At 37.3% G+C, this 72,089-nt stretch overlaps 1 protein-coding gene across 3 annotated transcripts; it reads right to left on the bottom strand.

The window, feature by feature from the left end:
• Positions 1–24,943: 24,943 nt before the first annotated feature.
• On the bottom strand, positions 24,944–48,322 carry LOC107789148 (uncharacterized). 3 transcript variants are annotated; one of them, XM_016610924.2, is made up of 9 exons: positions 47,926–48,237; positions 44,914–45,044; positions 42,887–43,094; positions 30,089–30,632; positions 29,764–30,015; positions 29,461–29,652; positions 29,295–29,369; positions 26,137–28,602; positions 24,944–25,524 (listed from the first exon to the last, which is right to left on the bottom strand). In XM_016610924.2, the coding sequence occupies exons 1-9, from the start codon at positions 48,084–48,086 to the stop codon at positions 25,228–25,230; spliced, it is 4,326 nt and encodes a 1,441-aa protein (XP_016466410.2). In that variant the 5' UTR covers positions 48,087–48,237; the 3' UTR covers positions 24,944–25,227. The 3 variants fall into 3 exon arrangements, with proteins under 3 accessions (XP_016466410.2, XP_016466411.2, XP_075075291.1); XM_016610925.2 differs by having other exon boundaries at positions 44,923–45,044; XM_075219190.1 differs by lacking the exon at positions 44,914–45,044 and having other exon boundaries at positions 47,926–48,322.
• Between the last annotated feature and the right edge of the window lie 23,767 nt (positions 48,323–72,089).

Genomic DNA, 72,089 nt, shown 5'->3' with positions numbered 1-72,089 from the left:
TTTAAAATGTTAAACAGTTAAATTTTTAATTATTTTAGTATACGAAATATTTTTTGGAAATCATTTTATTATTTTTTATAAATTATATAGTACTAAAATGGCTATTTAAAATCTAGCCTAATTTCATTTCAATTCCAGCCTAATTCCAACCCCTTCCCAATCCCAATTCAGCCCAAACCGGACCCAAAATTACCCAGCCCAACTTAGGAACACCTACCTGACCCAATACCCGGCCAAATCCTGGTCGTTGATCATTTTGATCAACGACCCTAGTTTTCCCTCTTCTCAACCTATACCCCCCCCCAAACCTAATTCATTTCACAACCAACCCCGCCGCCCTAAAATCCTCTTTGCTCTCAGACACTCTCAACCTAAACCCTAATTTCCAAACACCGACCCCATCTATGGCCATCTCCGATGACCTCTCACCATCTCTCAGGCCTCCTATGGCTTCTCTCATGTCATTCTTGTCATCTCTAAGGCCCCCAAGGGACCAGGGCCATGTCGACTTGCATATAGGGTTCATCTCTTGCCTGTTCCTGGCCATTCTAGTGTGATTTCGAGTGAAATCGTTCTATATTAGCTACGATCTAAGGGTTTTTCGGTGTGTTTCTTCATCTCTGTATGGTTCTCTTCGAAACCCTAATTTCTTTTCCAAACTTCCTAGATCTGTATAGATATAAGATGAATTGATTTTGTTTCTTGTGTGTTTTACAATAACCTTGAGATTCTTTACAAGAGTCGTATGATTTCAAGTGATTTTCATCTTTTTTCTAAAATTTGGGTTTTCAGAATTTCTTTTTAAACTTTGTTTAATGATTCTTTGTGTTTAAACTTCTGATTCTCACACGTTTTGACTAATTTTATGAACATGATGCAACCTTAGCTCGTTTGTACTGAAAACCCTAATGTTTGGGGTTTTTCGTTTGGTTTCTGGATATTGGTACCTCTGACTGTGTTCTCGCCTTGGATTCTTGTGACTTCTCATGATTTACTTGTCCTAGTATGCTTCTATTGAATTTTCTTAGTTCTATCTTTCACTGATATCATGAACTTGTGTTTATACTAACCATTCATGCAAAACTTGTATGCTTCTCTTTGAATCAGTGTCGTTTAACCATGGGCTTTTGTTAAAGCTGTGTGAAATCCTGACTATTCATGCTCTACCTCATTTTATATGCTAAGCAAGCTGCTTCTTTCATGACTTTCTGAACCCTTGATTACTCTGAATCCCTTATTTTCTTGTTTAATTTGACCCCTTTCCATCTAACGCTTGATCCTTACTTCTTTACTCAATTTGATTGAATTTACCTGCCTTAATTGTTTTTCCTTGCCTTGTTTGCATTTTGCTGATTGTTATTAATTTATTTCCTTAATTAAATTGATGTGAATTTACCCTTAATTGCCTATTCTATATCTAAGTTTTACTTTATTCTTTTCCTTAAATACTGAGTATGTTTTACCGTTGGTTGAGTTGTCCCTTGATTAAGGGAAAATCTGGCTGATTTACATGTGGGTTCCCTAATTTACTACTTAATTAATTTATTACCTTGTTTGTTAAGTTTTTGATTCCTATATAAACCTCCTCTTCTTTTAAGTTCTGAACAACAACAAGAACAAGGAACACTAGTTCAAAAATTCTCTTTATACTTAAAGCTTTCTTATCTTTCTGTAACTTGCTACTTCCATTAGACTAGCCGGTTGTAAGCCAAGGCTAGTTATTACACTACACTACTCTATACTTTGTGTCTTGCTCTCCTTAACTGGTATGTCTCTAATTAAGTTTTGGAATCCAAACCCTATGTGTTTTTCATTCTTGCATTAGTTCATCAGTTATGGGGTCAACTTGTATCCTTGCCTACTTCTTTGATCAGCATGTTTAAAATCTACCTGTCCAATGTATGCTTTAGTTCTGCACCCTTTCTTGCTTACTTCTTTGCCTAGCATGTCTAAAATTCTATCCTTTCAATGCATGTTTTGCACTCAGCTTACATCTTTACTTAGCATGTCTATATTATATGTTTAAAACCTGTTCAAGACAGGCTAACTATTATCTATGTTCTAAACTATCTACTAAGTTTCCAAGATCCTAAGTGTTGTATGCAGTTTGTGACTACATGTCTGAACTATCCCTATCCATGTCCCCTAATGTGATTCTTGTGTGCCATAATCCCTCAATCTCTGTGTGAAGATCTGTTGGTGAAGTGTTCTTTTTCTGAATCTGGATGTTGTCTACTGTTTGACAAACTTCTTAAACTGTCTTCTACCACTAAGTTATTCCCTGTTTTCTGAAAAACATTCCTACTTATAAAGTGTTCTTTGTACTATTTTCAAAACAAAACTATGTCAAGCACTCTCACACTACTCCTAGAATATTAGGTTCTGCCCCTCTGACATGTGTACTGCCTTGAGATCCTTGAGATTTCTCTGAACTCTGGCATGTCAGAGCTGGCCTTTCCACATTGCACTTAAATCATGCATATAGGATCTAAATAGTTTTATAATTAGATATCATGCCTATAGAGTGTAAAGTGATTAAGTTTAGTTCCTGTTACAACATGTATTTACATTTGTTCCACTAGAAATCATGCCTATAAGTTCGAGCATCAGCTCTTCACAATTAGATACCATGCCTATAGGAATTAAAATTAGAAATCTTGCCCATAGAACCTAAAATCAATTTAGTTAAACAAATTTGTCTAATTAATGTTAGTTCATTCTAAATTGGCTTAATCAACTATCCGCTTCTTTAAATGAGTTTTTAAACATTGCCTTAATTTATTATCGCTAGAAAGCATGTCTATAGGATCTCAAGTGTCCGTTTAAAGGAAAATTGTTCCCTGTTTTACTGCACCAATATAGATACCATGCTCTTAGGACATCACTGTTCTGCGTTTAGGCAAGCCTATAGGGAGATTTAAATTTTGCAACTCTGAACTGTACTTTATTATTTAAAACTGTCTAGATTTAATAGGTTTGAATTAGTAGGCAAGCTAAATATGATCTTGACACTTTGTCCTAATTCACTACTGTATAATCCCTGCTCACCTAGATATCATGTTCTAGGATCTTCTCTTAAATACTTGACTATTGTTTGAAGACGTGCATTTACTTGTTATATTTGTGGAGGTAACTGTGGGCCTATAACTTGTTCCCTTTAAATGCAGTCCTAACTGTTCTTGATTGATGCCTAGACTTTTATCCTTTAAAACCTTAGGAAGGTATAGAACTAGCCAAAAGTAAAGGTCCTAAAATACCTCCAGGGTCACAAGGAAGGGACGGGTAGTGCACGCATAGGACATTTTCAAGGTTGCTAGAACGCTTTAGGCTATGACCAAGGGGGGACTTGGGTAGAGAAGGATATGATGACTACACGCTAATGTCACGTGTAGCCCCTCATTGAGGAGTGTTTACCGGGCATTTTGTGGGGTGATCCTGTAGGCTAACAAACCTAGGACCCCTTTTTCCCAATTCCTGATGTTTAAACTTTACTCTTTTATATGCAACTTGTTCGAATTCTTTGTCTTATTATTTGAGTCATACAATGTCCAACATGCTTTTATTTGCAATTATGTGTTTCAACTACTTATTGGTTAAAGGACTAATTCATAAGTATAAGTTTGGTCGGGACCCACCATTTTGGACCGAGAGAGGTGCCTAACACCTTTCCCTCAAAGTTATTTCGAGCCCTTACCCTAAATCTCTGGTAATGCAAACTAGTCTAAGAGTTAATCGCTCTAGGTGCCCTAACGCACCATAATCCGTTAGGTGGCGACTCTTCAAATACCCAAATCCCAAAAGGGAAATGAGTTATTACCCACATGAATGTCGGAACCCGGACTTTCTCCATAGAGGAAAAAGGGGGCGCGACATATGGGACGATGGATTTGTAGCTAAGGATAGGGGGTCGGCCAGCCAGATCTGAGGAGAGGACTTTATTGGATAAGCGGTATTCGCTCAATGCTCATGCCCAACAGCTGGTCTGGTTAGGTGATGGATACCGACTCCCCAATGATGAGGATATCAACACACCTGAGCAGTCTAAGGCCGATCTGGAGCAGTTAGATGATGAGGATGATGATGAGGAGGAGGAGGAGGAAGCACATGATAAAGAGTGGACAACGTCAGAGGATGAGGATGCAGTTTGATCAGGGAGTTTCCTTGCACCCTGCTCCTTTTTCTTGTTTTGTCAATTTGTGCATGCACTGAGGACACTGCATGATCTAAATGTGGGGTGGGGATTTGTAGAAATTAGTAGTAGTTGCTTGTTTTTGTTGTTTTAGTAAGTGTCATTTTCGTTAGCTAATTGTTTTAGTTATTTGTTTTAAGAATTTGTTTTCGTTTTTGTTTTTGTTATTTGTTTTTAGTTAGAAAATATTTTTTAAAAAATATAGAAAAACTGGACTCTTCCCAACGATAGATCTCCTAGACAGTTTTCTTGAGGGAAGTATGTCTAAAGAAAAATACCAAAAAGATTTTATTGTAGGTAGTGTAGTAATTCCCCCTTGGTTTTTCTTCGAGCCGTGGTTCTTTTCTAGGGGTTTTTAGTTGAACCGGGTGTAGTTAGTTTTAATTTTTAGGAGTAGGAAGCAATGGGCTATACATTTAATTGTAGCAATATCTCTTAGCTTTGTGATACCTTGAGAATAGTTAGTACTCTGGTTGTGATGCTTAGGCTCAATTTTTGACTCTAGTATAAGTACCTTAAATCGTAGATTCTTAAATTTTCTTAACTGCTTTGACTGGAGTGTCGCGATAAAAGCCAATCCTGAATGAGTTATGTGTCATGTCTGTGTGAGGTTTTGTATGTATTATGTGTAGTGCATTTGATGTCTAGAACTTGCTTCGCGTGTGTGCAAAGCGAAATAGTAGTTTTGTTCAGTTTGAGAAGTGATATAGGCGTTTCTTTGTTAAACCAGATATATATAGTTTACCGACCTAACTGCTATGTATCGTAGTTAACCCCTTTGAGCCTATAATCATATTCCTTTGGTAACCACATTACAAGTCGTACCCCTTTATTCGAATTTACCATATATTTGAACCTTGTCACCTCTTATGAGCACTTGAATTGTGATGAATTATGAAAAAGTTAAAGTGTGGGGTGGTGGGTTGGCTTTTGAGTGGAACAATTAAAATAAGGAGAAAGGTGTACCGTTTGAAAAAAAAAGAAATATGTCAATAAAAGCCACTTAGGTTGAACGAAAAGAAAAAATATATATATATTTAGTTGTATTGTATGAAAAATAATTCTTGATGGTGGTAGCTAGTGATATACTGGTGCTTAAAGAAGTAGGGGGTAATATAAAGTGAAGTTAAGGTAGAGTCTTGGTTTGATATAAGTATGGGCTTGAATGTTAAAGTATATATATTAAAGTGCTTAAGGGAGGTGTAGTCAGTTTTATCCAAATGTATCCTACCCGACCCGCAGCCTACATTACAACCAATGAAAGTTCTACCTGATCTTAGACTGAATGAACTCGATTAGTAGAGTATTACACTACGGGCAAGCCTATGGTGCATCATTTGTGGTATATGAATATTATTTCTGAGAGCGAGTGAAATTTTCCTATCTTAAGTTCCTACATTCTTAAAATTCATTGTGTGTGGAACTAAGCTCTTTGATTAGGTGAGGGCACATGATTCATAAAGGAAAGGTATTGGTGTTGACCTCCATGTTCAAGTAAGTAAGTTAATTGTGAATAAGTCATGGTATTTGTGAGTCAAATCTTAAGGCGAGGATGATATACCTTGGTGCTTAGACTATCTTAAATATTCTTGGTATAATGAGTTAAGGGAATTGCTTAAAAAATTTGTGTCTATAAGTTTATGATTGCTCAAGGACGAGCAATGTTTAAGTGTGAGTTATTGATGTGTGGCTATAATTCCATAGTTTCATACATCATTTGCCTTGCATTTTATATGCTTTAATGATAAACTATACTTTAATTGTGCGTAATGGAGTCTATTTTATGTGTAGGTAAATTGGAGATGAAAGTAGAGCAAAAGGAATACTTAAAGTCTAAAGTGTGCTTTAAAATAACTGAAAAGAAGAAAGAAAGAAAGAAAGAAGTGAGCAACCTATAAATGAGGAAGCTGGCGAAGCCAGGCCTAAAGCGGGCGTTAGAGCAGGTGACGCCAAGCCTAAAGCGAGCGTTAGAGTAGGCGGCGCCAGGTCTTTGGCAGGCATTGGAGCTGGCGACGCCAGGCCTGGGGCAAGCTCAAGCTGGCGGTAGACCTCGCGAGGCCAGGTCTGGGGTGCGCACATTCCGAGATTTGAAGTCTTATTTCATCTCCTGGTTTGACTAGGACTTGACCTACGTGTTTAGGTCTTTTCCTACACATATAAATAGACCTAAAAATGCCACTTTGGAGGACTTTGGCAACAGGAGGCAAGGATGGCTCGTGGAACACCCGTTGGGAGTTAGAATCATTGATTTCTACATCCTTTCATCTTTACTTTGTATTTTAATTATGCAAAATACTTTGGATATTGTTACTATAAGTATGAGTATCTAAACTCCTAATCTAGGGTTTTGATGGAACCTATTGGCGGATGACTTTCTTGTTACGTTAATATAGATCTGTCATAGTATTTTCTCTATTTGTTCAACTATATTATTATTGTTGTTGATTTAAGGGCTCTCAATCGACTGTGCCTATTTAGTGTGTATTACTCAGGAGAGAGTGCATATTTAGGTAGTTGTTGAACAACATCACTCCTAACGTATTTGAAGGATCAATACATAGGGTTTAAAGGTAGGATTAGGGATAACAAAGTCTTGGTGCGATCTGAGTGAGCCGTACTTAATGCCAGCTAGCGTAATTTGGGAGAATATGTCTAGTAAATTGTGATATTCACTCAGGAGAGAGTTACGATAGTCAGAGTGCTCATGATCGATAGAGAAGACTTAGGCAAATTTATAGAAGACATAGCGGAAAGGATTCCAACAATAGGGGAAATCATAACCTTAGATCATTCCAATTCTTGTCTACAACCCATTTGTAGTTAGTTATTATTTATTGCATTTTCATTACGTAATATTTAGTTAGTAAACATCCAATTTGTTACTTAAATATTTCTGAAGATTGATTACGTGAATTTGTGTAAGTCTAGTAGGTTAATAGGTTAATTCCCTGTGGGATTTGACTCCGGACTTATTAACTGGAATATATTTGCAACGGCCGCTAAGTCCTTTTATTAAGGCATAGTTGGGCGTGATCTATATTTGATAAGAATATAAGACAACATCAAAGTATTTCATCCGTCTTATAATATTTTTGTTGAAGCAAAGCCAAATTAAGCATAGATTCGTAAATATTATGTATCTTTTGAAAAACTAACGTGAATCTGATATGATTATTATTGTATCTTAAGCTTAGGACAAAGTCGGTACCAATTGCAAATAAACATCCTATGTTTTGAAAAGTTAGAAGGACTAAACACTATTAGGGGCCGTTTGATAGGATGCATTAGATATAATAATGTATGCATTAGGTTTGTGTATTAATGTGATAACCCAAAAGATCATCACTTATTTTAAAAGTAAATTCTGCATTCTGAGGCCTTAAAAAATCTCTTTCGGCATCACCTCGATTTGTGTGCGTAGTCTGGGCGCGTAGCCGGAAAGCTATTATGTGAAAATCTGTGAAAAATGATAAATTTTGCCTTTAAAATGAGTTTAAGTTGACTTCAGTCAATATTTTGTGTAAACGGACCCGAACCCGTGATTTGACGGTCTCGAGGGTCCGTAGGAAAATATGGACTTGGGCATATGCCTGGAATCGAATTCCAAGGTCCCAAACCCGAGAAATAAATTTTTTAACGAAAATTATTTTCTAAAATTGTTTATGAGTTTTGGAAATGAAAAGTATTTAAAACATGATGGTATCGGGCCCGTATTTTGGTTCCGGTGCCCGGTACAAGTCTTATATGTGATTTAAGATAAGTTTGTGAAATTTGGTAAGAAACGGACTTGAAACGACGTGAATTGGATCATTTATGAGAAAAATGGAAAATTTGAAGTTTTTGAGAAATTTCATGATTTTAGTAATTTGAATGCGCGAGCGAGTCCGTATGATGTTTTTAGGTTGGTGTGCATGTTTGGTTTGGAGCCTCGAAGGCTCGGATGAGTTTTGGATAGGCCACGCAATGAAATTTTAACTTAGGGAATTGCTGGTATGCTATAGACCTGCAGTCTCGCAAATGCAAGCAATGTGTCGCAAATGCGAGATGTGGCCTGGGTTACCTTCTTCGCAAATGCGAAATGACTGTCGCAAATGCGACAACTGCCTGGAATCCCCCTTGGTCTCAAATGCGAGACTTCAGTCACAAATGCGACTTTGCATTCGCAAATGCAAACTTAGCAGAAGTCTGGGTTCGCAATTGTGAACTCTGGTCGCAATTCTCATATCTACAACCTGCAATTTTATAACTTAGCTGAAAATCTTTCATTTTTCACACTCTTTCAAAACCAAAACACTCTTGGGCGATTTTTCAAAGACAACTCGTCTTCCAAATCGATTGTAAGTCAATTTTAACTCGTTTTCTTCAATCATTAACATCTTTTCACATGATTTCAGCTCAAAATCAATGATTTTCATGGGGGAAATTGGGAGTTTTGGGTAGAACCTAAGTTTTTTAAAAATTGGGGATTTGAACTTCTATTTGAGGTCCGATTTCAAAACAAATTATATATTTGGGTTCGTAGGGAAATGGGTAATCGGGTTTTGGTTCGAACTTCGGGTTTTGACCATCTGCGCCCGGGGGCGATTTTTGACTTTTTGGGTAAAACTTTAGAAAACTCATTTTCATGCATTGGAATTGATTCATTTAGCATTTATTGATGTAATTAAGTAACTTGTGGCTAGATACGAGCGAATTGGTGGTGGAATCAAGAGGTAAAACGATAGTAGAGGCTTGAATTGTGTTTGTGGCATCGAGGTAAGTGTTTGGTCTAACCTTAGCTTGAGGGATTAGGAGTTGAATCCTATTTGCTATGTGGTATTTGTCGAGTACGACGTATAGGCATGGTGACGAGTATCTATACGTTGGTGTCAAGCTGCCGGTGAGTCTATTATTGTGATTAGTATGACTTCGTTGTATTATTCATGCTTTGATGATGATTTCTATTGTTGGGCAAAGTTTGTGGAAGTAATTAAGACATTTGAACATTGAGGAGTGTTGGCTCAAGTTGTATAATGTAATGTGTAAGTATAAGTGGTAATTGAACCTTTTAGAGCATTGGCTCAAGTTGTGAAGTGAGTTGAGAAGTAAAAGTGAAAAAAAGAGAAAAGAATCATTATATTATCTTCCTTGCCGGGAATTTATTGCTTTTAATGTTATCTCCGTTGCCGGGATGTTGATGCTTCTTACGATGTTGTTCCCTTGCCGGGATTTGATTGTTGAATTATTGTTCCCTTGCCGGGATTCTTATTGTAGTTTCATTTATTCCCTTGCCCTATTGTTTGTGATTGTTTTTTAGGTGAGGAAGAGTGTTAAAGCACGAAGGGTGATGCCGTATATGATTTGTGAGAAAAGAGTGTAAAGCACGAAGGGTGATGCAGTGACGCACAATGTACCATTCTGTGCCTATTATATTGATTTTATGGTGAGGATGAGAGTAAAAACACGAAGGGTGATGTCGTGCACTTGTCCTTGAATTTCCTGATTCTTGCTGATAATTGAGTTATGTTGTTCTTTACGTTTACTTACTGATTTTCTGTTGTTACTTGATTTTATTTCTATGTTATAGATTCCCTTACCCTATTTGCCTTGTGATTTGTTGCTTGGGTGAGGAAGAGTGTAAAGCACGAAGGGTGATGCCATGTATTGTTTTGGTAAGAGAGTGTAAAGCACGCAGGGTGATGTCGTGCACTTGTCTTTGATTTCCTTATTTTTATTGATAACTGAGTTACGGTTTCTCTACATTTAATTGTTGGTTTCCTGTTGATACTTGTCGTACCCCGCAGCATGATTTCCCTTTCCTATTTTCAATTGAACTGTGGTGATCCTCATATTTATTTATCGTTCTTCTATTATTATTCGATGTTTCCCTACAACATGTTTCCCCTTCCCATACTTGACTGTATATTACTGTTCTTCTTTTCCGCTGTATATAGTTAAACTGCATAGGTTTATTTGGTAGTCTGGTCCTAGCCTTGTCACTACTTCGCTGAGGTTAGGCTAGGCACTTACCAGCACATGGGGTCGGTTGTGCTGATACTACACTCTGCACTTTTTATGTAGACCCCAGTGTTGTAGACTTCGGACCATAGTGAGATTGTTGTTTCTGGATCATCAAGCGACTCAAAATAGTCCTGCAGGCGTCCGCAGGCGTTGACATCCCCTTCTATCTACTATTCATGTTTCTTTCATGTATTTCCAGATACAGTATTGTATTTATTTATTTCAAACCTTATTTGTAGTACTCTTAGACCGCCTGTGAAGTTGTGACTCCAGTTCTGGATAGTTTTGTTTAAACAATTGTATTGGTTATACTCAGTAAGTTTATTATTTTTCTTCTGCTTGATATAAATTCTGTTGTCTTTAAGTTATTGCTCATAATTTCTTGTAAAGTATTAAAATGGGAAAAAAAGGTAATTTGTTCAAACAGTCGGCTTGCCTAGCTCACACTAGTAGGCGCCATCACGACCCCCGAGGGTGGGAAATCCGGGTCGTGACAAGTTAGTATCAGAGCCCTAGGTTACTTAGGTCTCACAATTCACGGACAAGCTTAGTAGAGTCTGAGGGATCGGTACGGAGACGTCTGTATTTATCCCCCAGAGGCTACAGAGTTAGGAAAAACTTCACATCTATTCTTTCCTGTCGTGTGATTTTGTTCTCTCAATGATAAATTGAAACCTCTACTCTTGTCCTTTCGCGAATGGCGAGGTCACGTACCGCTTCTTCAGCCAAACAACAGTACAGACCGGTATTAGATCAGCTACATCTTTGGAGGCTTTGCGGAGGTTGGATATGTTTCACCCAGCTCTTCACTACTACTTTCAGCGGTGCATCTTCTGAGGATCCCTAGGATTATCTGGACAGCTGTCATGAGGTTCTCAGGAGCATGGGGATAGTCGAGACCAATGGGGTCAATTTTGCTGCTTTTCGCTTGCCTGGATCCATCAAGACTTGGTGGAGAGATTATTGTTTGGCTAGACCAGCCGGATCACCAGCTTTGACTTGGGAGTAGTTTACTCAATTATTTCTGGAGATGTTTCTCCCTATTACTCATAGAGAGATCTATCGGAGGCAGTTTGAGCATCTCCAGCAGGGTTCTATGACAGTTACTCAGTATGAGACCAGATTCATCAACTTGGCTCGTCATGCTCTTATCACACTTCCCACCGAGAGAGAGAGAGAGAGAGAGAGAGAGAGAGAGAGAGAGAGAGAGAGAGAGAGAGAGAGAGAGAGAGAGTGAGGAGGTGCACTAAGGGACTCATTCAGCCCGCTCAGTCAGCTAGAGGTGGAGGTAGAGGTATTAGAGGTGGAGGTAGAGGTGCTAGAGGTGCTAGAGGTAGAGGTAGAGGTATTAGAGGTGGAGGTACAGGTACTGTTCTGGTTTGTAGCAGAGATGCCTCAGTTTTATTTGATCCGGGATCTACGTACTCCTATGTGTCATCTTATTTTGCACCGAATCTGGTCATGCCTAGTGATTCTTTGAGTGATCGTATTTATGTATCTACACCGGTGGGTGACTCTATTGTGGTAGATCGAGTCCATCATTCATGTGTAGTTGCGATTGGGGGTCTTGAGACTCGTGTAGATTTGCTTCTTCTGGACATGGTTGATTTCGATGTCATATTAGGGATGGACTAGTTATCACCTTATCATGCTATCTTGGACTGTCATACCAAGACTATGACCTTAGCCTTGCCGGGTTTACCTCATTTAGAGTGGAGAGAGACTCTTGGTCATTCTACCCGTAGTGTTATCTCATATATGAAGGCTCGGTGTATGGTCGAGAAGGGGTGTTTGGCCTATTTGGCCTATGTTCGTGACTCTAGTGCTAAGGTTCCTTCTATTGATTTTGTGCCCATTGTTCATGACTTTCCTGAGGTATTCCCTTCAGACCTGCCGGGTATGCCACCCGACAGGGACATTGACTTTTGCATTGATTTGGCTCCGGGCACTCAGCCCATTTCTATCCCGCCATATCGTATGGCCCCGACTAAGTTGAAAGAGTTGAAGGAGCAGTTGCAAGACTTGCTTGAAAAAGGTTTCATTAGACCTAGTGTTTCGCTTTGGGGTGCGCCGGTGTTGTTTGTTAAGAAGAAGGACGGATCGATGAGAATGTGTATTGATTATCGGCAGTTGAACAAGGTTACAATCAATAATAAGTATCTGTTCCCTAGGATTGATGATTTGTTTGATCAGCTTCAGGGTGCCAAGGTATTTTTGAAGATTGACTTGAGATCTGGCTACCATTAGTTGAGGATTAGGACATTCGATGTTCCTAAGACAGCTTTCCGCACTCGGTACGGGCATTATGAGTTCCTGGTGATGTCATTCAGGTTGACAAATGCCCCAGCAACTTTTATGGATTTGATGAACTAAGTGTTCAGGCCTTACTTGGATTCGTTTGTGATAGTCTTTATTGATGATATTTTGATTTATTCCCGTAGCTGGGAGGAGCACGAGCAGCATCTTATAGTGGTTCTTCAGACTTTGAGGGATAGTCAGTTGTATGCTAAGTTTTGAAGTGCGAGTTCTGGTTGGGTTCAGTTGCATTCCTAGGTCATGTTGTATCAGTATAGGGTATTCAGGTTGATCCAAAGAAGATTGAGGCAGTCAAGAACTGGCCTAGACCAGCATCAGCTACAGAGATCCAGAGTTTCTTGGGATTGGCAGGCTACTATCGTCGGTTTGTGGAGGGGTTTTTATCTATCGTAGCCCCGATGACCAGGTTGACCTAAAAGGGTGCCCAGTTTAGATGGTCGAACAAGTGTGAGGCGAGCTTTCAGAAGCTCAAGACAGCTCTGACTACGGCACCGGTGTTGGTTTTGCCTATAGGTTCAGGACCTTATACAGTTTATTGTGATGCATCTCGTATTAGACTTGGTGTGGTATTGATGCAGGATGGTAAGGTCATTGCTTATGCTTCACGACAGTTGAAGATCCATGAGAAGAACTATCTGGTTCATGATTTGGAGGTAGCAGCCATCGCTCACGCGTTGAAGATTTGGAGACATTATCTGTATGGTGTGGCATGTGAGGTGTTCACGAATCACAAGAGTCTGCAGTATTTGTTCAAGCAGAAGGAGCTAAATTTGAGGTAGAGAAGGTGGTTGGAGCTATTAAAGGATTATGATATCACCATCTTATATCATCCGGGAAAGGCCAATGTGGTGGCCGATGCTTTAAGTAGAAAGTCAGGCAGTATGGGTAGTCTTACTTATATTCTGGTCGGTGAGAGACCGCTTGCCTTGGATGTTCAGGCTTTGGCCAATTAGTTTGTGAGGTTAAATGTTTCTGAGCCTAGCCGTGTTTTAGCTTGCACAGTCGCTCGTTCTTCATTATTGGAGCACATCCATGGTCGGCAGTATGATGATCCCCATTTGTGTGTCCTTAGAGACACGGTGTAGCACGGAGGTGCCAAGCAGGTTACTTTAGGTGATGATGAAGTTTTGAGATTGCAGGGTCGAATTTGTGTGCCTAATGTGGATGGGCTTCGAGAGTTGATTTTAGAGGAGACCAATAGTTCTCGGTACTCTATTCATCCAGGCACCGCGAAGATGTATCAGGATTTGCGGCAGTATTATTGGTGGAGAAGAATGAAGAAGGATATCATTATATATGTGGCTCGGTGTTTGAATTGTTAGCAGGTTAAGTACGACCATCAGAGACCTGGTGGTTTGTTCCAGAAGATTGAGATTCCTAAGTGGAAGTGGGAGCGTATCACTATGGACTTCGTCGTTGGACTCCCACGGACTCAGAGGAAATTCGATGCAGTGTGGGTTATTGTTGATAGGCTGGCCAAGTCAGCACATTTCATTCATATGGTAGTCTCCTACTCTTCCGAAAGGTTAGCTGAGATCTATATCCGGGAGATTGTTTGTCTTCATGGTGTTCCCGAGTCTATCATTTTGGATCGAGGTACACATTTTACCTCCCATTTCTAGAGAGTAGTTTAGCGAGAGTTGGGCACACGGGTTGAGTTGAGCACAGCGTTTCATCCTCAGACGGACGTGCAGTCAGAGCGGACTATTCAGATTTTGGAGGATATGCTTCGAGCTTGTGTCATTGACTTTGGAGGCTCGTGGGATCAATTTTTGCCTTTAACAGAGTTTGCCTACAACAACAGCTACCAGTCGAATATCCAGATGGCTCCTTATGAGGCTTTGTATGGTAGGCGGTGTCGGTCGCCGGTTGGATGGTTTGAGCTGGGAGAGGCTCGGTTGTTGGGTACGGATCTAGTACAGGATGCCTTGGACAAGGTCAGGATTATTCAGGATAGGCTTCGTACAGCTCAGTCCAGGCAAAAGAGTTATGTCGACCGCAAGGTTTGTGATTTGGCATTCATGGTCGGTGAGCGAGTATTACTTCGAGTGTCGCCTATGAAGGGCGTGATGAGATTTGGGAAGAGGGGTAAGCTTTGCCCTAGGTTCATTGGCCCGTTTGAGATTCTTGATCGAGTGGGAGAGGTGGCTTACAGACTTGCATTACCGCCGAGATTATCAGTCGTGCATCCAGTGTTTCATGTGTCCATGCTTCTGAAATATCGCAATGATCTATCCCACGTGTTAGATTTCAGCATTGTCTAGTTGGACAAGGACTTTTCTTACGAGGAGGAGCCGGTAGCTATTCTAGACTGGCAGGTTCGTCAGTTGAGATTGAAGAGTTTTCCTTTCGTTCGTGTTCAGTGGAGAGGTCATCCTGCTGAGGCATCGACCTGGGAGTCCGAGTCCGATATGCGGAGCCATTATCCCCATCTTTTCCCCAACTCAGGTACTTCCTTCTTCTGTCCGTTCGAGGATGAATGGTTGTTTTGCGCTCCGAGGCCTTAAAAAAACTCTTTCAGCATTACCTCGATTTGCTGCACAGCCCGGGCGCATAGCCGGAAAGCTATTATTTGAATATCTGTGGAAAATGATGAATTTTGCCTTTAAAATGAGTTTAAGTTGATTTCGGTCAATATTTTAGGTAAACAGATCCGTACCTGTGATTTGACGATCCCGGAGGGTCCGTAGGAAAATATGGGACTTGGGCGTATGCCCGGAATCGAATTCCGAGGTCCCAAGCTCGAGAAATGAATTTTGTAAAGAAAATCATTTTCTGAAATTGTTTATGAGTTTTGGAAATGAAAAGTTTTTAAAACTTGATGGTATCGGGCTTGTATTTTGGTTCCGGCACCCGGTACAAGTCTTATATGTGATTTAAGATAAGTCTGTGAAGTTTGATAAGAAACGGACTTGAAACGACGTGAATCGGATCGTTTTTGAGAAAAATGGAAAATTTGAAATTCTTGAGAAATTTCATGATTTTAATGCTAAATTCATAGTTGTTGATGTTATTTTAGTAATTTGAATGCGCGAGCGAGTCCGTATGATGTTTTTAGGTTGGTATGCATGTTTGGTTTGGAGCCCTGAGGGCTCGGGTGAGTTTTGGATAGGCCACGGAGTGAAATTGTAACTTAGGGAATTGCTGGTATGCTACAGGTCTGCAGGCTTCGCATTTGCAAAGCCTGTCTCGCAAATGCGAGAAATGTGTCGCAAATGCGAGATGTGGTCTCGGCTGCCTTCTTCGCAAATGCGAAGTGACTATCGCAAATGCGACAACTGCCTGGAATCCCCATTGGTCGCAAATGCGAGACTTCAATCGCAAATGCGACATTGCATTCGCAAATGCGAACTTAGCAGAAGTCTGGGTTAGCAATTGCGAACCCTGGTCGCAATTCCCATATCTGCAACCTGCAATTTTATAACATAGCCGAAAATCTTTCATTTTCCACACTCTTTCAAAACCAAAACACTCTTGGGCGATTTTTCAAAAACAACTCTTCTTCCAAATCGATTGTAAGTCAATTTTAACTAGTTTTCTTCAATCATTAACATCTTTTCACATGATTTCAACTCAAAATCAATGATTTTCATGGGGGAAATTGGGAGTTTTGGGTAGAACCTAAGTTTTTTAAAAATTGGGGATTTGGACTTCTATTTGAGGTTCGATTTCAAAACAAATTATATATTTGGGTTCGTAGGGAAATGGGTAATCGGGTTTTGGTTCGAACTTCGGGTTTTGACCATCTGCGCCCGGGGGCGATTTTTGACTTTTTGGGTAAAACTTTAGAAAACTCATTTTCATGCATTGGAATTGATTCATTTAGCATTTATTGATGTAATTAAGTAACTTGTGGCTAGATACGAGCGAATTGGTGGTGGAATCAAGAGGTAAAACGATAGTAGAGGCTTGAATTGTGTTTGTGGCATCGAGGTAAGTGTTTGCTCTAACCTTAGCTTGAGGGATTAGGAGTCAAGTCTTATTTGCTATGTGGTATTTGTCGAGTATGACGTATAGGCATGGTGATGAGTATCTATACGTTGGTGTCAAGCATGCCCGTGATTCTATTATTGTGATTATTATGACTTCGTTATATTATTCATGCTTTGATGATGATTTCTATTATTGGGCAAAGTTTGTGGAAGTAATTGAGATATTTGAACATTGAGGGGCGTTGGCTCAAGTTGTATAATGAAATGTGAAAGTATAAGTTGTAATTGAATTTTTTAGAGCATTGGCTCAAGTTGTGAAGTGAGTTGAGAAGTAAAATTGAAAAAAAGAGAAGAGAATCATTATATTATCTCCATTGCCGGGAATTTGTTGCTTTTAATGTTATCTCCCTTGTCAGGATGTTGATACTTCTTACGATGTTGTTCCCTTGGCGGGACTTGATTGTTGAATTATTGTTCCCTTGCCGGGATTCTTATTGTTGTTTCATTTATTCTCTTGCCCTATTGTTTGTGATTGTTGTTTGGGTGAGGAAGAGTGTTAAAGCACGAAGGGTGATGCCGTATATGATTTGTGAGAAAAGAGTGTAAAGCACGAAGGGTGATGCAGTGCCGCACAATGTACCATTTTGTGCCTATTATATTGATTTTATGGTGAGGATGAGAGTAAAAGCACGAAGGGTGATGTCATGCACTTGTCCTTGACTTTCCTGATTCTTGCTAATAATTGAGTTATGTTGTCCTTTACGTTTACTTACTGATTTTCTGTTGTTACTTGATTTTATTTCTATGTTATAGATTCTCTTACTCTATTTGCTTTGTTATTTGTTGCTTGGGTGAGGAAGAGTGTAAAGCACGAAGGGTGATGTCGTGTATTATTTTGGTGAGAGAGTGTTAAAGCACGAAGGGTGAAAAAGTGTTAAAGCACGAAGGGTGATGTCGTGCACTTGTCTTTGATTTTCTGATATTTATTGATAACTGAGTTACGGTTTCTCTACATTTAATTGTTTGGTTTCCTGTTGATACTTGTCGTACCCCGCAGCATGATTTTCCCTTCCTATTTTCAATTGAACTGTGGTGATCCTCATATTTATTTGTTGTTCTTTTGTTATTATTCGATGTTTCCCCGCAACATGTTTTCCCCTCCCATATTTGACTGTATATTACTGTTCTTCTTTTCCGCTGTATATAGTTAAACTGCACAGGTTTATTTGGTAGTTTGGTTCTAGCCTCGTCACTACTTCGCTGAGGTTAGGCTAGGCACTTACCAGCACATGGGGTCGGTTGTGCTGATACTACACTCTGCACTTTTTGTGCAGACCCCAGTGTTGTAGACTTCGGACCGTAGTGAGATTGTTGTTTCTGGTTCATCAAGTGACCCGAGGTAGTCCTGCAGGCGTCTGCAAGCCTTGAATTCCCCTTCTATCTACTATTCATGTTTCTTTCATGTATTTCCAGAGATAATGTTGTATTTATTTCTTTCAAACATTATTTGTAGTACTTTTAGATCGTCTGTGAAGCTGTGACTCCAGTTCTGGGTAGTCTTGTTTAAACAGTTGTATTGGTTATACTCAGTAATTTTATTATTTTTCTTCCGCTTGATATAAATTCTGTTGTCTTTAAGTTATTGCTCATAATTTCTTGTAAAAGATTTAAATGGAAAAAAAGGTAATTTATTCAAACAGTCGGCTTGCCTAGCTCACACTAGTAGGCACTATCACGACTCCCGATGGTGGGAAATTTGGGTCGTGATAATTAATAATGCCTTGTTTGGTACACATTTTAAACCTATGCATTAGTTATACACCCTATTTGGTATTATCCTATGCATAATTAATGCACAGAAAACTACGGTATTAACAATAAAATGGATTGTAATGCATGGATTAGCTTAGTCAAAGACAAAATTGTCCTTTAAAATTAATACTTAATTAAAATATGCTATTAGATTAATGCACATTTGAAATAATCTAAATAGTGAGAAATAAAATTATATCTCTAGTAAATAAATAAATAAATACTTAGAATATTTCTTTTTTATATAAATAAATATTCAGTTCTATATTACAATATTGGTAGACAAATTAAATAATTATTTTTAAACTTTTTTCATATAAAAACAATCATCAACATATGTTTCTTTTAATAGCAATAGAGTGATGGACTGGTTTGTGAGGGCATTTTTTTAACGGAAAAGGTCCAAATATACCCTTATACTATATGAAATTGAGCACATAGCCCTTCGTTAATACTTTAGCCCATATATGCCCTTATCGTCACATAGTTGGTCCATATATACCCTTGTAGTCACATAGTTGGTCCATATATGCCCTTTTTCGAAACGGAATCCACCCAAACTAATTAGCTCTTTCTTTAATTGTATTAAAGTATATTACAAACACTATTTTCTTTTTATTTGTACTTTTTTTTCCTTTACCTTTCTCTTTTCTCTTTTCTTTCTTCTTTTTTCTTTTCTTCTTTTTTTTTTCCTTTTTCTTTCTCCCATATCCGATTTTCTTCATTGCTGATGCCTTCTCCATTTTCGTTACCAATTCACGTGATTTTATTCCTAAAAATCAAACCTACACCACCAAAATCTTCCTAGCGAGAAGACCCTGGTTCTTCCGAAAAGAAGGAGATGAAAATTGCTGGAGAAATTTCGGTGGTGTTAATTTGGTGAAGGTATGATATGGTTATTCAAATTTTGAAGGTGTTGTTCACTGTGGAGCTTCAAATCTGAAGGGAACAAGAGCTTCAAAATTCAAATAACCATATCCTACCTTCACCAATTAACACCACTGAAAAAATTTCTCAGATAATTTTATCTCCTTCATGTCAGAAGAACCTGTGGGGTTTGTGATATTAAAAATAGCAGGAATTCATGAGTTTTGTCAAGTGAAATTGGTGACAAAAATAGAGAAGGCATCAACAACAATGGAGGAACTCGAATATGGGAGAAAGAAAAAGAAAAAAAGAGAAAAAAGTAAAGAAAGAAAAAAAGGTACTAATAAAAAGGAAATGATAGTTGTAATATACTTTAGTACAATTAACGAAATAGCTAATTATTTTGGATGAATTCCGTTTCAAAAAGGGCATATATGGACCAACTATGTGACGGTAAGGGCATACATGGGCTAAAGTATTAACGAAGGGCAAATGTGCTCTATTTCGTACAGTACAAGAATATATTTGGATCTTTTACGTTTTTTTAAACAAATAATTCTTCTAAAAATTGTGCAATGCTTTAATATAGCAAATCAAACAATGGATGAAAATATGTCATTATAATTAATGTCAACATAACTAATGCAAGCATGTACCAACATTACTAATACATCATATTCAGCATTAATCTCCCTACCAATTCTTCTACACTCTACCAAATGACCGCTTAAGGATATGACAAAGCAACGTGGCTGCCGGCTATTAAAGGCAATTGCAATAGCCAAGAGCGGGTCCCACATGGGTGATTTTGTCTTGGGAAGTAATCATGACATTATATGGGTAGAACCGTCAAGCAGGATATAAGCTTTCAAGGCATGTACAATAATTGTTTTTATCAGCCAATGGAATCAATTGATATTGCTAAAATTACAAATATATCCTTCTGACCCGAATAGTTACCGGATGTAGCTCTTTTTGTTTTTCAGATGCAGCTCACATTGCCGCTTATTAATAGTAACAATAACAATGTATATTTTGCTCTCTAAGTTATCAATTACTTCATTTTACAGTTTGTTTGGCCAAATTTTTTTTTTCTTTCAAAAAGGCTCATCTCATAGAGTTGAGGTGTGTGATAAAATTTTTAGGTAAAAAAAAAGTGTTTTTCAATTGTAGCCGAAGTTATTTTCCAGAAGCTAAAAAGGTAATTTTTTCTTGAAAGCTTGGCCATATACAAATAATTTTTCTAAAATATAAACTTTATTTTTAAAAAGTACTTTTTCGAAAGCACTTTTTAAATAAATAAATTTTAAAAGCTTGGTTAAACAAACTATAGTAGATCCGTACTATCATGAAACCTTTTTTTTATAGGAAAAATCAATTTTCAACCAAACACCAAGGAAGAATGGCTTTAAGCTTCTTATAAAAATATAACCGCTTAACAGTGTTTCAAGGAGAAACGGAGTTCAGCTTTTGCAATTCCTAAAGAACTCACAACAAAGAAAAGTTCTTGAACAGAATTTGAAAGAGAATTGTATAAGAGAGATAGAGAGAATGAGAGGAGACAGTAAATCTATTTCATGATCCAGAAAAAAAATTACAAGCAGTTTTAAAGTACGAAATTCTATCTAATATTTGTAATTACTAATTAAAATTACAAAGTTACCCCTCTCCCTAATTTGGCATGATACAACTACTCCCTCCCTAAGAATCCTTGTCCTTAAGGATTAAACTAGGGATGACAAAACGGTTAAAAGAAATCAGTTAACTACCCATATTATTCACTAGGTTAGATAATGAACTTTTTTAAAACGGGTCAAAAATGAATAAGAACCATATTACCCTTTTAGAAAATGGATAACCAGTGGATAACTAATGGGTTTAATTTTACACTTTTAAGACCTCAAATTGGGGATTCCTCAAGTTTGGGAGAATCCTCAAAAGTAATCATATTCAAGAAGCCATGGATAATATGGTTGCCGGTTAACCCATTTTATCCGTATTAAATATGGATCGGGTCGGATAATTTATCTGCATTTTTATTATCCGTTTTTTACCCGTCTCATATCCGACCCGTCCCGTCCCGTCCGTTTGTCACCCCTAGATTAAACAAATGAAATTGTTGCTGGAGTGTATGAAGATCTACCGAAGTACTATCTTCAGAAGCACAATTAAACCACTTCACTAAGACTTGTGTGACTGCATGATTGTTCTTGGGCACAACTCTTCTATCTATAACAGCTTCAGGCTCTAGTATAACATGACCATGTTGGAAAGAGAGACTGGAAGGTGAGGGACAGCATGTTTGTTGCCAATCTTCTTCTTCAGTTATGACACATGAAACGTATGATTAATCTTAACATGTGATGGCAATTCCAACTGATAAGCTACGTTACCAATCCTTTTAATAACTAGTAAAGGACCAAAGTACTTAGGACCAAGCTTCTGATAGGATAGTCCCATCAAGGATACCTGCTTATAAGGATGTACCTTTACATACACAAGATCACATACAGTAAATTCTCTCTAAGACCTTCTCTTATCAGCTTAATGTTTCATTCGTTGTTGAGCCAAAATCAGATGATGTTTCAGCAACCTGATAGTTTCCTCCCTAGCTTGCAAGCTTCTGTCTACATCTTCAATCATGGAGCCATGTGGAAAGTAAGGAATATGTAAAGGGGGGTTTTTGTCCGTATACAACCTTATAAGGTGTCATCTGAATAGAGGAGTGAAAATTGGTGTTGTACCACCACTCTGCCAATGGTAATCACTGAACTCATTCCTTCAGTCTATCACCACACGTACATCTTAAGTATCCCTCCAAACAATTATTCACAACTTCAGTTTGTCAATCGCTCTGAGGATGGTAGGCTGAAGAGTGATGCAATGCCACATCTTGCATGTTAAACAACTCCTGCCAGAACTTACTGAAGAACATTAGTGTCTTTGTCGCTAATAATTGTTTGGGGCAATCCATATAATCTGTGTATGCTGCCCAGAAACAGCTTGGCTATATCAATTGCTGTGTAAGGGTGAGATAGACCCATAAAGTGAGCATATTTACTTAGTCTATCTACTACCACCAAAATAACAGACTTATTATGGGATTTGGGAAGCATCAAGGCGAATGTCTTGCCAAATTCTTTCAGAAATGCAGTGGTTGTAGCAAACCAGGAGATACCACATGCTCAATTTTGTTCTTCTGACACACTACACATTATCTAACATAATGTACTTCTTTCTTTATGCCCTCCCAGTAGAAGATCAATTTCAGCCTCTGTAATATAGCTTCCCTACCTGAGTGGCCACCGATAGGACTATCATGATAAATCTGCATCAATTTCACTCAGTTCAGCTATGTGCGCAATCACCAACATCCCTTTTTTATACAATAAGCCATCTCTCTATATATAACCAGGTTTAGAGGAACTATCAACAGATAATTCTTGTAATATCCTAACCATATGTTCATCATTGCTATTAGAGTCCTTTACCTGCTGTAAAAACTGACCAATAATTACTAACATATCATGCAGTTGGGGTGCTCGATCAGACCTTCTTGACAGAGCATCTGCAGCAAAAATTTCACTCCCTTTCTTGTAAACTATAGAGTAGCCATACCCCCATGAACTTAGTCAACCACTTTTGCTGGCTAGGAGTGGTAATTCTTTGTTCCATCAAGTATTTTAAACTTTGATGATCAGTTTTGATGACAAAATATCGTCCTATTAAGTAGGGCCTCCATTTTTGCACAGCCATCACGATTGCCAACATTTCTTTCTCATAGACAGATAGGGATGAATACCTTGGTCCCAAAGCTTTACTCATGAAAGCCAAGGGGTGTCCTTTTTGCATCAACACAGATCCTACTCCGGTTGAACATGCATCAAATTTAATGACAATTCCTGAGTAAAATCTGGCAGTGCTAGAACAGGTGGAGAAGCCAAGGCTTTTTTTAATTTCTGAAATGCAAAATCAGTTCATCTGACCACCCAAACGCCTCCTTTCTCAATAAGTTAGTCAAAGTTCTAGCCATAATACCGTATGCCTTTATAAATTTCATGTAGTACCCCGAGAGACCTAGAAAACCTCTTAATTCTTTAATTGTCTTGGGCCTATGCTAAGTTTGCATTGCTTCTATCTTTTTAGGATCAGCAGATACTCCCTTAAAAGATATAATGTGGCCTAAATACTCCACTTCATTCTGAGCAAAAAAACACTTAGTTTGACATATAAGCAATTATCTTCCACCATCTTGAATGTCAGCTCCAAATGTTCTAAATGACTGTTCCAAGAAGAACTGTAGACTAGAATGTCATCACAGAACACCATAATAAACTTTCTAAGATAATGCTGAAAAATATGGTTCACTAAACTTTGGAAAGTGGATGGTGCATTTGTTAGTCCAAACGGCATCACCACGAATTCATAGTGCCCATGGTGTGGCCGAAATGTTGTCTTCTCTATATCATCATCCGCCATCCTTATTTGATGATACCCAGATCTCAAATCTAATTTAGAGAAGTATTGCGCTCCTCCCAGTTCATCAAGTAGCTCCTCTATCATAGGTATAGGGAATTTGTCCTTGACAATGGCTTTATTCAATTCTCTATAGTCTATACACATTCTTCATGATCCATCCTTCTTCTTAACCATTACTATTGGTGATGAATAAGGACTCACACTTGTTCTAATTACTCCAGAATCAAGCATATCTTGGACTTGCTTTTCAATCTCATCTTTTGAATAGTTGGATATCTGTACGGCCTTATTGATAGGAGAAGTCCTTTCTTTCAGAATTATTTTATGATCATGTGTTCTATATGGTGGGAAGGCAATAGGGATACTGAAAACCTTAGAGTATTTATCAGCAAGGGATTTCACATCAATTGGAATACTTATCTCCTGATTTTGCAATGTATGAGCAGCATGTTGCCTGAGTTTCACCATTATGACTATCATCATGGATAATTGGGCTGGTTTTTGTATCAACTTCTGCATTTTTTTGTTGTCCACCCATTGATTCTCAGGAGGTCGACTTCCCCTTAATGATACTTTCTATTTCCCCACCAAAAACTCCATTTTGAGCTGCATGGAATTCCATTTGATATCACCCAATGTAACCAACTATTGTATTCCCAAAACTACATCATATCCCCTTGTACCGTATTAGTACATCCTAACCTCTTTGCAGCATCAAGATCCATGAAATTATGGGTGCTACCTGTGTCAAGATCCCCTAACTCGCATAGTTCTATAATCATGAGCTCCAGATATGGCATGAATTGAGACTTGAGGTCTCTTCAGTAACCTGGCTCTGATACCATTGATACAACCCAGAGAGAACCATACCCCAAAAGCTAGCTATTAAGGTGGGAGAGCCCAAAGCTATATAAACCCCACATCAGCACATTGCAATACCGAAGTGGGACTCAAGTCCCATACCTTGCATGGACCATAACAGAAAATGAAAAACGAAAAGCCTTTCTCAGTGAAGGTTGGTTTTATTTTTATTTATTTTTTTAAAAAACAAGCTTCTCAAATTTTCGATGCAAACATCAATTTTTGACTCTCGGTTAAAGAGGTCAATTCTGATTTAGAATAAATATATGTGCATCTATTTATTGTATATACTCATCATTTGTCTTACATGATTTTTCTGCAAGTAGGCATTTGTCTTACATGACAGTATTATATTGGCATGTAAAACCGATTTATCATTTTTCAAGTTAAACGGAAAATGATGCATTATTGATCACGCGTTACCGATCCATAAACCAAGGTACTTCTTTCGTTACCTATGAATAAGCACACTAATAAAACAACAAGATACAAGAAAATGACACTTGAAATGAGAACATGAGATGAAAGAACCATAATACAGTAATCTGTAAGACTATAACTATATGGACACTCCGAGGTAAATTCCTACATTCCCAGGTAAATTCAACTATTAACTATAAACCACTCATTACATGTACAACCTCTAATACATCCAATAGTTTCAACACACTGTTATCACAAATGGAATAGCTTGTTAATGCTCAGGTGTTAAGAAAGTGTATGATTCAATCCAGTCTCTCAAGCGATCTGAAACTTTAGAGAACATGTACTTCAAGATATCCACAAACCATGCATGGCTTGCAGTTGATTGAAGTCTGTGTACTTCAGAGACATCTTGTAAAGCTCTCTCAGCTTACAGGCATCAGCAGACTTATTTGAGGCGCTGGGCTGAGAGTTGGCTGAAGATCTATTCGTCGTTGGACAGAGTGAGACAGACAACATCTTCTTCAACAGCATCTGCAGCTGGCTCCAATATTTATCACAAATCTCAAGATTGTCATTCCTCAGTGATGCGTTTCCAGATACATGGCGAGCTTCAAACATACAAGTCAGAGCAGACTCCAGAAGCTGTTACAGTAGTACTTAATCAGTCATTTACAGTTTAAAGGATATATTATTTCACCAATGTACCTTGAAACTTGAAAATTATATTTTTAAGAGTTCAGACAATCATGACAGAAATATCTGCTTAAATGTACTTGAAAATATTTTGGCATAACATCCTAACAAAAACATCTTTCCCCATCCTAACAAAAGCTTAAAAAAGGATTCTAGCTAGGATTCTTATCAAAACTAAATTGGGACATCATCCACCTTTTCATCCCTTATAAAGAAGTATACAAGTATTACAACTTTAGGTAAGGTTCAATAGGTTTAGAAAGCCATGTTGGAAAAGAATGCACGGATATAGTCAAGAAAATCAAGTGTAAGCTCAAAAAATTAATTAATCAACCAACACCGGAAACAAAAGAAGATGAAGATTGAAAAGATTCTATAAAGCACAGAAAAACCGCTGCTATAGTTGGAAAAAAAAGAACATCTCTAGTAAAAAAAAAAAAAAAAGCAAGCTTTTTATCCTCAAATGGCAAGATCAAAGAAAAATTCAAGCTAGAGATTCAAAAAAGAAAAAGAGACGAACTTCGAAAAGATTCTACAAAGCACAAGACTGTATGATCATACCATGTTAGAATGAAGAAAATTCGACAGATTCAGCAGTAGTGCAGCTCGCTCTATCAAAATAGCCAAGTACATCACAGGGTGTGTCTTTGGTCCGTAGAAATCCATGGATTTCTGCCAGTTCCTCTCCGCCAAAGAAGCATATTGCTTTACTCTATGAAGAAAGCTATTTCCGCCCTTGGAAGAACTGTTTTCCTGGTCTTGCTCCAAAAATTTCAAGCAGCAATCCCTTTGGTAGCAAGCCAGCTGAAAGTACGCATATGCAGTCTCCTGTTTCCGTAACTCACCCAGTGACTCATAGACAGATAAAGCCTCTCTAATGGCATCATTAGCTGAAATCTCATGCTTTCTTCGGTCCCTCTTAGGTTTACTAACACAGGAGCTGAAAGAATCCTCAAGGACACAGTTCTCGTAAACCTCAGCTAATGTATCTTCTCTGGCAAGTAGCATCCCAAGCCTTAGATATGTATGAGCAAACTGAGTATATACTTCATTTCTCAAGTTGCTTGAATCCAAATCTGATTCTTCAGTAACATTATTTACGACTGTTTTTGCTGCTCCATAGAACTTCAAAGATTCCCTGTATTCCTGCTTGGCAGCCTGGAGTACTTGCCTGTATGCATCATGGAAGATTGCATGTCCCTTAAGATTTTCAATCTTTGCTACCATCTCTTCTGCTAGTGCTCTCCTGCCATGACCTAAATTACAGTTTATCAATATAATGTTGGTGTGGTCAGCTACTTCTTTAAATGCATTGATTGCATCAGCAAAAGCAACTTCAGCTTTATCCAGCTCCTTTCTTTCCAGCCTCTTACGGCCTAGCTCGTTACATACCCATCCTTTCTTTTTAAGTAAAGATTGTAAGTCTGCTGAATTAGAAAGATGTCCCACCATTGCATTTCTGGCTTCTTCATAACAGTTCAAGGCAACAGAGAGATTGAAATCAGCATCTCCAACTACAGTACCTCTAATGTATTTAAATATACCCCCAATTTTCTGGTCAGTTTCTTCTTTTGATGTTTCTGAACATGTATGCACTGAAGTTCCTTCAATTCTCACTCCCACAACACCATCATTATCATAACAGTTGGTAGCTCCTGATTTTTTTGCTTGTGAGACATCTGTCAATTTATCAGAGATTTCCATTCTGGTAATATTTGTGTTATGCATCCGGAGCTTACTCTCGGATGTGCTACTTTCGTCCTTCTGATGAATCTTCACAGAACTTCCAGAATGTGCAATGGAGTTTGCTTTGGTATGTGATTTTTTATTCTGCTTTCTGCCATAACTTTTTGAACGTGAATCTCCACTACTACTGCTAGCACTGCTGCCACTGCTGGCCCTATCACTCTGGCAGCTGCAGTTTAACAAAGAACATGAGCTGCAGTTTTGAATAGACTGTCCAAGCTTCTTCTTGAGCCTTTCAACCTCCCTCAAAACTTCAGATGACATCTTCAACCCTTTTGATAAAGATTTTTGCTCTGATTGCATTGGAATCTTATCACCATCTGTCAAATGTAATTCAACATACAAGTCCCCAACTAGTGTCCAAGCCTTAGCCCAGAAGAGGTAACCGTCAGATAATTGATCATACGTGAAACAATCATCACATAGTGAGGACCCAGGCTTTTCACTCTTATCATCAATTTCAACCCCGGTTGATGAACACAAGACCATGGAAGAAACAAATTTTGAATCTTCCCGATGTTGAGGCATTGATCCATAAACCAGACATGCCAACTCTATCACCTTCAAGGCTTGACCCAATTGTCCATCTTCTTTATAAGCTTGTCCAAGAGCCAAGTACGATTCTCCAAGCAATAGAACTAGTTTCCACAACTTATCATCCAATTTTGAAGTTGGAAGCCATTCCCGAATGTCACAAACTTCAATACAGTCAGCATCCCCACATGCACAAACAGAGAAACTTGGTGCTGAATACGGCTCATCCTGCTTTTTGCCACTGTTCTGCAGATCCATTTTGTTGCTTTGCATTTGACGTTTCCATCTAAGGGACTTAATAGCTTGAGAAACATGATGTATAGCAGCCAATTTAGTGGAGATTGGATCAGCAACAGTTTGAACCTTAGGTGACATTTTTGATAAATCACATACTGCAAAGCTTTTCTCTCTGCTATTTGGTGCATCTTCCGGACTGACTGTATTTCTTCCCATTGGAGCTGTAATTGCTCTTGGCAAAGATATAAGCACATCAGATGTTACCCCCACAGGATCATCAGATTCAATAGCTGGCAATGTTTCAACACTGTTATCTGGTTCAACTTTAGGAACAAGGGAATCATGGGCACCTGATACCGAAACTGCAATCAAAGATTCAACTGGTTCTTCTTCAGCATCAGCACCTGTGACTTCAGACTCCCTATGAAGTGCTTCAGAGGATAAATCTAACTCTTCATCATACGTCAGAAGGAGTCTTGCAAATTGTTCATGAGCACATGCACGTACAACCTATTTGCCATAATTTCATGCTATCAGTTGTCTATTCTACAATATAGAAGAGACAGAGAGCTTATGTTTTGGTGAAGTGCCTTTTACCCAATGTAGTAAAAGATAGAGTTGTAAACAAACTAAGTTTCTCAAAAATCTAGCTTTTCACCACCTTTGCTGCCAGCAAGGAAGCTCAGATATGCAATTTGAAGCTAATTTCTTTAAATTTAAAAGACTATAGTACTATGGGGAAGCAAGCAAGGAAGCAACTTTCTCTCCACTGACCTCTCAACATTGATTATTTATAAAAGCAGAAGAAAAAGAAAGCTGTCAAACCCATCATATGTATGATACAATATGCATAGGTTCCATTTAGCATTTCCTTCTTTTTTACTTTCATGAACTTTGAGAAGAGAAACTGAGATGAGTTATTTACTGCATGGCTTACATTTTACAACAGGTTGCTGTTCTTGTCCTTTCAAACCACATTACAAGTAAAAAATCAAGAGAATTGCAGGTCATTTCTCCAAAGTACTTGTCAAAGATGGAAAATGGAAAGGTTCATCAAACTATAGAGAGGCGCCTTTTTGCCGAGGACAAGTAGTAAAGTTACAGACTCGAAAATAACACCAGCTTTTAGCATTTTCTTGTTTACACAAGGAGATAATGAAAATAGACTAGACATATTTTGCTAATACTATGAGACAACATACCAGATGATCAGGCTCGCCCAAAAAATCAAGACATTTTCTGAAGAAACTCGCACATCTAGACTTGTTTTCAGGAGACTGCAGTTAAAAAATTGCAGTATTAGCAACAGCTAATCAGAGGGTATCGCAGAATTGCAGTTTTACTAATTAACATGGTAAAAGCCCAGACCATTGAAAGTGAAAGCCTGTGAGCAATCCGGTACAATATCGTCCCAAGTGAAAGTAAGGGATCACTTCTCCCTCTATTTATTAGAGATGGCACAGAGCTAGAACTATCATCAGTATCATCGTCAGGTCGGTTTTGAGGTATGACAGATAGATCAAAGAGTTGGATAGCATCTTCGCCCGCACTTTTGTATAGCTACAGAAATAAATGTAATGACAATTAACGCGACAATGAACAATGAAGAGCTAAAATACAGTGTGTGTGTATATATATATATATATATATCACAAATAAGCAGCACAATACCCAATATGCACCAGGATCTTGCTTGCAGTTCTCCTGCAGGAATCTCAATACTGAAAGCCCGTTTTGCTGAACAACATTTGGATGAAAAGCAGGAGTACCATCATCAGATATGCCCTTCAAGAGAAATATATCATCTGTTTTTAGGAGTTCATAGCCCTGAACAACACCGTCTTGATGATAACATATGGCCAACTCAGGAACACTAGCCATGATATTATCTAGCCATGCATCTAGCCATGTTAAAGGAGTGACCTGTCAAAATGTACAGATGGCAGTTAGACACGTTGACAAGGATATGAGAGTGAGAAAGTTGGTTACTGTGTACCTGTCGTGAAACATCCCACAAATGCAAGCTAACTGCAACATATTTGTCATTGCTGAAGATGAGTAAATCACTTCCTAGAAGCATACGGAAATGGTGAAACTGCCAAAATAGAACCCTTCGGAATCCATCATTACTAGCTCTTCTATACTTTTCAGACTCTTGCACTGAGTACCTCGACTTTTCTTTTACTTGTGAAACCTTGTTTCCAGAGCCCTGATCCTTAGTTTTCCTGTTCTTTTTACCCCAAAAACAATCACCCTTTTTGAGCTTGTTATATGTGCACCGCGGGTTAGATTGTTCTTCCTGGGTAGAGGTTCCACTTTGCTCATAGGAAGTGCTTTCCTGAATTGGGCGATCAGAAGATTCAGGTGAACTTTCTCTTGATTCAAATTGCGGCTCCTTCGATGGTGTATGGGTTGGTGGACAATCACATGCCTCCATGCGAACTGAGTGCATAGCGAAATTTAGAAACAAAGACTGATCTGCACATTTTGGTGGGTTATTATTTCTTCTGATCAATTTCTCCCCCTCTTCAATGTCAGGCCTGCATTTGGCATTGCAGTTGAATCTCTTGTAAACTATATTCTCGTAAAACCACAAAAAGATTCTACTAGTAGAGATAATAATTGCCAAATTGTACACCAACATCAAGAAAAGTTTCACCCTCCGTAAGAAGTTTACTTTAACTGTTCTTGAAACAGAACTACTATTCCATCTTAAACGATAATAGACTTGCTAAGGACCCTCGGAAATTTTTATATCTTTTTAAAGTTTTCTTACGAATACCAAAATATTTATTTGTTGCCTTTATCCATTGTTTATTTCACATAGCTTCCACCATCTCTTCCCAATTTGTTTCAATCCATTTTACTTGGATATCACTCCCTTCGAATTCCAATAGAGTATATTGGTTTTGCCTTTAGAGTTAGCGTGAATTGTTTGTCTTGTTGAGTGCGCATGTAGATCATATATTGACTTTGGTTTTTGAGGAGTAATATAGATATAGTTGTATTAGAAAGAGCAGATCCGGGTTCCAGAGAAATTGTTCTTAGAGCATACCACAATTCAAAATTAGCATTTTAGGCAAGTACACATTATTTGGCAAGAACTAAAAGGAACAATGAATACTCAACTTAAAATGGAAGGAATATACACTATCAACAAGATTTAGAATCCAAACTTCTAAAAACAATTAACTTTGTACATATAACTATCATTTGAAAGCTTAACGAAAAAACTATTTATGCAAATTCAAATAATTAACTGATGGATTACTTTCAACATCACACTCTTAATCTTCAGTATCCGCTTTTATGAGCAGAATGCTTGGTCCATAGTGTGACCTCTTCCTCAGCTCAATCAGTTGCTTGGCCCTAAGATTCATCTATACTGTATGAATATATACTACCTTACTGTCCATGTAGTTCCAAACCATGTTTCATGTGGCAAGATACATGGGTTTCATATAAGAGAAAACTAGATATTTCTATTGTCTAAACAACATCATCTATCACAATTAGCTTCATAACAGAACAGTTTAAAGATTATGCATCAACAATGTTAATATTGGGCCCTGGAAATTCGGTTGATTCCCAGCAATTTTTTGTTAATAATAAAAAGTTACATCCTTTGTCCTAAGGAGAATTGCCACTTTTGCTTCCAAGAATCAATTACATCAAAATTGGACTAAATATTAAGAATAATTTTCTAAGAATTTTTAAAAAGGGGAAAAAACCAATTTATAGTACTTCTTATGAAACTTTTACATCTCTAAGTTTTATTTTCAAAAGATAGATTCATGCTTGTCTAATTTCACCCCAAAGGTCAGAAAGTGACGGTCACAAAGCAAAATATTACAATTCAACAGGGGTAGAGCCATAACTGAAGAATGCTAGAAGGTTTTGCAGGATTAAGTGAGGCGGAGGATTCTCTTACATGGAAAGGAGGCAAGGGCTCTAAATTTACAGTTAAGGCAGCATACAACTATCTATCATCCAGATTTCTCCAAAGAGCAGGTATTCAGACCAGCTCTACATGCTTTCTATGTCAACAGGAAGATGAAACCAATGAGCATCTTTTCTTACATTGTGTTATTACTAGACAACTTTGGTAGCTCTTATAGCATTAGCCGGTATTGTTTGGGTAATGCCTAAAGACACCATTGGCCTGATATGCAGCTGGAACAGTATTAGGGGAAGAACCTGTCACAAGGAATGGTGGTAAGGTTGTATTGTGGGCCGGGGCCACGGGCCGGTTCAAACGGTCCTTGGAGCCCCCTGTGGGCCGGTCCTCCAGGTTGAGACCGCGAGCCCGGGACCGTTTAGCCCCGGACCGGCAGGCGGGCCTGGGCCGGTTCAACCGGGCAAAACGGCTATTTTTTAAAAAAAAAAATTAAAAATGGCCAACGATTGGAAGTTTAAAAACTAGCCGTTGGCCTGCCATTTTAGCCGTTTGGCTTTTCAAAAAATAGCCATTTGGCCCACAAACTTTTTATAATTACACTTTTTCCATATTCTCAACTATAAATACCCCCTCATTCTTTCATTTTTACTCACAAAATCCTCAATCTCTCTCTAATTTTCTTCTATAATTGCTTACTTTATTATTGCAATTTGTGAAAAATTGTGAAGTTGGTGAATTGAAGTATTCAAGTCTTCAACAATATACAATTTTCAAGAAGTTGTTCGTCAATTCGGTAAACTGTTCCAACTCTTAAGTTTTAATATTATAGTTTTGTTTGTTTTAGTTTGTATAATTATAATTAATATGGACTTTTCTTTGAAAAAAATATTTGGTGGTAAGGGTAAGGGAAAATCTAAAATTGGTGAATCTAGTCGCCAAGCTACTACTCCTCCCCCGGCTCCCCGACCCAGACCTATTACCCGTCCTCCTCCACCTGTTATTCTTGATAGTGATAACCCTTGTTTTCAATTTTCCGATAGTCAATTTTGCCATGATATTGCACCATATCAACAATTAAATGATGAAGTTATGAATGCTCTTTATGGTAATCAAACTATCGATGAAAATGATGATTTAGATGAAACGCAACCGGATTTAGATGATACACCTACTAGTCCTGTTGTTAACCCAACTGATAATAATCCAAATGATGCCCCGCCTGACCCTCTTGTAGTACCCCCTACTTTTAATAGACAACCTTCTAGACGGCCCGAAACATCTCTTGTTCTTGTTAAATCCTACCATGAAATTAGGAGGTCCTCACTTTTCGTATACAAATATTTATAGGGCTTTATCACTTTCAGATGAAGAATTTGCTACACTTGCAGATGCAAAAGCCTTAATTAAAATAAATGCTCAAACAACTTATAATGCTTATCAACTTGCCTTAGATCATGCTAGACCAAATGTTCCAACTCCTACTTCGTCTAGTTCGCAGTCTATCTAAAAGAAACTGCGGGCCTAAAAGCACTTAGTTCTTGGACGGAGTTCAGGGGTTCTCAAGGTGATAATATTGGTGATAGTTCACAACTAAACGAGCTTTAAGTTTATTTGTCGCAGGGACTTGAATCAAAGAATCCCGACGGCTCCTTTGATGTTTTGGAATGGTGGAAGGACAAAGAAAAATATTATCCGGTTCTTTCAAGGATGGCTCAAGATATTTTAAGTGTTCACGCTTCAACAGTAGCATCGGAGAGCGCTTTCAGTCAAGCGAGACTTCAAATCGGTGATCATAGAGCGTCAATGAGGGAGAGCTTGGAAAAATCAGTACTCTTCAGAGATTGGATCCGTTCAGAAAGAAAAAATGTTGGACTTGCTGAATCACAACCGGAGATAGACGAAGCTTATGAAAAAATGCTAGCGGAACTTGCGCAGGATGCTGCTTCACCCGGAAGCGGTGATGAACAAGCTTCTTTTCCGCCACCACCAACGGAAATTCCTCCGGACCTTGAAGGATTTATGAAATTTGTTAGAGATAATACATAGACTAATATGTAACTTGTATTTTGGCACATCTTCATTAGATTTTTTTCCTTTTAATGGTGGTATTAGTATCTTGTTGTGCTCATTCTATTGGGGGAGGAAGACTAAGAAAGATATTGTCATTTTTTGTTAATATCGTAATAATAAAAATTATAAGGCATTCCCTTGAATATTTCTTTGCAATTTATTTTGTGTTTAAATTTGAATTAGAAAATTTAAGTCATATATATATATATACATGCTTGCTTATGGGTAATTTAAGTTTTGTTTGAGGGCATATTAGACTTTTGAGCTTATCTGTATACGTGCCTTTTCCATATCTACCCAACTACTACGTGTAGCGTTTACGTTATTACAGAGGTGGGTTTTATTCGATTTGTGTACATCACAATTTACAGAGCTTTAGATATCTTCGTCTTCCTCGTCTCTTCAACTTGTGCAGGTGCTTTTCTTATTACTTAATATGAATTTTATTATTTTCTATCTCTTTCTCCTTTTTTGTTTCAAATTCGTTAGAACAGAGTGAATTAATTACAGATTTTTGAGTTAGGGTTTGATTGGATGAAATTGGGATTTTTTTTTCGGAGATGAATTGAAATAATAAAACAAATTCTGTTTGTTAAACTATAGAAATCAGTTGATTTTTTTGTGTCTGCAAAGTACAAGAATGGATACGCTTCTCTGTGATGAACTTCTTCAAGAAATATTCCGGCGCCTTCCTTCGCCTCCGTTTCTTTCTTCGCTTTCTCAGTTTACTGTCTCTGTTACAATCTCAGCCATCGTAGATTCCTCCGATCATTTACTGTTTTGAATCTCTTCATCTTGTCCTAAATTCAAGTACCTGTGTATGTGTGCGCGTGCGCGCGCGTGCTGGTGCACATAGGAAGCAGTGATGTATTTGTACGATGATAGCAACATGGTTTTCTTTCAATCTCTTCCCAATTTTCTTCTCCTTTTTTACTCATTTTTTTCCTTTTTCATGTGTTTGTTGGGTTCGTTCCATGCTTCTCAATTTCATAGCCAATGGCCTGGTGTCGAACTCTACTAATGAATATTTGCATCTTGTGATGCATAAAAAATTAGTTAATTTGTATCATAAGTTTGAATCGGTGGTCTTATGTTTTATAAAATGAGTATTCTTTATTAATTACTGCTTCAAGTCTATTTATTTTGTTACCATTTGTTGTATTTGATGTTCTTTGATGTTATGTAGCTACTGGTCAAATTAGACTATGATGTTATGTCATGTGTTTTTCTATGAACTGATGACACTTTAAATAGACTATTAAAGGCAAATATTAATATAAATTTTACCTTTGAAGTAGTTCAGTTCATGTTAAAATTCATTAAGTGGTATATATATATATCTCAAAACCTTGATTTGTTACACAAATGGACGATTTCTAAAGTTTCTATTAAAACCATTTATGATTATGGTTGGTTTGATAAACTTTCTTCAAAACAATTGATAAAAACGACTGAACAATCTTTCGCGTTAAATTCTTCTGAACAGACCATTCGTTTGTTAAACAAACACGATATTGATTTATATAAACATCATTTTCACTATTTGCATATTGGCATGGTTCAAATTGCGTTTAAACCATTAACTCTTAAAGGGTTACCAGAGACATTTTTAGCAGCTCTTAGAGATGCTAGAAATCTGAATTTCAGACAGTCTCTAATGGGTTCTATTGAATCTACTATGGCCTATGGTCCAGTATATTTTAATACTCAACCCAATTTGCAATTATCTCTTTCTGATGTCAATATTCTTGATGCCTTAACTTTAAATGTGAAAACACATGGTTATAACTGTACGTCTGGTTCTGAACTTATATGTTTATCTTATAGGATCTATTTCAAATTATTGTTCACTTTGAATCCTCGATGTAAGTTATACGATACATCGGATCAAACTATATTGGTAGAAACTAATTTTGCAAGGTCTAAGGTCACCACTAGGAGACCTATTAAGTGGGAAGAAATTAATTTCCCAATTACTTGGACTTTAAATTCGGTTATATCCTCAAGTCAAATCACTAATGACTTGTCAAACAGTGGGTTTTCGCATGTTACTCAAAATCCAGATGGTAGGATTTGTATTCAATTTGATGATAAGTCTACTATTTATAATAGACATTCATTTTCTAATCATAGACTTTTACCTGTTATTCAACATATTTCTCCTGTTGAACCAGTCTATGGTCCAGCTCGCAATCGTGCAACCTCTTTACACACTATCACTACGAAAGTTAGTGATAAGCCTGTCGAAAGGGTTAAAGTTAACCCTCAAACAAATATTGTTCAGGACAATGATAATGTTTCTGATAAGGATATTCCTTCTGCATCCGAAATGGATTTCAACCCCAACGATACTTAATGATTCCACACCAAATTGATTTTAGCCCAGGTTCTCGGGCAAGAAAATATATTCAAAAAGAATTTTTTTGTAATAAATGGAGCTAGTTTAAAATTTGGTTTTTCGATGCTTATAGCAAAGATGATTTAAATAATATTTCTCAAGAGTTTTACGAAACTTATGCTTTGCATAATCAAATTATGTATTTTGTTCTCTGGTTTATAACAACTTATTTGTCACTTTATATAAAGGTTTTAGAAAGATCTTATAAAGATGGGAGTGGTAATATTACTAAAGTCATTTACCCTCCTCAAGCACCCTTTATTTTACCTAATAATATTGGTATCACATTCGCTGCTTTCCAAAAATTTGTTGATGATAAAGTTGCAGCAGTTAGTATCGCGGAGATCAATAAATTATTTCTCAATCAAAAATTTGGGAGAACATATCGGTTCTCTTGATAAAAAACCTTGATGATTTGACTGTTTTGATAAAAGAAATGAGTACTAACAAAGGAACAATTGATATTGCCTCCACTTCAGGAAGCAAATCAAATGATCAAGTTGTTCTTACTCATGTTCAAAGACCTCCTGAGATTCAAAATTTCAAATTTAAATCTCTTGATGATTAAGCAGAACTCCTTGATAAAAAGCTTTCTGGTTTAAATATTAGACCAATTGATTTATCAAAAAAATTTGCAGATAAAATTGAGACTGTTTCTGATTATAAAAATGAAACGTGGTCAGAGTTTAATAAACTCAAGGGTTTAATTAAACCTAATAGTAGGTATGCTGACAAACCCACAATGCAAACTTACTATTATTCCCGTCCTACTCCTCAAGATGTGTTGATAGAGGAACGCGATTGGAATCAGACTAATACGTCTTACAGCGGTTCCGAAATTTATGAATGGAAAATCTTGATGGTTTAACTGATAGACAGTTAACTATTCTTGTACATAGAATGCTTATGTACGCGACTATCTGTAAAAGTGTTAAAAATACTGATAGAACTATTTGCAAAATAATTATTGCAGGCTTTACTGGCCAACTTCGTGGCTGGTGGGATAACTATTTATCCGTTGAAGAAAAAGCAGTGGTTATTAATGCTATAGCCACTGACGAGGGAGTTGATAACTTAGACATGGCTTTAGTAAAAATTAGAGAAGATGTTGTTTATACCCTTGTCCTTACAATTCTAGAACATTTCAATGGTAGATTTACCCGTCAGCATGAGACCGTCCGTACTCTACTAAATGGGCTTAGATGTAAAACCTTTAGTGAATTCAGATGGTACAAAGATACCTTTATGAGTAGGGTTATGGAATTACCCGAAAATAAATATGAGCATTAGAAAGCTAAGTTTATAGATGGTCTTCCCTCCTTATTTGCTGAGAGTCAGAAAGGTATTAAGGGGTAGTTACGGTGAAATTTCGTATAAGAATTATACCTATGGCAAACTTATAGGAGTTTGTACACAAAAAAGACTTGTTCCTACTAAATATTTTCAGAAAACCACCCATTTGGTAAAATCTGCTTCTGGTCATGCTTTAGATATAGAGTATAAACTACTGAATACTCGTATTTGCCAAAATAGGGTATGTATTCCTCACTTCTTTTTAATAAAAAAAAAAGTTATACCCTCCAATTATTCTTGGAACTCCTTTTATTAATGCGATTTATCCCTTTACTAGCATAGACTCGAATGGTTTTACTGCTACTTATCAGGATAAAAGAATAAGTTATCCTTTTGTTACAGATCCCATAACTAGAGATATTAATACTCTGATTAATATGAAGCAAAGACATATTGATTCCTTGCAATTAGAAGTACTGAGTATGAGTATATTCGATACTTTACAATATGCTAAAGTTCAGCAAAAGATTAAATTGATTGTTGAACAAATGGCTGTTGATATTTGTGTCGATCATCCTAGTGCCTTTTGGAATCGGAAAAGGCATATTGTAACTCTTCCTTACGAAGAAAACCTCTCCGAGGATGATATTCCTACTAAATCTCGACCTTGCCAGATGAACGCTGAATTGGTCGAATTCTGTAAAAAAGAGATTGATAGTTTGTTACAAAAGGGTTTGATAAAACCTTCAAAATCTCCTTGGTCTTGTTCGGCATTTTACGTGAATAATGTTGCAGAAAAGGAACGTGGCGTTCCTAGATTGGTTATAAATTACAAACCTTTTAATAAGTATTTGAAATGGATTAATGTTGCAGAAAAGGAACGTGGCGTTCCTAGATTGGTTATAAATTACAAACCTTTGAATAAGTATTTGAAATGGATTAGATATCTTATCCCCAATAAAAGGGATTTGCTATCTAAATTATATGACGCCAATATATTTTCAAATTTTGATTTAAAATCTGGATATTGGCAAATTCAAATTTTTAAAGAGCATACTTATAGGACTGGTTTCAATGTTCCATTCGGTCAATATGAATGGAATGTCATGCCCTTTGGTTTGAAAAACGCCCCTTCTGAATTTTAGAAAATAATGAATGATTATCATTCCTTACTTGGATTTTATCATTGTTTACATTGATGATATATTAGTATTTTCTAAAACTTTTGAGATGCATATTAAGCATCTTGATATTTTTAAAAAAATTGTTATACAAAATGGTTTAGTTATTTCTAAACAAAAAATGAGTTTATTTCAAACTGATGTTCGGGTTTTAGGTCATAATATTTGTCAAGAAAAGATTACTCCTATACAGAGATCGATTGATTTTGCTTCAAAATTTCCTGATGTAATTACTGACAGGACTCAATTACAGAGATTTTTTGGAAGTTTAAATTACATATCTCCTTTTTATAAGAGTTTATCTCGAGATTTAGCCCCTCTATACGACAGGCTGAAAAAGAATTATAAGCAGCCTTGGACTGACCAGCACACTATTGTTAGTCAAAAACATTAAACAACATGTTAAGTTTTTACCTTGCTTAACTCTTGCTAATCCTGCATGGTAAAAAATTATTGAGACAGATACGTCCAACATTGGCTATGGTAGGATTTTGAAACAAGTGAATCCCAGCAATAACTGTGAATATCTGATAAGATTTCACTCGGCAAAATGGACTGAAGCCCAGAAGAAATATGCTACTGTGGCTCATGAAATGTTGACTATTGTTAAATGTGTTTTGAAATTTCAAGACGATTTATATAATCAAAAGTTTTTGATAAAAACTGATGCTCAATCCGTTAAGTATATTTTTGACAAAGATTTCAAACATGATGCTTCAAAATTAATATTTGCTAGATGGCAAGCCCAACTAACACCTTTTGATTTTGAAATTCTGTACAAAAAAGGAATTGATAATTCTCTTCCGGATTTCTTATCCCGTGAATACTTAGATTAATTATGAATTTCTACACAACTTTTCTCGATGAAGACCTGTTAATCACTATTCTTAAGGTGGTTAAGTTAAATAGAGACTTGCAAGGTCTCATAATTGAAAAGATCATTGATAGTATGGCTGAGGATGAATTTTCAATTCATGATTATTCTGAAGAAATCAGGGATGATATGCAAGATTATTACTTCTCTGAATAAACTGAACTGTTATATGTGCAGAATGGACCCTTCGTGGGCCAGAGGCAGAGGAAAAGGAGGAAGATCATCCTCCTCCTCGGGAAGGTCATACTCACAAGGATCGTCATACGGATCCTCATCTAATTCCCCAGTAATACAAATGGGAAAGAGGAGCTTGATTAACTCAAAGGTTTCTCTTAAAGGAGAATCATCCTCAACACCTTCTATTCATCTAGAAGATATTCCAGAAAATAGTCCGTTATACGGTCATCTACAGGCATATTGGGCCACTAAAAAGTAAAGTGATACATTTGCTTCAGTTGCTAAAGAAGAGGACACTGATGATATCAGGTCTTACGAAAAGCTAGTAAACAAAGAAATGATATTTCTTTTAGAAAACTCTGAGATTCAGAGAAAAAATGAGCCATGGAAGATATTCCAAAGATATTTTATCAATGGGTTATACTATCCAGGAGAGTCATACAAAACCCGTTCGTACTATGAAACTATTCTCATTAGTACAGGCAGTGCAGAATTTCAGCACTTTTCTGGTTACAACACCAATGAGAATGTTTATAACTTCTCAAAAATTATTATTAAACAGATTATATCTGTTGAAGATTGGGGAACCTCCACAATGAAAGAAAGGCAGATAAGCCTTAACAAATCTTTGATGAGCTTTACGTACTGGGATTATATCCAAGCCTTTGATAAAGTGCTTTACTATAATAATGAAAGACATAAACATACTTGGTTTATAAAGGTATGTGCAAAGATATTTGCAGAACCGATTCCTAATTGGTTCCTAAACTGGTGGTTATACCACGGTCCGACAGTAAAAATCTTGCCTGATTCTTTTCTTAAGTTATATAAAGAATGGGCCAAGATTTCACCAGATTTAAATAATCTATACAACACTGATCATATCTGCCACCTGGAAAAGATTGACAAGATATATTTTTTTATTGAGTTCTCTATCCCATGGATCCACAAATGGATTCCAGAACTAGGATTTACAGAAGAACAAATCCCTTGCTTATACAAGACATTTTACAATAATTTCTGGGACAAGTTAATAAAGACAAATCCCAAGACTAAAGTGTTATATGGGCAAGAACTCTTGGATTCCATTAAAGAAAAAATCCAAGAATATTCAATCAGTCCTCAAAACAAGATGATCGATGATAACTCGGTCAAACACAACGCCAGGAGGATCTCAGTGCAAGAAGAAGATAAAACTGAAATGATAAATCAATATTTAGAAGAAGTAAAAAGAAATTTGCTTCAATCTTTAAATCAATATGAGAGATCTGACACTTCGATGCGAAGTGAAACAAGCGGCGATGATATCGCAGAAGATGATTCCCAGCCTGTGCAACCAGAAAGAATAATATCTGGCAAAGCCATAGACAAGGTGGAAGATTTCCTCCAACAAATGAAAGGTTTGGACGAAAGAGGACTGTGATTAACACAAAGGCTACCCCAAAGCAACAGTAGATACATTGTACACACAGTAAATACACTGTTAAGGGACCCACATAAGGGACCCACCTTACTGTGCATAGATTCTTTATGTTTTTAATTTTTTCTATAAGTACTAGCGTTCTCTCATTTGGAGAAGCAAGCCAAAAAAAACCCCTCTCTCTCTTCAATCCATCCCTCTACTGTAAATTTCTCTTTCTATTGTAAGTATTCCTTTGAAGTAAATAAAGATTTTCAGTTCATCATCTTCAGGCCTTGCGTCCCGGCCTTAATGGTATTTGTTTATTTTAATTTTAAAGTATTTTAATTACTTCGTTTCTCTCCCTAGCCGTGAATATGTCCGGCTAAACCGATTCATATCTATGTTGAAGATCTAACTTCTCTTGCATATTAACCATGAAAGATCCAAACTTGAGCAAAATATAAAGGAATTTTAATATAGTTTCTTGGCTTGGTTCCAAGATGGTGGTACAGTCGACTCTGGTACTACTCTTATTGGCTTTGCCTTAGCGGCTCCGTCTAGCCAGTTGTGACACTAAAGCCCGTTGAAGTTGTTAAAAGGGCGTTCTCCTTCACAGTTAGAACCGCTAGACACATGGGCTCAATAAGAGTATGTATTAGACCTAGACAGGCCCCTTGCTTGGGTAAAAGGATAGATCCTTCCATACAGTCATTAAAGCTATAATAAAATTCTCGTATATTTCGAATCTTTACTGGTCGTGCGGACTACCGCCAACCTTTAAAGGTACTAAACAGCTAGATCTGGATGGCCAACTCAACTCTGTGGATGGCCGACCCAATCTTGGTGTAAATCAATTTATATAGTATATATATAGTTTACAAGAAATTGCCTTAGATAAAAAAAAATCAAAAAAAAGATAGCCCGAAACGTTTGGGCCCGTGGGCCCGGCCCATTTAGCCCGGGACCATGTGGGCTTAGGCCCACAGTGGGTCGGTTCCACCAATCAGGACCGTTAAGCCCAGGACCATTTGGCCCGGGACCGCCAGAGACCGGCCCGCCAAAGCCCGGAACCGTTAGGCCCGACCCGTTTAGCCCATTTAGGCCCAGGCCCGGCCCAGAATACAATCTTAAATGGTGGAATATTGTTCCGGCTTGCATATGGTGGACAGTTTGGAAGGAGAGGAATGCAAGATGTTTGAAGGCAAGAGCAGTTCAACACAAAGAGTTCTTGTATTTCTCTTTTTCATTTTTGGTGTAAAGAACAGTTGATAGATGATGTAGAATCATTACTATACCTTTTTGATTCTCTGCAAGATTTTCAGGGGCTGTACTTGTAAATATTAGATACCAACCCCGTTTTTTGGGTGCTGAAGAATATAATTGTTACCTTTTTCAAAAAAAAGAGCCATAACTGAAGAATTACTACTCAGAAGTTCAACTAATAGAGGGACAACTGGATTGAAATTCAGAAAATGTCTTGCATGTTAGAAGAGCACATTACCCCGTGTTTAAAACTAGAGTCTGGCCAACACGATGTACTGCAACTGATAATCGAGCCTTGGAGTATGGAATCTTAAAGATTTGCTTCAAAATATCAGTTGGGGCAATGACATCGACCTCATCTCCATACTCCACCACACCTGATACAGCAAGAGCTTCACCTTTCCTCGCTAAATTTGATGTGTGTGTGCCACTCTCCCATAGTAAATCTGCAAGGTAAAGGAGAAGTTAATACCTCTGTCACACTACAACAACGATTACATATAAAAACTTTTATACACAATTAAAAAATTTAAACAAAAAAAAAGGCAGTTGTGGGTTCGATATCCAAACGGACAAACACCGTCCTGTAAAACCAGGAAACCAATGATCTCATTAAAAGATGCTAACTAGCATAACAAAAAGTTAAAGGGGCACTCGTATTTGAGCAAAAGCAAATGTGACTTTTTCACTATTGCAAACAATCTCTTTTTTTTGTGTGTGGCTATTGAACAGCTCTACGCATACAAGCGAAAAATAGAACATTGAACACAAGAACACTGTCCGATTCCAAGGGATCACCAATCTCATAGTAGGCCCTCCCTAGTTCCAATTTAAAGGGAGTTGCCACCTCATTCAAACTATATCACTGCGGGCTCCATGGGTTTCAGTTTATTAATCATATTCCGTAAAGGTTCTGTATCTAAGCTCCTCATAGCCTTCAGACAATGAAATGATTAGTTCCCTGCTCAAAAAGCAAGCCAAACCCCAAAACTATTTTCTTGGGATCCACAAAGTAAGTATAGTACTGATACCAGCAAAGGTTGGAGAAAGTACATCCAAAAAAGTGACTGTGCAGAGAGGGTAGAAAGCTGAGAAAATCTATAATGGCAGTAGACTCATTGACCTCAGCCATGTTGCTTGTTGCACCAAAAGTTAAGCAAACATACACATCTGTGTTTAAGATTAAGAATATTAACACTTATGTCATCAAAGATTTAGCATTTTCATCCTTGCTGGGATAGTCTTCCAAATTTAGTAGGACGCTTTAGACATGCCCGCTTTTTCCTTGGTAAGCAAGGAGAAACCTCTCAGATGCTCAAGGAATTAAAGAAGAAATATCAGATTTAACAAGAAACATTATAGCGGAGGAACAAAGGAATGATACTCTCAGCATCTTCTTCACAAAGTGTGCATCTATTGTAAGTGAAATGCCTCTCTTCTATAGGTTGTTTAGGGTAAGACATTTACTGCCAAAACCCATTATAACATTAGGGCCCACGTTTCAGTCTTTCCACCATCTTCTTACGGTTCAACAATTAAGCTCCCTTATAGTCTTTACTTTGGACAATCAACTATCCACTGAAACACAGTTGTACTTCAAAGTCAAAAACTTCCCATTTAAAATAAAGGCGGCCAAACATGCACTTTAACCACCTGGCACTCCTACCTTGGAGGCTCAAATATTAATTTTCACCCAAAGCATCGCTAAAGTTGAAAGGTCATGCATGTTATTTTTATAGATTTTCAAGGAATACAACAGTGCCTCCAAGCCTAAGGAGTTCAAGCTGCAGGTGAAGAATGGAGAAAAACTGGCACTGAAACTTAACACGTGGATTAACGGGTGAACAAACTCTGGAGAGAAAATAGCTTCCGATGGGTTACATACTCCATAGTTCTGTAAATATTTTCCTGTTCTTTCCCCAGAGTTCTTCATTTTCTTTTCAAATAAATCTTCTTTTTGATGGTGGGGGTATGTAAAACTTTTTAATGTCAGTATACAGCTTTCTAATCCCTAAAACATCACCTCTGAGCAAACAGTTCAAAAAGAACGACTAAGTGACGGTGACACTAAGACTTGCAACTTGTTGCAGAAATTAAACCATAATCTTCTGTTCATGAAGTTTGCCTAAGTTATGTGAACTCAGATTTAAGTAATCCGATCAGTCCTTCCACTATATATTAACAGTACGAAACATATTAACAGTTAAAACAGTACAACACAAACTAAAAGAAAAAGTTACCTCTAAATGAGATAATAGAACTAACAGTCACTACCTGCACTGGTCCTTGATTGGGTGGCCATTAATGGGAGTACCTTCTCTGGAATACTTGAAAGCAGTGGCAAAGTGTTGAGATCAGTCTCGATAGGAATCATCCGATACCTGGGAGCTCTAACCCTAAAAGTTTTTAGCAAAAAAGGAACTCAATAAAGCAATTCAAGGTAATCCGAACACCCTCTCCGACACAGAGAACACTTGGAATTCAAATTCAAATAATACCTAAATCATCACATGCACAAAACCAATTGGCTACTACCACAAAGGCTTCAAGTTTAAGATATCTCATCAATGTCATTCACAACCTCCACAACCAGTGTTTTTGAGAGCGCGAGCTCGAGCGTACCTCTGTCAAGGAGAAGAAGAAATGAAGAAGAAAGGAGAAAGAAATGAAGAAGTGGTCGAGCTCGAGCTTGAGAGAGAAGGGGTCAACCCTAGCCCTTTGTCAATGTCTCTGTTTTGACGGGAGAAGCAGTGGTCTGTTGTGACTATTTAGAGGTCTTTTTTGTATAATTAAAAAACAGACCCCAAGTTTTTTTTTTTAAAAAAGGGCCAGTGCGCTTTTGTAAAAGAAGCGATCGCTTCGTCGATTTTCTCGCTTCGTCGCTTCAGCTAGTGAAGCGCGCGCTTTTCAAGATCGCATCGCTTCGAGCAGCCAGAAGCGATACACTATCGCTTCGCGCTTTAAGCGACGAAGCGATCGCTTTTCTAAACACTGTCCACAACACATGAAAAGTTCAATATCAGAAAACTGCTTCGACATTGCCAACCTCTCAACCAGAACTGAAGTTACATAATAAGTACAATACAACAAGAAAGACACTGCCTTATCCAAAAACAAAAAAACAAAAAAAAACATAGACACTGGTGCAACATAGAGTTGATCTTATTGATTATTGTAACTTGTCAATCATGGGTTCAAGATGTGAGATCTACCTCGTTACAAAAAGCCCCTTAGCATGAATACAAGGGGAAGGCTGTGCAGGCTATATGCCCACACTAATTAGGGAGCACTTGGGCACACAGCACTTGGGCACACGTAAGACTTTTCAAATAATACAACTAAAAGTTAACATCACATTTTGAAGAGTTTTTAACTCAAATGATCCCTTAAGTAGAGGGTTGCTCTATTTCCATCCTACTTATATAATGTTTATCTAACATTCCTTCAAGTCAACATAAAACAGGGAGCACTTTTGGTCCAGTTTAACAGACCCCTAACAGATTCAATAAAAGTCAATGAGATTGACCGCACATGGTCCCTTAAGTTTGGCTGTTGGTCCAATGACATCTTTCTTATATTATATAACACCAAAAAAATAGTCTTTCACGTTTATAAAATGGGAGCATGTTACTCTAGCCTAATGGAAACCTAACCTTAAGTTATGAGTTTAGTCCATTTCCATCCTTCTTATATAGCACTGAACAAATATAATCCTCTAAAAAAAATTTATGTGGGTTCGTTCCCCACAGGCGAATTTAAAAAAAAAAAGGTGAACATATTTGGTCATCTGCAAATGAAAACTTGGAAACAAAAGGAAGTGAAAGGTTGGGTACTTGGATTCAAAGAGATGATTATCAAGAGCAATGATGCACAACTCCTTATCATAGTTAAATTCAGTCATTTTTTCTGGTATTATTCAACATTGCAAATTTTATGTGCTTTAATCTGGTCAGTGTTTTACAAGGCAAAGGAGCAAAGTGTACCTATCAAAGGACAAGGCATGTCAGTCCCCAGGCATAGTGGGCGTACCCAATGAATTTTTAATTCAATATTTTTGAAAAATAAAAAATTTGAAACATATAAAAATATATAGCTTATCGAGATTCAAGAATACGCTTAAAAAATTTCCGAGTATCAAAAGCAAATATGCATAAATATTGAGTTAACAACAACCCAGTGTAATCCCACAAATGGGGTTTGAGGAGGATAGTGAGTACACAGACCTTGCCCCTATCCCGAGGGAGTAGAGAGGCTGTTTCCGAATTTTCTCCTATTTTAGAATGCTTCAAAATGTTTGACGTCGTTCCTTTTCTATACAGCTTTCACAAATTTCAACATCTCAAACTCACTAAAGTATTCAAATATTTTCCCAATCAGACTTAACTTCTTTTTATGACCGAGAAATTGGCCTTGGGCCAACCCTTAGGACCAACGGCAACCTCCAAAACTCGGGGATAATGGGCCCGCCCCTCTACTGTTCTCTACTTAAATACAAGGCTTAGTTTGCACTGCTAAGTACCTCAACCTTTACCACTTAGAACTAAGCCCTAGGGGCTTTCTCTATCAGACTAACTTATTTTTTAATAACTTTAGTCTTTGGGCCAGCTTGCACGCACCTCAACTAATTCCAAAGTTACATGCTACCTCTCACCAGCACAGATACTCGGTAACTCTATTCACTTAACTTATCAACTATTACCTCAATTCTTTCGTACAATATCGCTAATATAATTATAAGTGACTACATCGTGTTGAATCTGATACCAAATTCAGAGGCGGATCTAGAATTTCAAGAGATGAGTGCACTATTGTGAAGAGGTGAATCTAGAAATATATTTGACTGGTTTAACTTTAGTCTCTTACCATGATCGACTATACTTATAAAATTATAGGTTCAAAATTATATTTTTTTGAAAATTTAGTAATTTTCACATATATATCTATACTCTGTGCCGGAAACAAGACCATTTAGAGTGAGATTTGAAATGCCAACTTCACTTGTAGAGGTGCATCCAATAATAACTGCACCATAATAGTCTTTGAGCATGGGTTCACGCACATATATTTAAGTAATTTTGAAGAAATATAACATTGTTAAACATGATTTAGTAAGAGTAGTATGGGTTCACGTGAACCCATATCCCTCAACTTGGATACGCCTATGGATACCATCATATGGAATCAAAGAGCACAAACTAAATGCTAATCTGCAAAAGGAAAAAAAAAGGACCAAATAAATACAATTTGAAGCTAAACAGAAGGAAGGTACGTGCGTACCTTTCAGCGGAGGGTACAAGGGCAGAAGCGTTGAAATCATGGAATGCTTTATCTGTAGGAACAGGAATGGAACCACAGAGAAAGCCAACAGGTTTAGGGCGTGCAATTTCGAGTCTTCCTACACACTGTAACTCTCGGGAGCTTGACGCCTGCTTCTCCATAGATAATAAAGAAGAAGCTAGGGTTTCTTCGATCTTCGTTCTGACGTTAGTGGAAGATGATCAGATTGTGCTGTGAGTTTATGTTCCAGAAGAAGAAATAGAGCTAGTCATGTAAATAATTAGGAGGTTATTGGGCAGAAGCAACGCCACTAGTTGATTTTCAGTAGAGAAGAAATGATTTGACGAAAAAAACAAAAAAGAAGAGAAATTTTGATTTTTACCTTTACAAAGAACCTATAGAACTAATAGTAACTCGTTTAGACATAAATCACTCTTCACTATTGTTTTTAATATTTACATTAAAAATATCTGCTACTGCTAATAAAGCTGAAAGTATTTACAAACACTAAAGTTTTAATAATTGAACTTCAATGAAATATTAAAATATTTGTTAGTGAATTTATTTTCAAGTGAATGTATATTCAAGTGAGGTTCTTAATATTTTATACCACGATGCTAAGAGGAAGAAGAAGAAGAAAATTATATATTTTTCTATCGTACATTCAAGTAAGGTGCATTATGTTTTACTAGGATAACATTCGAGGTGATACAATGTACCATGAAGTACCTCTCTTATAGGGGCAAAGTGCACAAATAGCCGCTTTTAGAATCGCTATTTAAATATAATCTAAATTTACAAAGTATTTTAAATTTTGCCACCTCAATGGTATGAAGTTTCAAAGTTTATAACGAAATCAAATTTCAGACCTTTGTAACTAAAGTTAGGCTCTAGTGGTCCAATTTTCAGATCCCTAAGGTCTGAATAAGGAGAAGGAGGAAGAGGATGGGCGGCCAGTAGTTTGCGAAATCTAACCAAACTTTAAATAATTTAAAGAAACTCAATATGCTTTGGAATCTTTTTTTTAGTTAGTAGACATAGATTATACACATATTATATATGAATTATATGTTTATTATACGTCTTATGACTACTTAGTTTAAGCAGTTGGGTGAACCATTATTTAGGTTAATTCTTCATGTTTTAAACACAGTGCCCTTAAAATCAGCTACCTCGTGCCATTTCTACTTCAAGCCCAGCTTTTTGAATACTTTACTTTTTGGCCCATCTAGTTTTCATCAGTTGAATTACTTTAAGGACCCAATTAATGTAGAAGTCAAGCTTATCTCAAAAATCCTTTTTTTTCCTTTTTTTTTTTGGGTGTGGAAAAACAGGAAGAAGAAAACTTTCATAAAAGCATTTGTTTAAGAAGAGTGTTGGGATTGATTAAGCAAAAGCTTTTTTTGTTATTATAACAAATATTTTCTAAAACAACAATCTATCTAAATACGTTTTTTTTCCCTTTTCCAAAAAACATTTTCCAATAAAAGCTACTCTAAATTTTTTCTTACTGAGCTGTTCAAACATAATAGGCCATTAAAGTTTCGCGTTTTTGACGCCAATGTATTATTTTGGCTGAAAAGTCAAAACCCTTGCTCCAATTTGTTGTGTTATTTTCAAGAATTGGACAAATGGCATTCTTGCTTAAGAAATTAAAGAGAGTGTTGTATACTTGTTATGCTCTAAGCTTCACTTAAAGGCTATAAATAGGCCTTCAAAATAGCCATCAATCATCAACATTTTCCTTTGCCTTTTTCGTTCCTCTTTGGCTTCTTTTTCTTTCCTCCTTAAACTTTTGTAGTCTGTTTTATTTGTTCCCCTCTTTTAAATAGCTGGATTTGTAATTTAATATTTTGTTGATTCCTGTATCCTCCTAAATAGAGGTAGACTTGTTTAATCTTAGAGAGACATGTCACACTACTGAAATAGTTTCTTAAGACAGTGCCCAGCACGACTCAAGCCAATCCGTGTATTTATTTATATTAATATTGCAGTGTTATTATTGAAATTTTCGCTCTCATTTACTACAAATATAATTTAGTTCTGTGCAAATAACACTGATACTGAAAATACTACCAATACCACCAATATTGGTGCTTCCTCCGCTACCCCAGCCCCAGTTGTACAGCCATATGCCAGGCCATTTCCAGATGTGTCAAATATTAAAATGGGAAAATGCATAAGTACCCCCTGACCTATACCCGGATTTCCAACTACACACTTTTTTTTGCGGGAATCTTATTACTCCTCTAAACTTATTTTAAATGGAATTATTTGCACCATTAACACTAACAACCAAACTCTTGGTAAGTGGTGAGCTACACGCTCCCCCACATGTATTTTTAGTATTTTTTTTATTCTTTCTTCTTTTTCTTATCCTTTTTGTTATTTCTTATTATTCTCTTTTTTTTTGGTTATTTCATTCTCTTTCTTTTTGTTTTGGTCACCGGTGGCATAAAATGGTGGTCGTCGGAATTTCACAAACACTATTTTTTTCGGCGAATTTTTTTTTCCGGAACAAACTTTTATCTCGATCTAAGTGTGTTTTATTTTTTATATATATAATTTTTCTTGAAAGTGTAATTTATGTATGGGAGGAAGAGCAAAAGAAATAAAAACGAATATAAGCTGAGAAAACTTTTTCCAGTTAAAATTTTAATACATCATTTTTTTTCCGGCGTGGGAAGGTTTTCCGATGATGAATTTTTGCCCCCAAATCTTAGTGTATTTTGCTTTGCTTATTAATAGATCTTTTTGAGAGTTTAATTTGTGTGTGAAAAAAAAAATGGAAGAAAAACGGTTAGACAAAGTCGTCGGTGAATGAATATCCGCCGGAATTAGAGAAGAAACGAAAAAAAAAAGTAAAAGAAAAAAGAATAAGAAAAAGGAAAAGGAAAAAAAGTAAGAAAAAATGGTAAAAAATAATCTGAAAATCATTTTTTCTTGCTTCTCACTCTCCTTTAGGAGAGTGAAATACACACACTATGCCACGTCAGCGTTAAGGGTGCAAATAATTCCATTTAAAATAAGTTTAGGGGGGTAATAGAATTTCCGCAAAGAAAAAGTGTGTAGTTGGGAATACGGGTATAGGTCAGGGGGTACTTATGCATTTTCTCTATTAAAATTTTTGCCAATGAAAATTTCAAGCGTTGTCAATAACGTATTTTCTCACTGCTTGATGTCCATGGTGTTGCACATGCACTACTGCATACACAACCTAGTCAAGACGCGGATAATAAAATAGTAAAATCATGGCAACACGTTAACAAGGTATGACGTCATACTACATTGCAAATCATTTCTAATGAACTGCTTGACGTGTATTGCAATTATAAGAAAGCAAAAGCTATTTGGGAAAACTTAATTAAAAAAATCACTGCTGAAGACGCTACAGAAAAAAAAATTGTAGTAGGAAAATTTTATGAGTGGCAGATGAGAGATGATAAAGAGATGAACGTGCAAATCAACGAGTATCAAAAATTGCTAGAAGACTTGAAGGCTGAAGGATTGTCTTTACCAGAAAAGTTTGTTGCTGAAGTGGTAATTGAGAAGCTGCCTAACTCAAGGAGTGGCTACAAAAATAACTTAAAACACAAACAGAAAAATTTCACCATTGAGGAAATTGGGACTCACATCCTAATTGAAGATTCCAACAGAAAAGAATCTTCCAAAAATAGGATGACAACTCTTAAAGAAAACTTAGTGCAAAGCAGCAACAACAACCGCAAAAGGTACGAAAATAAGTCTCAAGGTTACAAGCCTAAAAATTCTAACCTTAAAAAAAAAGGCTCTTGTTTTGCTTGTGGAAAACCAGGCCATCATGCCTCATAGTGCAGGTACAGAGCAGGAAATGACAAAGGAAAAACTAATACTCATAAGGCTAACTTGTAGAAAGTGATATTATTGCAACTGTCATTTCTCAAGTAAACACTGTAGCACATGCAAAAGAATGGGTGGTAGACTCTGGGGCTACTCGGCACATATGTGCAAATCGAGAAGCATTTTCCTCTTATACTCATGTAGAGGATGATAGAGAAGAGGTCTACCTTGGAGACTCAAGTACTACCAAAGTCTTGGGTAAGGGTAAAGTTCTCTCGAAACTCACTTCGGAAATTTTTTTAGCCTTGTTGATGTACTGCATGTTCCTACTTTGAGGGCAAACTTGATCTCTGTATCCTTATTGGGAAGAGCCAGAGTGAAAATGTCATTTGAATCTGATAAGATTATAAAGACCAAAAATAATGTATTTATGGGAAAAGGCTATTGTAACCAATGACTCTTTATACTTAATATTTCTGATGTTACCAATAGAAACGCATCTGCTTATGCTTATATGGTTGAGTCTATTTCTTTATGGCATGCTAGACTAGGACATGTTAATATCGCGTATATAAAAAATGCAGTCACTAGGATTAATATCTGGTTTAGACTCAAAAAATATGGACAAGTGTGAAATATGCGTTAAAGCTAAAAGTACTAGAAAGACTTATTTTTCTGTAAATAGAAAAATTAAATTGGTATCCTTGATTCACACTGATTTAGGCGATTTGAAGCATACTATGGCTAGAGGTGGTAAAACGTATTATGTGACATTTATTGATGATTTTTCTAGATATACTAAATTGTATTTGCTTAGAAATAAAGATGATGCCTTTAATGCTTTATTTCTTATAAGACTGGTGTTGAAAATCAACTTAGTAGAAAACAAGAGAATTAGATTTGATAGAGGTGGAGAATATTTATCTTTAAATGATTTTTGTGAAAAAAATGAAATCATTCATGAAGTAACTCCGCCTTATTCACCCGAGTCAAATAGAGTAGCTGAAAGAAAAAATAGAACATTAAAAGAGATGATGAACTCTATGTTAGTTAGTTCTAATGCTCCTGATAATTATGAGTTGAAGCTATTTTATCTGCATGTCACTTGCAAAATAGAATACCACATAGAAGAACTGGCAAAACTCCATATGAATTGTAGAGGGGTTATAAATCTAACTTGAAATATTTAAAAGTGTGAGGGTACTTTACTAAAGTTCTCTTGCCTGAACCTAACAAGAGAAAAATAGGTTCTACAACTGCCGATGCATGCTTATTGGATATGCCGAACATAGTGTTGCATATAGATTTCTTATTTTAAAAAGTGATGTGCTTGATTGCAATACTATAATTGAAACAAAGAATGCTGAGTTCTTTGAATATATTTATCCATTGTCTGATAAAATCTCTCATAAACCTGTTGAAACAAATAATGAAATTACCTCTAACGAGGAACTAAGAAGGAGCAAAAGGCCTAGGAAAGATATTTTTCTTATGAAAATGATTTTCAATCTTTTTTTGTTGATAATGAACCATCGAGTTATTTTGAAGCAATATCTTCTTTAGAAGTTAATTATTGGAAAGAGGCAATAAAAGTTGAAATCAATTCTATTTTGAAATATAATACATGGATTTTAACTGATTTACCTCTTGGCACAAAGCCTATTGGTTGTCAATGAATTTCAAAATGAAATTTAATCCTGATGGATCTTTAGATAAATATAAAGCTCGATTAGTAACAAAAAAAAATCTCAAAAACAAAATATCGAGTATTTTTATACATTTGCACCGGTGACTAGAATTTCTTCTGTTCGAGTTTTAATTACCTTAGCTTCAATCCATAAGCTTTTTATCTACCAATGGATGTCAAAACTGCTTTTCTAATTGGTAAATTAAAAGAAGAAATTTATATGGTTCAGCCTGAAGGCTGTGTCATTCCTGGACAAGAAAATAAAGCTGGTAAATTAATTAAATCTCTTTATGGCCTTAAACAAGCTCCTTAGCAGAGGTATGAGCAATTTGAACAAGTCTTACTAAGAGACGGTTTTTCCTCAGTTGAGGTGGATAAATGTGGTTATACTAAAGTGGTAGACAATGATTATGTGATAATATGTCTATTTGTTGATGACATGCTTATATTTGGTGTCACACCTCCTTTTTGCGCACCTACCCTGAAAGATAAAATGCGTGAGGGAACTTTTCCAATTTAAGTGACAATATTCGAAATGGGATTGTTTATTTAATTCAGAGTCGCCACTTGGGAAATGTTTGGCTTTTGGTGTCCCAAGTCACCGGTTTATCTTGAATCCCAATTCGAGGAAAATATTCGACTTTCCAAATGAAGTCTGCGAACCAGAAATTCTAAGTAAGGAATTCTGTTGACCCGAGGGAAGGTGTTAGGCACCCCCGAATCCCGTGGTTCTAGCACGGTCGCTTAAATTGTTGTAATGGCTAAATATCTGATTTTTATACATGTTATGACTTGTGTGCTTTTATTAAGTTTAAACCGCTTTTATTATTATTTTTTAATAGAATAGAATTGCAACGTCGTGAAAATGCATCTCGAACCACGTCGCAATCAATGCACCCGTGGTTGTTAATACATTCCGATTCCGTTGAGATTTGGATTTGGGTCACATAAATGCACACCCAAATTTAGGAGATTTGGTATCGCAACTATGCCACGGGAACCGTTCCCATAGCCACGATAATTTATTAATCGCGCCTAAAGCAAACTACGAATATACAATTATTTTTTCTAAACTACTTTGAAATTATTGCAAAGCCGAGAGTTATGGAATTATTGTGGTAAAAGTGATATAGTGTAGATTTTTATTCTTTACCCAGTTTGTATTTGAGCCCGGATCATAATCCTTGCTATGACTTATTAAATCTAAAAGTCCAAAATCTCATTCATCTCACTTTAAATTTAAAAGATCCAATGGCTCTAATATACCATAGTTTCTTTAGCGTAAGGCTCCATTTTTTAGTTTTTATTAGATAACTATAATAATTTTGAACTTAAAGCCATATATTGTTTCATGAAACAAGAAATTAAAATAATTGAACACTAGAAACATAACATCAACTAAGGAATAAAATGCTAACATAAAAATTGTTTTTTTAAAAAAGAACTTCCTTTAAAATAATGACTTATTTACGTTCAAGTCTAACATGGATTTCTCAAATCATATTAATCTAACAACATATGTGAGAAGCTAATTATTTAGTGACTTGAGAAACTAATTCTAATCAAACACACATAAATCAAAACAGAAATAAAAGAAATAATAATGAAACATTTAAACAGATCTAAATCAAAACTGAAACATTCATCTAATGCAAACAAGAATTTAGAGGAAATGAACTTTTGATATGAATATTCTATCAATAGACTGAGAAGACAACCTTCTTCATGAAATGGATACAGCTCAACAATTGTTACTCCAAAACGAAATAAAGCCAAGCAAAACTATACGGACTAGAAGGAGACTCAAACGGAAACCCGGACTAGCGACTTCGACCGGCGATGAAAATCCAAACGCATCTGTTCCGATTTCATTTAGCCGATTTCAGCAGATCTTTTGGCTCATTTTGGGTGGTGTTAGGGGTGGATTTTATGGCTGTTTGCAATAGGTTTTTGCTGCTATTTTAGAGGTCGTTTTGACTAAAAAAACGGAGCTATTTTCAAGCTTGTTTTGATGTGTTTTGAACAGATTTTTGATGGCTGAATTACTGGAGCTTCAAGGCTGGTCTTGATGGTGAAAAGGTCATTATTTTCTGGTTTGAGAAGAAAGAAAGAAGGAGATCCGTTGGGGAGGGGGTGTTCTGCCCGTGTATACCCATGGTATATCGAATGTATATCGAAGGTATACTCTCTCCGCATTTTTGGGAGGGTGAGTGTATTTGGAAAAAAAAATGGGTAGAAGAGAGAGTTGGGGAGCTCCCCTTGCTGCCTATGACCGTGGGTATGTTGAAGAAGCATAATAAATGAGGAAAAGGGGGAGAGGTAAAAGTTGTCTTGTTGTTGGAGTGTAACATGGGTGAGTTGGAAAGGGATAAAGTGAGAGGGGACAAGGAAAAATGGGGGACAAAAGAAGGTGGGATGGGAATATGGGAATAGTGGGATGAGGGACCGGTGTGGGGGCGAGAGAAAGTGAAAGTGAGGTATTGACGAGATAAGTGGGAAAAGTGGGAATAAATTCAAATATGGTCAAAAATTAGGTGTCAACATTTGGTACAAGTTTAAATATTGTGCAAAGTATCAAATTATTTTTGTCTGCTAATTTTGATATGAAAGATCTGGGTGAAGTAAATACAATATTGGGAGTTAAAATTATAAAGAGTGAAGATGGAATAATGTTGTCACAAGAACATTGTGTTGAGAGACTTCTTAAGAAATTTGAAATATTTTAATGTCACATCTGTGAGCACTCCTTTTGATGCTAACTCTTAGTTGAAAAAAATAATGGTAACCCAGTTGCTCAGTCTAAATATGCTCAGATTATTGAGAGTCTGATGCATTTAATGAATTTTACCAGGCCTGATATAGCCTATGTTGTATGTAGACTGAGTAGATATACTCATAATCCCAATAGAGAGCATTGGTCTGCATTAGCTAGACTAATGAAATATTTGAAAGGAACCATGAATTATGGTATCCTATATAGTGGATTTCCTTCTATTTTAGAAGGGTATAGTGATGCAAATGGATCTCTGATTCAGATGAGATAAAATCCACTATGTACTCACCCTTGGTGGTGGTGCAATATCATGGAAATCAGCTAAACAGACGATCATTGCTAGATCAACTATAGAATCAGAGTTTGTAGCTTTGGAGTTAGCTGGTTCTGAGGCTGAGTAGCTAAGAAATTTCTTAGCTAATACTATCCCTTTAATAAAGGATGTATTGCCTCATGTGTCTATACATTGTGATTGCCAACCGGTATTAGCTATAGCAAAGAATAAATCTTATAATTGTAAAAGTAGACACATAAAATTGAGACATGATATCATAAAGCAGTTGCTGAGAGATAGAATAATTTTCATTGATTATGTAAAGTGAGAAATTAATTTGGCCGATCCTCTGACTAAACCAGGGAAGAAAATTAATTATTCAAACCTCAAAAGAGATGGGGTTAAGGCCGACATGTTGCCAATAGAGATGGTCACCCAACCTATATGATTAGAGATCTCATGAAGTAGGTTCATATGGGTAATAACAAGTCGATATTGGCACTGAAGCAATAAAAGATAGTGCTTAACTGCTACTAATTGAGAGGATGAGTTATAAATCTTAATGAAATTCATAGTCCTTATGGATGGTGTATTTAAAAGCAGTATACACTTGATGAATTCACCTATATGAGAGTAGAGTGGGGCCGCTCCTATGAGATTTTGACCTAGTCTCTAGAGCTCTCATGAATAACCAGGAACGCACATGGCCTAGTGGCACAAAACCACGCTGAACAGCAAAATTATGAGGGTCGAAATGTGATGATAAAATCTCTGACTTACAATAAGAATTAGTGGTTCATAGAAATATTATATTTCAGCAGTAATTCTGTAAGTTAAGTTCTATTGGTCTAAGTTTGGTTCATAGTCCAAAAGACATCAAACCTATTGCATTTGGACCATATAAATCCTCTTTGTATGAATTTTTGAAAATATGTGTGTCACACCTCATTTTTACCCGCGCCGCAAGGGCGCAGAGGGAGTTTTTCCAATTAAAGGACAATCGAAATGGGATTTGTTTATTTAGTTCAGAGTCGCCACTTGGAAGATTTATGGTGTCCCAAGTCACCGATTTAATACCGAATCGAGGAAAAGAATGACTCTGTTAACAATCCGCGAACCAGAAATCCGGATAAGGAATTCTGTTAACCTGGGAGAAGGTGTTAGGCATTCCCAAGTTCCGTGGTTCTAGCACGGTCGCTCCACTGTCATATTTGGCTTAAATATCTGGTTTTTATACGATTATGAACTTATGTGCAAATTTTAACTTTTAGCCGCTTTTATTATTATTATTATTATTATTAATTTTTTTTTAAGAATGTGAACATCGTTTAAAACATGTCTTTGGATTGCGTCACATGAAATGCACCCGCAATCCGGAACACATTTTATTCAATGTTTTGGGATTTGGATTTGGGTCGCATGAAATGCACACCCGAGTTTAAGAAGGTAAGATTATTAGAATGCGTGCCTAAAACGACTAGCACGTGGTTATTTTTGGAAAAAGCCGTGAATTTCGCTAAGCGGCCGATCCCGAGTTCTAAGTAATTAATACATACATTTGTGAGGGCCCCGCAATCTATACGTTTTACTAGGCGAGGCTCATCTCATTTATTTTTTAAATGGACAATCCTAAAATGACTACATTTTTCTATTAAAATTAGTCTCTAAAATAAAGAAAGAAAATCCTAATTAATTAGGAGCTTTCAAAAAATTAAGAAAACGTAACATACTAATCGCTAGATTAAGACAAATATTAATGGAAGGAAATTTTACTAAAAAAAAGAAAATTCGAAATTGTAAATAAAATAAGAAATTCGACAACTAATATTCAAAAGGAATCAAATATAGCTAGATTGAAGCTTGCATTGTTATATAAAAAAAACTATTGGAATTAATTATTCACAACCATTTGAAACTAGATTTAACCATAATTACTAAAGCTTATTAGAAAGTTTATTAAACTTAAACATTATCTAGTCTTGTTTGGCCTTAACTAAATTTAACTACCCATTCATGATTAACCTACTGTTGACCATATTAAAACCTTCATAGCTAGTGAATTAACCCGTTTTGCCAAGCTGATTCACTAAAGACCAACTTATGTTATTTTCCTCTTATTCCAATTATTAAACAGTAATACATGAAATAGGCTAAATACAATCAGTAAAAGAAACGAAGAAAAAGCGAAATTAAAACTTCAAAGTTCTATTCTTCATATGTATTCATGCTTTCACATTTTCAGCTTACAATATCGACAAGGTTACAGCCATGTACCTGGTATTGAATACAAGAGAAGAGGAAGATGAGAATCAGCAGCAGTAGTAACAATACAGTACAACAACAACAATCTAGCAACAGTAATTGCCCAGGAACAGAGTTTGCAAACCGGTGGAGCAGTAACCCAAAAACCAACCAGACTTAGGAAAACCAAGCAAAGACACGAAAACCTCAATAACTTTCACAGACATGACAGAATGAACCCAAAAAGACAGAAGAGGCTCTGGGATAATTCTGATTTTTGTTCTTTTAAGATTCGAAGTCGAACACTCTCAAGATTAAAAGTCTTTTTTATCTCTTTTTTGGTTCTGAAATTTCTATTTCCAAATTCAGTCCTTTTTTTTTCTTTTTTTTCTCTCTTCTAAGTGTCAAATGAGTCCTCTTATATCCAAAGCAAGACTCCCTTTTTTCTTTTTACCCCCTTCTTTTTTACTTTAAACTATTCTTACTACCCCTTTTACCTTTTTTTTTTTTTTACTTTTTCCCCAATATTCTTCTACTATGTATAACTTTTTAACTTTTTATTATTACCTATACTATTTTTGATTTTTACTTAAGTAAAAGTAGTCAACACGGACCCCATGGTTCTCCTTTTTGAGTGGTCAAAGAAGACCTCATCATTAACCCCCTCTTTTTACTTTACATCATTATGCCTTGTCCCCCACTACCATATGTCTTGTCCCCCACTATAATATTTTAATATTATTAATGCTTAGTGGATAGAGCACTTAAAATTAAATAAATCTGCAATTGATTAATTCCCGTATTACCCCTAAAACTATTGTTACTGCCCAGATTCAAAATCTGTTCAAACTTCAAACATTATCTAAAAACTAAAATCAAATTAACAGCTACAACCAATTTACCTGATCAATTAACCAAAAAATAGCAGCTATAACCAATCCTTAATCAAATTCAATCAACAAATTCAAACTAAACGATGAACAACAAAGAAACAACCGGAATTATTTTGACTGAACAATATTTTTAAACAACATCCTATTTTCAAATTCAACAACAATAACAAACAAACATATTCAATTTTTTTAAATTCAAATTAAGCTTAAACGGAACAAATAAACAGATTCAAATCACTAAACTAAATAACCAATTGATCCTCAAACTAGATCTAACAATATTACAGTCAAGACGAAGGATTCAAGTTATCAAACCGACATATTTCCATATTAAAACTAAATCCTTTTAAATGAATAAAAACAAACTGAAGAAATAATTAATTGAACTTCAACTTAAATTTAACGACATTATAATTAAACTAACAGTTTCTTTATTAAAAATAAACAATAACAAATGAAACAAATTGAAGAAATAATCACAAACGATAAACACGAACAAAAACAAGAATCAAACATCTACTGATTTCAGATCCGAGAATATCAAAACAAAATACGGACAGAAATGAAACTTAAACCCACTAACCGGATCGGAACGACGACGAACTCGAACGAAAGCAAATCTGCCCGGAAACAACTATCGCACCAAAATAACTTGACGCCGAAGACGACCACGAACAGACGATCGAAGAAGATGGTCGTTTGATGTCGTTTGAGGACGAAGCAGTGGCGGCGAGGAGGCGGTGAAGCAGTAGCAGCTGCTACTGCTGAACATGCTCGACGGAGGGCAGCTTTGGTGGTCGTCCATGGCTGGACGTAGCAGAAGGCAGCAGAAGCGACGCTGCAGCTCGTCCATGGCTGGACGTAGCAGGAGCAGCAGTGGCGATGCTACAGAAACTGGATGAAGCAGCAGCGGCAACGCGGGCAGCCATGGTCATGCGTCGTGAATCTGGTCGAGCTGTTGGTCGTTTGGGACGAGGAGGTGGAGCAGCAGCGACGATGAAGAAGAAAAATAGCCGTGGCTGGGGTGACAGTGTAGTTGGGCTGTTGGTCTACGGGATCGGAGAAGACGACGATGGAGATGAAACCGGTTGTTTGGACGAGCTGTTGGACGTGACAGTGGTGAAGCAGCAGCGGTAGGGTGCTGGTTCGAAGGCAGTCGCGGGGGAGGCAACCATAGTTGCCGGAGGTGAAGCTCGTTTTGGACTGGTTCGCTGCGTGCCGAAGAAGATGATGAAGCAGCGGCAGCAGCAGGTAGTGACGATGGAGAAGACGACGCAGCAGGGGTAGGCAGCCATGGTTGCCGGAGGTAATGGTAACGATGAGGAGGCAACCATGGCTGCTAGGGTTTGGAGGGATTTGGAGAAGAAGAAGAGGGAGGGGGCGGGTAGGTTCTTAGGTTTTTTGGGTTTGTTTTTTTGTGAAATGAAAGATAGGGAGATAGGGGTGTTGGGTTTTTTGGGTTATGGACTGGGTCGACCCGGTTTGAAATGGACCGGGTCGTAAAAGATGGTTGGGTATCTTTGGGCTTGTGACTTAAAATTGAAGAAAAGGCTCAATCCGATCTCTTCTATTTTTGTCCTTTTCTATTTATTCAATTTTCTAAATAATAAAGCTAAAAATGCTAAGATTAAATTATAAAACCCAAAATTATCTGGAAATACTAATTAACTCTTAATAACAATTAACACACAATTAAATAGCGATTAACGATAAAATCACACAATTTGGACATTAAATGCTAAAAATGCAACGTACATTATTTTTATGATTTTTTCATTTTGTAAAACAAACTTAATTAAATATCAAATGCAGATGCGACATATTTTTATATTTTTTATTAATTTAACTCATTAACATGCACAGGCAAAAATACAAATAATTATCAAAAATGGCAAAAATTGCACACAATGGAAAATTATTTTATTTTGAATTTTTTGGGAGTAATTCTCATATAGGGCAAAAATCACGTGCTCACAGCTGCCCCTCTTTGTCCGGAAGCACGAAGGGTTTTCGCGCAAAGATAAAGTGAGCGGATACGAGCGATTTTTTGCCCGTTGGAATACTCCGTGTGAAGCATTTTTTGAAAGATTTGACCGAACCTTTGCTTCAGAGGTTTCCTACATATCCTGGGCTAAACAGGAATCAGGTCAATGTAGTTCGGGAAGTCTTGGTAGCTGGGACTACCATGGGACTACAATTTTGATGTTACTACTGCTGCATGCTGTTACTACTACTTACCGATCTCCTTATTACACCGTGCTAAAAATAAAAATCAAGAAGCTAGGCTAGACTATGGATTACAAGATCCCATCTATCTTCCATTTGTTCTTGATGCCTTGCTTTCTCGTCGGCTTGCGTCTATTCCGATGCTTCTTTCTTCCGAGAATTGACGGGGATGACACCGGCCTCTTGCTTTCCTGAACACCAGTTTGCATCATTTTGTTCTATCCGCTTGAGGATGCGGCTTCCTGCATTATGCTGTGGATCTTTTGTTGTAACCTTCTGCCTTTCGGTGGGTTACGGATTTCAAGACCTGAAATGTAAAGACTGAAAAATATTCCCTCGTTATACAGGTGGGCGCCTAATGCTAAGACATGAAAGTATTCCCTTGTTATACAGGTGGGCGCCTAATGCTAAAGACATGAAAAGTATTCCCTTGTTACACTGGTGGGCGCCTAATTGCTAAAGAAAAGAAAAGTATTCCTTTGTTATACAGGTGGGCGCCTAATTGCTAAAGACATGAAAAGTATTCCCTTGTTATACAGGTGGGCGCCTAATTGCTAAAGACATGAAATATATTCCCTTGTTATACAGGTGGGTGCCTAATTGGTAAAGACATGAAAAGTATTTCCTTGTTATACAGGTGAGCGCCTAATGGTAAAGACATAAAATGTATTCCCTTGTTATACAGGTGGGCGCCTAATTGGTGAAGACATGAAATGTATTCCCTTGTTATACAGGTGGGCGCCTAATGCTAAAGACATGAAAAGTATTCCTTTGTTATACAGGTGGGCGCCTAATTGGTAAAGACATGAAATGTATTCCCTTGTTATACACGTGGGTGCATAATGCTAAAGACATGAAATGTATTCCCTTGTTATACAGGTGGGTGCCTAATGCTAAAGATATGAAAATTATTCCCTTGTTATACAGGTGGGCGCCTAATTGGTAAAGACATGAAATGTATTCCCTTGTTATATAGGTGGGCGCCTAATTGGTAAAGACATGAAATGTATTCCCTTGTTATACAGGTGGGCGTCTAATGCTAAAGATATAAAATGTATTCCCTTGTTATACAGGTGGGCGCCTAATTGGTAAAGACATAAAATGTATTCCCTTGTTATACAGGTGGGCGCCTAATGCTAAAGACATGAAATGTATTCCCTTGTTATACAGGTGGGCGCCTAATTGGTAAAGACATGAAATGTATTCCCTTGTTATACAGGTGGACGCCTAATGCTAAAGACATGAAATGTATTCCCTTGTTATACAGGTGAGCGCCTAATTGGTAAAGACATGAAATATATTCCCTTGTTATACAAGTGGGCGACTAATTGGTAAAGACATGAAATGTATTTCCTTGTTATACAGATGGGCGCCTAATACTAAACACATGAAATGTATTCCCTTGCTATACAGGTGGGCGCCTAATTGGTAAAGACATGAAATGTATTCCCTTGTTATACAGGTGGGCGCCTAATTGGTAAAGACATGAAATGTATTCCCTTGTTATACAGGTGGGCGCCTAATGCTAAAGACATGAAATGTATTCCCTTGTTATACAGGTGGGCGACTAATTGGTAAAGACATGAAATGTATTCCCTTGTTATAGAGATGGGCGCCTAATGCTAAAGACATGAAAAGTATTCCCTTGTTATACAGGTGGGCGCCTAATTGGTAAAGACATGAAAAGTATTCCCTTGTTATACAGGTGAGCGCCTAATTGGTAAAGACATGAAATGTATTCCCTTGTTATACAGGTGGGCGCCTAATTGCTAGATAATAACTTGAATTTGTTTCCTCGATTCTCCGAGAAAATTTTCAACTGTGGCAGAAAATTTTCTGCCCCAGTTCTGGCGATCTTTCTTATGGCGTGTCTTTCGGCCATCATCAACACTTTATTTTCCTGTTCAAATCAAAGAAAATTTAGTTAGTTTTAGAATATGGCGAGTGGTCATGTCACTCCTGATGGGGGATGATTGTTCCCTTCCCCTTATTCCTGTTTGGCGTTCCCAAAACTTGTTGGGGATGACGTTATTTGTTGGGGATAACATTCTGCTGGGGATGGTTTTTCCATTTATCCTTTCCCCGTTCTGTGTCTCAAAACTTGCTGGGGGTTATTTTGCTGAAGATGGATTTTTCTTTCTTCCTTTCCCACTCTGTGTTGTCCGACCACCTCGGAACTTGGTCGATAATCGCTCGGAGTTCTGCTGGGGATCCTCTTGGAGCTTGGCCCACAATTTCCTCAACATGTTGTTTTTCCGGTTCTTCCCCGTACTTTCCTTGCCATTTTAGATCAATATTATTCGGCCTTGCAACCAACGTCTTTTGTCTTATTGCCTTGTCTCTGGCCTATCCTCTTTACATTTTGCGTTGTACCATTTTGGCAACTGGTAGTAAGATCTGAAAGACCTTTCTCAAAAAATAAATTTCTGGAAAAAGTCTTTTAAACAAAGAAATGAAAAGATAGAAAAAGAGAAAATCTTTCTGAACAAATGCTGGGGAAAAGAAAAGAAATGAACTTATCTGGGTGGTATAACCGATTCCAACGATCATGTCGTGCATTCCGGATTAATCAACCCAGTCTATTTGTGTCGACCAATCTTTCTGATGTCTTCACTTGCTGGGGATAAATAGGTGCCCACCTCTTCGCAAAATGCGGATCCTTTCCGCCAATCTATCTTGTAGCCTCATAGTGCCCTTCGTAGGGTTTTCACTAATAAGACTCTCTCATTTCTTTCAGTTCCCGTCGCCTTATGGTGCCTGTGAAGGTTTTCACCGATAAGACTCTCTCATTTTGCTTCTCTCAGCTTACGTCGTCTTATAGCGCCTGTGAAGGTTTTCACCGATAAGACTCTCTCATTTTGCTTCTCTCAGCTTACGCCGCCTTATGGTGCCTGTGAAGGTTTTCACCGATAAGACTCTCTCATCTTATTTTCTCAGCTGGGGATTGGAGTGTTTCCGGTAAGATTCTCTTTGTTGGGAATTCTTATGGCTATCAATTCTTTCAGCTCATGATCCTCATTCAGTCGGGGACCAGCGTGTTATTCTCGGCTTTCATTTGCCTGTCTTGGCACCTCTCGGATACTGATCGAGAGGTCTTTTTTGGACATCAATATGGGTTTTATATGGGGCTTAAAAGAAAAGGATATAAAAATTCAAAATAACTTTGATGGGTAAAACATTACAACTCTTGGAATCAAACCCCTTTTTTCAAAATTTAAAAACATAACTTCTGCCCTAGTTTCTTGCTTGGGGAATTTTTGATTTTTTGTTACATTATGACCGAGCCGTGAGGCGCCTACGTATCCTCTTTGAGGAATCAGGTCGAACGTAGTTCACTTGATTCCTTTGTTTTTCTTGCGACCTTCCCCTTTTTTTTGTTATTATTCTCCTTCTTTTCTCTTTTTCATTTTTTTTCTTTTTCATTAATGATTCCAATGGAGGGGTATAAAAGAATAAGTAAGGCTCAAAGGGGTAAAGCAAAGGTTAAAAGTGTTTGGATAGAAGAGAGAATTGCCTCCGTCATTTCATTATCCGATAAGCACCAAGTACAAACAAACAAATAAACAACAAAAGAAATTACACATAATATCTCTTGACTACATCAGAATTGACAGCCATGTCGATGCATTTCCCTTCGATATCTGTTAAACATATAGCGTCATTGGGCTTGCTTTGTTCAGATTGCGATAATCAATACACACCTTGATTTTTCTATCTTTTTTGGCCCTCTTCCTTAATCTTCACACTCCTGTTGGTTTTGAACTTCCTCAATTTTTCTCGACGGGAGGGAATGTCGGGTCAGTGGGCAATTTGTGAACCACTAGATTGGTGCTTAAACCCGGCATGTCATCGTATGACTATGCAAAAATGTTTTTGAATTCAATAAGTGCTTTGATTAGTTCTTCCCTGATGTTTGGTTCAATGTGGACGCTTATCTTAGCTTCCCTGATATCATCCGCATCCCCTAGATTGACGACTTCCATGTCATTTGAGTTGGTTTTTTTTTCAAATTGGCTCAACTCTCTGTTAATTTCTTCGAAGGCTTCATCCTCATTGTATTCCGACTCATCATCACAATCTTGTACTATAAGTTCGAAATCAGATTGATTTTTTTAGACTAGGTTGAAGATCTGTCATGCATGCCATGTCATTAGAACCAGTGTAAAGAGAACTGTTCAGAAAAAGAAGAAGAAAAATTAAAACAAAATAAGGAATGAAGAAAAAAAACTTTCACTTTATTAAAATACGGGATAACAAGGTTTCACACTTTGGCGAGCACAAAAGAAATCTGGATTAGAAACCTGGAATGATCCAGACAATAAGAAAGAAAATCAGAGCCCACTACCAAGACTCCCTTCGGATAGGAAGAGGAGTAGCCATTCAATTGTTGATTTTTGCTTTCAGCCCCACAAACTGTACATCTGCCCCAATGGATCCTTTTCCCAATACCATAACTGGCTTGTCGTCTACCTTTTCCAACTATGCCACCGCTTTTCCACTGGTCGACTTTTCTTTGAACCGGCGCGGATCATCATCACTTTTTGTGAGGGTTTCTTTAGCTCCCCTCCTTCGTGCACTAGCTCGATCATGTGGGCTTCGTGGTGCGCTGGCAATGGGTTCTGGTTAATGTTGGCTGCCTCCGGTGCCTGTACCTCGATCTTGTTGGTATCAATAAGATCTTGTATCGCATGTTTCAGCCTCCAACATTTCTCGGTATCATGTCCGGGAGCTCCCGAACAATATTCACATCTTACCGAGTGATCCATATTTTGGGGTAAGGGATTTGGCAACCTAGGCTCAACAGGACTCAACAAGCCTAACTGCCTCAATTTGTGGAACACGACAGTATAGGTTTCTCCCAACTCAGTGAATGTTCTCTGTATTCTTTCATTTCTGAAAGCCTGATTTCCCCGGAAACCTGCCCCTGGAGGGTTCCTGTAGGCTCTTGGCGGCGGATAGGTGTTTTGTGGAGGTAGGTATGTATTTTGTGGAACCGGCGCGCGCCATTGCGGGCGAGCCGGAGGCTAAGTGTATGTCTGGGCTTGGTGTATGGAGAAGTGTGGTTCTTGTGGCGGGTAGTAGGGTTGTGGAGGGTAATTTGGAGTGTGAGGGTAGTTTGGGTGATGGGGTCGGGGTTGGTAGCGAGGGGAAGGACCTCTCGATCTGGACCAGTTGCCTGCCTCTATTGTCGTGACCTCTTCTCTCTTTTTCTTTCCAAGCGCACCTCCCGTGCCGTTCTGAATGGCCCGAGTCGTTGCCTTGATTGCCGAGTAACTCAGGATCTTATTGGACTTAAGTCCCTCTTCAACCATGCCGCCTATTTTTACTACTTCATTGAAAGATTTACCAACTGATGTCACCAGGTGACCAAAGTAAGTTGGTTCCAACGTTTGTAAGAAGTAGTCCACCATTTCACCTTCCCTCATTGGCGGATCGACTCTTGCCGCTTGTTCTCTCCAATGGAATCCAAATTCCTGGAAGCTCTCCCCGGGCTTTTTCTCAAACTTTAGCAATGTGAGACGGCCAGGGACTATCTCAAGGTTGTACTGGAAGTGACCTGCGAAAGCCTGTGCTAGATCGTCCCAAGTGTACCACCTGCTTGGATCTTGTCTTGTATACCACTCCAGTGCCGACCCGCTCAAACTCTGGCCAAAGTAAGCTATCAGTAGCTCATCTTTGCCCCCCGCTCCTCTCATCTTGCTACAAAAGCCCCGTAGATGTGCTATAGGATCGCCATGCCCTTTGTATAAATCGAACTTGGGCATCTTGAACCCTGCTGGTAATTGGACGTTAGGGAAAAGGCATAGATCCTTGTAGGCCACGCTGACCTGGTTGCCTAACCTGTGCATGTTCCTGAAGGACTGCTCCAGGCTTTAAAATTTCCGCATCACCTCGTCCTGCTCTTGGCTCTTAGCCTGCTTTTCAATCTCCGTCGGGACCTCAAAGTGGGGATTATGGTTATGGGGCTCGGGTGGTTTGAATGTGAGTTCAGGGGGGTAATATTGCGCATTGTGAGCTTGAAACAATGGCTCACTAGAAGATCTGTGCAATGAAGCTGGGGGAGGCGCCACAAAGACGGGAATATTTGGTGGAGGAGGATTCTAATTGGGTGGTGGAGCTTGGGGATCATAGGTCTCTCCTCCCTGATAGTAGTGATGACTTGGGAAACTCGTTGAAGGGCCGGGAGAGGGGTATTCCGGTGTGTGTCCTGGGGGAAGAGTAGGAGTAACGGGTAGTTCATGCCCCTTTTGGGATCTAGCTAAGGCTATCTGCATTTCATTCATTTCCAGCCTCATCTTTTCCATTTTTTCCATGACCTCCTTCAGCATCTGATTTGTCGTCTTTTCCGACTCAACACTGTTGTCTGAGCCAGTCATGCTTTCTGGTATGGGCCCTTTCGATCTTGTTTGATAATGGTATGATGCCAGTACACTTTAACAAACTAACTGGTATAGATTGGAAAAACAACAAACTTGTCAGTGTTAGAATCTTAACAGATATTGTAATTGCACGTTGGGGGATGCAATGTTCTTAGGCAGTTAACCATTTCTAATATACTTTTGCTCTGACCGCATGCATCATCCCGACTTATTTTATTTGTGCCTCTTTCGAGTGTTTTAGAGACCTCTCTTTTCTTCTTTTCTCTTTTTTTTTCCAATTACGGTCGAATCCTATAGAGATTGCCTACGTATCGTGACCCCGCACGAATCAGACCGGGCGTAGTTCGTGCCCAATAAAAGATGAATAATAATAAAACATTTTTTGGAATTTTCAATTTTCATAATAAAATAAACTTGATTACAAAAATTTAAAAACTGACCATACTAACAGACTTTGACAAAAGACAACAAACGGTCTCGAAAATCAAATAACCCGCATACTCTAATCAAAGAATTACAAACTCAAAAACAAACAGCCAGATTCCTTCCCCTATATGCCAATTTTAACCAAATGGTTGTTTTTCAGACGTGGCCCCTTCTCAATTTCACATGAATTTTAAGGTCGGGAAGGATTATTTTACAACCTTTCACAAACTTGTTCGTTATTTTACGAAAATAGTCCTCCGACAACTGAAAGATACTCTAAGGCTATCTCGGCAAGAACGGTTTTAAGATATCACCGAAGCCGGGCCGGCTTATTTTAACTAAAAACCAAACGGTATTCACTTGACCACTGACTATTTTCTTGTTTTTCAAATAATAAAAGACCTGGTTTTGCAAACACGACCTTTCAGCACTTCGGAGACAAAGATTTTAAGGTTGTGCGGGATAACTGGTCACAACCCAAAAGAATGACCAAAGATGGTCATTTATGCAAAGTCAGCCTTCCAGTGTCCCCTTCGAGAATATTCGGCTATTTTTTACAAAACGGCGTGACAACTTTTTTTATGACTCTTTTCTTGTTTTTGTTTTTTTTCAAATTAGAATAAAAGACCCGGTATTGCTAACACGGCCTTTCAGCGCCTCAGGGACGAAGATTTTAAGGCTGTGAGGGTCAAAAATCAAAACTTAACCAAAGGTGGTTGTTTATGCAAAATCAACCTTCCAGCGTCCCGTTTGGGAAATTTTGGCTAATTTTGACAAAACAGCGTGACCCAACTTATTTATGACTCTTTTTTTCTGTTTTTCAAATCAAAATGAAAGATCCGGTAAACACAGCCTTTTTAGCGCCTCGGGGACGAAGAGTTTAAGGCTGTGTGGATAACCGGTCAAAATTCTAAAAGAATGACCAAATATGGCCGTTTATGCAAAGTCAGCCTTCCGGCGTCCCTTTTGGGGACACTTGGCTATATTTGACATGAGCGGCATTACCCGACTTATTTATGACAAAAATTCGATATTTTTTGGCAATTTTTGCAAAGGAGAGGTTGGACATCAGACTTATTTATGACAAAAATTAAAATCTTGACATGTTTTTTTTGGCTATTTTAGCAAAAGGGGAGGTTGGACATCAGACTTATTTATGACAAAAATTAAAATCTTCACATGTTTTTTTTTTGGCTATTTTAGCAAAAGGGGAGGTTGGACATCAGACTTATTTATGACAAAAATTAAAATCTTGACATATTTTTTTTTGTGGCTATTTTAGCAAAAGGGGAGGTTGGACCCGATTAGGGCTGCCTACGTATCTCACATTCGGTGAGAATCAAACCAACGTATTTCGGCAAATAAACTAACTAATTTTTGAAAACAAACGTATTTCTTTTATAGCAAAAGAAAATATTTTTCCTTTCCGTTTTTTTTTTCTTTTTTAAAAAAAAATAAAGCAAACTAAAATAAAGGACTCTTTCCTACACACTTTCTGTTTTTTGGGTAAACAAACAACTTTTAAAAATAAAATATATTTTTTTTAAAATTTCAGCAGAGTTCCGACAGTACTTGGACACTGGTTTTTTTTTCTTTCTAAATTAATCATCTATCTCTCCCCTTGCTATTTTTCTCTTTTTCTCAATTTTTTCCAAATTTTTCTAACATTCCCTTAGATTCAGAAGCCGATCAACATGCGGGTTCGAAACAAATAAATGCACAGAGCGTAAGTAGGATGCATCATGATGGTCTTTTCTGTTTCAGGTTGCTATTCCTAGACGGACCCAACCCCTGTGTTGAGTCCCCTAAGTCAAAAATGCACATGATGCAGATAAGCGTTCCTACTAGGGATCCGACATGAAGTTGAGTTATTCTAGGTTTAGAACCTGGGTGTTTGTTTTAGACCTGGCTTACCTGAGAGGACAGCTCGAGCCGAGGGGAGGCAGCGTACCGGGGATACAGAAGCTCAACCCGGCTTTGCAACTTATCCGAACCTCGTTCCAAAAATGGGATTGACTCTAAACAGAAAAGAAGTCACACGAAGTGCACCCTTCTTCATGATTTAGAAGACTCAGAGAGGAGATGGGTTTCGGAACAGTTTATATACAGTTCACAAAATATCAAAGCGGAAAAAGCAGTTAGTTAGCACATTAAGCACAGATCATGTAACAAAATCAGATAAAGCTAAACACAACAATTTATTCTAAGCTCGATTTCTAACCATGAACCAGTGGTTCAGGAAGATCCCCAGCAGAGTCGTCAGAGCTGTCACACCTCCTTTTTACCCGCGCCCGCAAGGGCGCAGAGGGAGTTTTTCCAATTAAAGGACAATCGAAACGGGATTTGTTTATTTAATTCAGAGTCGCCACTTGGGAGATTTATGGTGTCCCAAGTCACCGATTTAATCCCGAATCGAGGAAAAGAATGACTCTGTTAACAGTCCGCGAACCAGAAATTCGGATAAAGAATTCTGTTAACCTGGGAGAAGGTGTTAGGCATTCCCAAGTTCCGTGGTTCTAGCACGGTCGCTCCACTGTCATATTTGGCTTAAATATCTGGTTTTTATACGATTGTGAACTTATGTGCAAATTTTAACTTTTAGCCGCTTTTATTATTATTAATTTTTTTTTATTTTTTTTTAAGAATGTGAACATCGTTTAAAACATGTCTTTGGATTGCGTCACATGAAATGCACCCTCAATCCGGAATACATTTTATTCAATGTTTTGAAATTTGGATTTGGGTCGCATGAAATGCACACCCGAGTTTAAGAAGGTAAGATTACTAAAATGTGTGCCTAAAACGACTAGCGCATGGTTATTTTGGAAAAAGCCGTGAATTTCGCTAAGCGGCCGATTCCGAGTTCTAAGTAATTAATACATACATTTGTGAGGGCCCCACAATCTATACGTTTTACTAGGCGAGGCTCATCTCATTTATTTTTTTTAATGGACAATCCTAAAATGACTACATTTTTCTATTAAAATTAGTCTCTAAAATAAAGAAAGAAAATCCTAATTAATTAGGAGCTTTCAAAAAATTAAGAAAACGTAACATACTAATTGCTAGATTAAGACAAATATTAATGGAAATGAATTTTACTAAAAAAAAAAAGAAAATTCGAAATTATAAATAAAGTAAGAAATTCGACAGCTAATATTCAAAAGAAATAAAATATAGCTAGATTGAAGCTCGCATTGTTATATAAAAAAAACTATTGGAATTAATTATTCACAACCATTTGAAACTAGATTTAACCATAATTACTAAAGCTTATTAGAAAGTTTATTAAACTTAGACATTATCTAGTCTTATTTGAACTCAAATCACGCCTTAAATAAATTTAGCTACCCGTTCACGATTAACCTACTGTTGACAATATTAAAACCTTCATAGCTAGTGAATTAACCCGTTTTGCCAAGCCGATTCGCTAAAGCCCAACTTA

Source organism: Nicotiana tabacum, chromosome 8 (genome assembly GCF_000715075.1).
Source record: "Nicotiana tabacum cultivar K326 chromosome 8, ASM71507v2, whole genome shotgun sequence".
Taxonomy (NCBI): domain Eukaryota; kingdom Viridiplantae; phylum Streptophyta; class Magnoliopsida; order Solanales; family Solanaceae; genus Nicotiana; species Nicotiana tabacum.
The sequence above is the reverse complement of the archived record's forward strand: the minus strand, read 5'-3'. Positions and strand labels throughout refer to the sequence as shown.

Coding starts and splice junctions, on each gene's coding strand:
- LOC107789148 (XM_016610924.2), bottom strand. CDS start 48,086: ATGGAGAAGCAGGCGTCAAGCTCCCGAGAGTTACAGTGTGTAGGAAGA. Junction 30,633..42,886: donor ACTCTAGTTTTAAACACGGG/GTAATGTGCTCT, acceptor TGCCAAATGCAG/GCCTGACATTGAAGAGGGGG. Junction 28,603..29,294: donor TGGGCGAGCCTGATCATCTG/GTATGTTGTCTC, acceptor TATGGCAAATAG/GTTGTACGTGCATGTGCTCA.